Raw genomic sequence first — 72,089 nt, 5'->3', positions numbered from 1 at the left:
CCCTGCTTCCTAACACTCACCACACTCAGTTTTCAGTGTTCATCTTCTCCCAGCCCCTACTTGGTATTCACTACACCGTTAACCAACTGTTATTCTACTTCAAGATGAGTAGCTCACTGGGAATTGTAGACTCTAAATGCATACAGAAATAGAACTGCTGATGGGGAAAAAAGAGAGGTTATGATGTTAGTTTGCTCAGATGATAACTCTATTTCAGTGGGGGGATGGCACCTATTTTTCTGTTCAGGGCAACCCCTTGTCCTGAAGTTGACCATGGCCAGTGGGGGAGAGTCAAAGTCTTCCTCTTGCTTTGGGGTTGTTGCTGTTCTGGTTCAAAGGGTAGAGTTTGTGCCATCCAAGATTATATTTCTCAATCCCTATCCATTAATGATGCGATTAGTGGAAAGTCCCTCTGAACTTTGACATATCTTCTTCTCTTATCTTTAGTTTACAATACTGGTGCCAGTTTTTATCTTTTTGCATATCCTCGTGGGTGTTTTAATGGGAAGTTAAGAGAAGGTCTGTTATGTATTGCTAATTTGCTGCCTTGTTAACCTGAATGTTGTCTAAGTTATTTGATTTTGTTTATTATTAAGAAAGATCAATTGAGCAGAATAATTGAATCTCAGGCTGAATGGAATCAAAATGACACCCCAAGGACCAATCTTAAATACTCAGTCTCTTTTAGTATTAGAGATAGAAAAGAAATCAGATATTGTGTAGTCTAAATCCTTGCTTTATCTTAGGAATCCGATGGCCAGAGATCAATGACTTGCCCAAGGACACAGGCAGTCAGGGTTAGAGAGCTGAGCAGGTTCTCTGTCTCAGCTGGCTAATATTATTCTGTATCTTTTATTTGTTGTAATTTGAATAAAAGCAAAGAGAGGGAAAAGGGTAGGAGAATTACCAAATATTTATTATGGGTCAGGCATATGTCAGATGTATTAAATATGTTCTATATTTTGATCTTCATCACAACCTATTGAAAGTATGTGTTGTTATCCACATAATACCAGTAAAGGATTTATATTTATTGAAAGTAAGAGATTTATTTATTTATTTATTTTTAGAGATAAGGTCTGGTTGTATCACTTAGACTGGAGTACATTAGTGCAATCATAACTTACTGCACCTTCAAACTCCTGGACTCAAGTGACTTCCCACCGCAACCTTTGGAGTACCTAGGACTACAGGTGCACACCACCATGCTCAGCTAAGTTTTATATTTGTTTTTGCAAAGACAGGATCTTACTACATTGCCCAGGTTTGTCTCAAACTCCTGGCTTCAATCAATCCTCCTGCCTTGGCTTCCCAACGTGCTAGGTTTAGAGGTGTGAGAGATTTTTATTTTTAATGACCAGACTGTGTTTGTATCTGAGATACCTTCTGTTAATATTGAAGTAGCTGAGAAACTGAATTAGTAATTACAGAGTCACTTTGTGACTACTATGATGAATGAAAAAGACTATGGAAAAATTGGAAGGATATTTGTTAGGAGGTGAGGTTCTGTGAGTTACTCCTATCCTAACTGAACACACGCATCTTAATAATCTATCTTCATCCATCCAAATTCTCATAGGCTGTAGTTTGACAAATATTACCATTTTATGAATTTCGGGGTTCTCTTTTCTATGCTTCACATTGGCTACCCAATTTGGTTCAGACAGGGTAGGTAAAATTGGCTAGATTTTCCCTTACATCGTAATCCTGCCTCCTAGAAATCACACCATTCTTTTGATTGGAGTTTTAGTTGTTGTCAAAGCTCTTCAGGTAAAAATTTACAATCTCTAGATTTACCTCTGTGATGACTAATCTCATTCATTTTACATAAATGAGAACACTTTTTCCCTTCTAGAGGACAGACTTACTTCTCTTCTTCCTGAAATTTTAGTAGAAACTGAACTTTTATTTACCACTCCCATGTATTTATTACCTAGATTATTGTGAGAATGTAATCAAGTTGTGAGATGAGTGTAAATAATTTCTCCCTCATTAAACATGGAACTATAGCTCTAGAAGACATCTCAGGAGACCTTCTTGCCAAAGACTCTTTCTGTGGGTGAGTTGATGCCTTAATTCAAGAACACCATGAGTGCGTCTCTTCTTTTCTTAATCAAACCCAGAACAACACAGAATGATTTCTTTGGAAATTCATTTCATCTGACATTAAAAAGTGTAGTGACTATTCCTTATGTTTAAACACAATCTTCCTAATTTAATTTAACTTTATTTCTTTTTTATTAGGTTTTTTTTTTTTTTTTTTTTTTCCTGGAAAGGGGGACAGGCAGAGGAAGGGGAGTATTCCAGGTTTGTGGAAGGACTGTGTGGGCATTGAGGCAGAGGTCAGGCAGATAAATGGAAGTTAACCTGGGGGACTGGGCGCGGTGGCTCAGGCCTATAATCCCAGCACTTTGGGAGGCCGAGCTGGGTGGATCACGAGGTCAGGAGATCGAGACCATCCTGGCTAACATGGTGAAACCCCTTCTCTACTAAAAATACAAAAGATTAGCTGGCGTGGTGGCGGGCGCCTGTAGTCCCAGCTACTCGGGAGGCTGAGGCAGGAGAATGGCGTGAACCCGGGAGGAGGAGCTTGTAGTGAGCTGAGATCGCACCACTGCACTCCAGCCTGAGCGACAGAGAGACTCTGTCTCAAAAAAAAAAAAAAAAAAAAAAAAAAAAAAAAAAAGAAAGAGAGAAAGAGTTAACCCAAGGATAGCTTGGCTGGATGAATGCTGATCAAAAATAGGAGTGATGAGATAAGGTACAGAGTAGCCTACACATACAAGGAGACTGGGCCTGAATTTTCTATGTCTATGATGTAAATATTCCATCCCATCTTAGCCATCGGTTAGCAGAGGAAACTAATCAGTCATTACATCCAGGAAAGACCTAGGAGAGGTGAAAGGACAGACTTCAGAATGGGTCCAGTTATGAAAAAAAAAAGCTGCCTAGAAACCTGCCAAGCAGCCCCTATTGTCCCCACGGGGCAACAGTCACACCCCTTACAACCTCTGGAATATTCCAGAAGAATATTCCAGAGGTAGAGGTTGTGAAGGAGAAAGTAGATGTGTAAATGCTCTGGACACTAGGAAGCTACAGGACGACCTTGGTGAACAAAGACTATTTTTATAATTAAGCAGGTGGTCAATGTTCCCTGACTCTAAAGACTCTTATGGAGTCTTGAGAGGTAATTATTTCCCATGTCTTACTAACTTTAAAATGGCTGAGTCATTTTTTAGCTTAGTAGCAAACTAAAAAATTACCTTGACAGTCTTGTGGAGTTGGTGAAGGAAAACAAGAAAAATGAGTCTTATTAGGTATGGAAAAGGCATTTCCCTTTCCCTTCTCACTTTGATCTCTGACCACAGCTGCTTCCCAGACCAAGGTTTTCAGTCAGTTGCTTATCAACTCTGGTGATGTGGCACGCTCACTAGGACATCCAGTTCAGCAGCATCAGTGAGAACTTCCTTCTATCTGTTCCCTGTTTATTTAAGTGTCACATGTATAGCTTCGCTGATAACTGTGTTTTCATTCTAAGACAGATTTCTACAAAACCTGGCATTAAATTTATTCTGCAAGTATGGAGACATAAGAAACAAGAAAATAACCTAAAACTTAGGGTACTTCTTTGGGGGCTGTATTAGGGACTTTCAGAATCTCTATTCAAGAACTCTTTTTTTTATCACCCCAAAGAGTCGAGTCTAAGCTGGATTGGCTTTTAATTAAAAAATTGAAGAAACTATTGCGGCAGAAATAATTATTTGTAAAAGTACAAATATCCCAGATGAACCAAGATGGAAATTATGCTTGATATATAATATAAGACATTTCCCACCAACTCATCTTCTCAAGGAAGGACGTCTCCTTGTATGGAGATCTCTTCACGTTCATAGACACCACGTAGTGCATCTGAGCTTTGAACGTTTTTTCTTAAAATAATTTTACTTCTGAGAAAAATTACAGTAATAAACCCCGTAAGAGGTTTGTGAGTTACAGAAGAAACCTACGCAAGACAAAGTAAAATCTTCTGGCAAACCTTTAATTAGTGAAGACCACTGTTAACATTTTGATATTTCCTTCCAGTACTTTTCTATGCACTTTTTTAGATAGTTAAGATGAAACTATATATAATGTAACGAGGATAACATTTTGCAAATATTAAACTAATACCTTTTAATTTATCTCTTTTTTCCTTGCATTCTTTCACAGTGCAAGATAGATTCATGAGGTCTCTCGCTCCAGGGAGAGAGAGCTGGTAGTACCTTAGAAATCACTTTCCGGCCGGGCGTGGTGGCTCAAGCCTGTAATCTCAGCACTTTGGGAGGCCAAGGCAGGCGGATCCCGAAGTCAGGAGATCGAGACCATCTTGGCTAACATGGTGAAACCTCGTCTCTACTAAAATTACAAAAAAATTAGCCGGGCATGGTGGCGGGCACCTTTAGTCCCAGCTACTCTGGAGGCTGAGGCAGCAGAATGGCGTGAATCCGGGAAGGCGGAGCTTGCAGTGAGCTGAGTTTGCGTCACTGCACTCCAGCCTGGGCGACAAAGCAAGACTCCCTCTCAAAAAAAAAAAAAAAAAAAAAAAAAAAAAAAAAAAAAAAGAGAAACCACCTTCCTCCTTCTCAATAGATTGTGCCACTATCTAACCAGGAGCTTAGACCAGAATCCTTAGAGTCAGCCTTGGCCCCTTTCCTCCTCATACCCCACATTCATTTAATCAACACATTCTATTGGCTCTACCTTTAAAATATTTATTCTATGTGGCTTCTAATCTTCTCCACTTATATCATCCTAGGCCAAGCCACAGTCATCTCTTGCCTGGATTACTGCAACAACCTCTACCATTTTCTTTTCTTTTCTTTTCCTTTTTTCTTTTTTGAGTTGGACTCTCGCTCTATCGGCCAGGCTAGAGTGCAGTGGTGCGATCTCAGCTCACTGCAAGCTCCGCCTCCCGGGTTCACGCCATTCTCCTGCCTCAGCCTCCCGAGTAGCTGGAACTACAGGCGCCCGCCACCACCCCGGCTAATTTTTTTGTATTTTTAGTAGAGACGGGGTTTCACCGTGTTAGCCAGGATGGTCTCCAACTCCTGACCTCGTGATCCACCCACCTCGGCCTCCTAAAGTGCTGGGATTACAGGCAGTGAGCCACCATGCCCGGCCGACCATTTTCTTGCTTCATCTCTTCCTTCTCTGCAGTGAATTGCCCTCTCAGCGGTCAGATGGATATTTTAAGAGCAATAGAGTCTATCAGTACTCTGCTCAAGATTCCAAATGGATTGTACTATCCTTTGAATAAAATCCTATATTTTATAAAAATGACTCTCAAACATTTTAATCTCAGAATCCCTTTCGCTCTGAAAAATTATTGAGGGAGGGCTCCAAAGAGATTTTGTTTATGTGGGCTATATCTATAAATATGTAATTTATTTAAAATTATAACTAACACTATGTAAACATATTTATTTGTTAAATATTTTTAAAACAACAATAAAAACCTATTATATGTTAATGTAAATGACATATTTTATATATATATATATATATATATATGGCAATAGAGCAAGACTCTGTCTCAAATATATATATATTTGAGCACCCATATATATTTGGGTGCTCTGTTGCCCAATCTAGAGTGCAGTGGCATGATCATGGCTCACTGCAACCTCTGCCTCCTGGGCTCAGGTGATCCTCCCACCTCAGCCTCCTGAGTAGCTGGGACTACAGGTGTGCACCACCACACCCAGGGTTAATTAAAAAATTTTTTTTTTGTGGAGATGGATTTTTGCCATGTTGACCAGGCTGCTCTCAAACTCCTGGGCTCAAGCAGTCTGCCTGACTTGGCCTCCCAAAGTGCCATGATTACAGGTGTGAGCCACTGCACCTGGCCTGAAAAAAAAATATATTTTCAAAAACAAAAATAATATAGTGAGGAGAATGACATTGTTTTACATTTTTGCAAATCTCTTGAATATTTGGTTTAATAAAAGACAGCTGGGTTTTCATATTTGCTTCTGCATTCAATCTGTTGCAATATATTGTTTTGATTGAACTATATGAAGAAAATTCAACCTGGTAGAAAAAGTATTTGGAAAAATGAGGACTTTATGGAACCCCTGAGGATTTCAGGGACCCCTCTGGTTCCCCAGATCACACGTTGAAACAGCTGACCTGCAAAGTCCAACATGATCTGGCTCCTGCCTCTCTCTCCTACTTTATCTGTAACCATCTCTACTTTCTCACGCTCTGTTCTAGCTATACTAACCTCCTGCCAGTCCTTGGACTCTTCAAGCAGGTTCCCACCCCAAAACCTTTGGTCCCTGTGCCTGGAAACTCTCTAGTCTTGTTCTTGGATCCTTCCTTCACCTCATACAGGTGGCAGGTTAGATTTTATCTCATAAAAGGTTTGTTGGATTACTTTTTGAAAATAACACTTATCTCCTCTCTTATCCTATTTTTCTCTGTCACTCCCCTGCTTTATTTTCATAAAACTTACAAACTAGATTTATTACATTGTATGCCTTCTGTACTAGAATTTAAGCTCTATGAGGTAAAGACCTTTTTTTTTCCTTGTATGCCGTTGCATTTCCACACCTGAGAAGTAATTTCACAAGAAATATTTCTTGAATGTATTAATTAATAACAAACTAAAGAAACAATAAGGTACCTGATAAAGGGCCTTTTACATTGGCAAAGATCGGTTCAGTGATGTTATCCAATATAGAAAATATGACAGTGAAATAGACATTCATACTCTGCTAGTGATGAGACATTTCTGGAGGACAATTTGTCAATATTCGTCTACTTCTAGCAATTTAATCTATGAATACTGGCAGGGATAGTTAGTGGCCATCAACTAATTAATCAATTTCTTGTTTTATGCATTGTGTTTTTGCTATTATACCTGAGAAATCTTTGTATAGCCCAAATCACAAAGATTTTCTCCAATTTTTAAAAAGTTATATACTTTTAGGTTTTATACTTAATTCTATTATCCATTTTGAAATAATTTTTGTATATGGTGCAAGGAATAATTAAAAGTTCATTTGAAAACTTTTTTTGCGTGTGGTCAGTTGTGCCAGCACTCCTTGCTGAATAGATAATCATTTCTCCACTGGGACGCCTTTGCAACTTTGTCAGAAATCAATTGATTACATGTGTGGGTCTATTTCTGGACTTTTTATTGTTTCATTGATTTTTAAAAATCCATTTTGATGCTAATACCACATTGCCTTGATCACTATAGACTTATAGTAAGTCTGGAAATCAAGTAGTGAAAGTTTTTAACTTTGCTATTCTTTTTCAAAGTTGTTTTGGCTATTCAAAGTCCTTTGTATTTTCATATGAATTTTAGAATTAGCTTGTTGCTCGCTACAAAACAAGCTTGCTAAGATTTTGGTTGGCATTGCATTAATTTTATAGTTCAATTTGGGAAGAACTGAAATCTTAACAATATTCAGTCTTCCTATTCATGAACAGGGAATATCTCTCCATTTACTTACTTCTTTATTTTTTGATCAGTAATATTTTATAGTTTTCAGAGTACAGATCTTTCACTTGTCAAAGATATCTCTAAATATTCTTTTCATGCTAAGGGGAAGATAATTATTTTTAAGAATTTCACTTTAATAGTGTTCATCACTAGTGTATAGAAATACAATTGACTTTGGTGAATTGGTCTTGTATCTTGCAGCCTTGCTAATCTCACGTAGTAGTTATACCATAGTCCCCCCTTATTCTTCACTTTGCATCGTTTCAGTTACTTAAGGTCAACTGTTGTTCAAAAATGGAAAATTACAGAAATAAACAGTTTATAAGTTTTGAAGTGTGCACTGTTCTGAGTAGTGTGATAGAATCTCTTGCCATCCCACTCCGTTCTGCTCAGAAGGTGAATCATTCCTTTGTCCAGCTGTATTTGCTCCTCACTTGTTAATCACTTAGTAGCTGTCTCATTTACCAGATCAACTGTTGTATTTCAGTAGTATCACAGTTCAAATCACCCTTATTTTACTTAATTGTTCTATTTTAACATTAGCTGTTGTTAATCTCTTACTGTGCCTAATTTATAAATTAAATTTTATCTTAGGTATGTATATACTGGAAAAAGGTAGTGTATATATAGTTCGGTACCATCTGAGGTTTCAGATATCCACTGGAGGTCTAAAAAGGTACTCCCCAAAGACTTCTTTTAAAAAAAAGAAAGAAAAGAAAAACAACTCTAGTGGTATTTTTGTTTATCCTATAAAATTTTCTCCAAGGACAGTCATGTCTGTAAAAACAGTTTAAATTCTTTCTTCGTAAACTGAGCTAAATACTACCTCAAGTTACATAAGGTAAATACTACACCTCCATCAAATAGCTGCCTCCAACGAATTTTGTATGTTGCCCTTTCATTCTCATTCAGTTCAAAATACCTTCTAATTTCCTTTTTGATTTCTTGTTTATAACATGGGATATTTAGAAGTGTGTTCTTTAACTTTCAGATATTTGAAGATTTACCAGATATGTTTCTGTTGCTTGTTTGAAAAAATTTAATTCTATTGTAAACAGAGAACATATATCATACAATTTGAATAATTTAAAATCAATTGAGACTTGTTATGCGGCCCAGAATATATCTTGGTAAATGTTCTGTGTGCACTTGACAAAAATGTCTATTCTGTTGATGATAGGTGCAGTATTATACAAATGTCAATTAAGTAAAGTTGGTTTGTAGTGTTGTTTGAATCTTTAGCTGTAATTGTGGATTTCTCTATCCTTGATTTTTTTTCAAGTATTTTGGAACTCTATTATTAGTGTGTAAGTGTTGAGGACTGTTTTCTCTTAAATTAACCTTTTACGTATTATGAAACGACCCTCTTTATCTCAGGTAATAATCTGAGCTCTGAAACCTACTTTGATATGAGTATAGCCACTCCAATTCTCTTTTGACTATATTAACATGGTGTATCTTTTCCCATTTTTTTTTACTGTTAAGCTATTTGTGTCTCTATATTTAAAGCGTGTTTCTTTTAGGCAGCATATACTTGTATTTTTCTGTTTTAATCCATTCTGACAATCTCTGCCTTTCATTTTTAATTTTTTAGTTTTTTCAAATTTTATTTTAGATTTGGGTGTACATGTGCAGGTTTATTACATGGGTGTATTCCGTGATGCTGAGGTTTGGGTTATGATTAATCCCATCACCCAGGTACTAAGCATACTACCCAACAGTTTTTCAATCCTGCCACCCCCCACCTTTTATTAGCTCACAGTGTCTATTGTTGCCATCTTTATGTCCAACTCCCACTTATACCTGAGAACATGGGTATTTGGTTTTCTGTTATTGCATTAATTTGCTTAGGATAATGGCCTCCAGCTGATCTGTGTTGTTGCAAAGGACATGATTTCATTCTTTTTTGTGGCTGCATAGTATTCCATGATGTATATGAACCACATTTCCTATATGCAAGCCACTGTTGATGAACACCTAGGTTGATTCCATGTCTTTGCTATTGTAAATAGTACTGTGATGAACATAAAAGTGCATGTGTCTTTGTGGTAGAATAATTTGTTTTCTTTTGGGTATATATCCAGTAATAGGATTGCTGGGTCAGGGTAATTCTGCTTTAAGTTCTTCGAGAAATCTCCAAACTGCTTTCCACAGTGTCTGAACTAATTTACAGTCCCACCAACAATATATAAGCCCTCTATTTTCTCCCCAGCCTTGCTAGCATTTTTTGCTTTTTGACTTTCTAAATAATAGCCATTTTGACTGGTGTGAGATAGTATCTCGTGGTTTTGATTTGCATTTCTCTGATAATTAGTGATATGGAGTATTGTTTTCATATTTTTTTGGCCACTGTATGTCTTCCTTTCAGAAATATCTGTTGGTGTCTGTTTTTTAGTGGAATTATTTGTTTTTAGTTTGCTCAATTGTTTAAATTCCATACAGATTCTAGATGTCAGACTTTGAGGGATGCATAGTTTGTGAATACTTTCTCCCATTCTGTAAGCTGTCTGTTACCTCTGTTGATAGTTTCCTTTGCTATGCAGAAGCTCTTTAGTTTAATTAGGCACACTTGTAAATTTTTGCTTTTGTTGCAATTGCTTTTGAGAACTTAGTCATAAATTCTTTCCCAACGTCGATGTCCAGAATGGTGTTTCCTAGATTTAGCCCTAGGATTCTTATAGATTGGGGTCTTACATTTAAATCTTTAATCTATCTTGAGTTAATTTTTGTTTGTGGCGAAAGATAGGGGTTCAGTTTCATTCTTCAGCATATGGCTCACTGGCTATCCCAGCACCATTTATCAACTAGGGAGTCCTTTCCCCATTACTTGTTTTTGTCAACTTTGTTGAAGGTCAGATGGCTGTAGGGGTGCAGCTTTATTTCTGAGTTCTATATTCTATTCCATTGGTCTGTTTGTCTGGTCTTGTACCAATGCCAGAATATTTTGGTTACTGTGGCCTTGTATAGTTTGAAGCTGGGTAATGTGATGCCTCTGGCTTTGTTCTTTTAGCTTGGGCTTTGGGCTCTTTCTGGTTTCATATGAATTTTAGAATAATCTTTTCTAGTTCTGCAAAAAATGACATTGGTAGCTTGATAGGAATAATGTTGAATCTGTAGATTGCTTTCGGGGGTTTGACAATTTAACAATATTGATTCTTCCTATCCATGAACACGGGATGTTTTTTCATTTGTTTGTGTCATCGGCTATTTCTTTCAGTAGTGCTTGGTAGTTCTCTTTGTAGAGAATTTTACCTCCTTGGTTTGATGTATTTCTAGGTAATAAAATGACACAAACATTTTATTTTTCTTTTGTATTGTAGTTTTTTGCAGCTATTGTAAATGTGATTACATTCTTCATTTGGCTCTCAGCTGAAACATTATTGGTGTATAGAAATGCTACTGATTTTTATACATGATTTTGTATCCTAAAACTTTACTGAAGTCCCTTATCAGTTCCAGGAGCCTTTTGGCAGAGTCTTTAGGATTTTCTTGTTATAGAATCATATCATCAGTAAAAAGAGATCGTTGGATTTATTTTCCTATTTGGATGTCTTTTTTTTTTGTCTTGCCTGATTGCTCTGGCAAGGCCTTCTACTACTATGTTAAATAGGAGTGGTAAGAGTAGACATCCTTGCCTTGTTCCAATTGTCAAGGGAATGCTTCCAGCTTTTGCCTACTCAGCATGTAGGCTGTAGGTTTGTCATAGATGGCTCTTATTATTTTGAGTTATGTTCCTTCAATGCCTAGTCTTGAGGGTGTTTTAATATGAAGGGATGTTGGATTTTATCAAAAGCTTTTCCCATGTCTATTGAGAAGATCATATATTTTTCAAAAAATTCTGTTTATGTGGTGAATCACATTGATTTATGTATATTGAACCAACCTAGCCTCCCAGGAATGAAGCCTACTTGATCATTGTGAATTAACTTTTTGATGTGCTGTTGAATTTGGTTTGCTAGTATTTTGTTGAGGATTTTTGTGTTTATGTTTATCAGGAATATTGGCTTGTAGTTTTCTTTTTTCAATATTTCTTTACCAGGTTTTAGTATCAGGGTGATGCTGGCTTCATTGAGTGAGTTGGGGAGGAGTCCCTTCTCCTTGATTTATTTGAACAGTTATAGTAGTATTGGTACCAGTTTTTCTCTGTATGTCTGGAAAAATTCAGCGGTGAATCCATCTGGTCTGGAGGTTTATATTGGTTGGTAGGTTTATTTTTTAATAATAGATTCAAGTTTAGAACTTAATATTGGTTTGTTCAGGGTTTTACTTTCTTTCTAAATCAATCTTGGAAGATTATGTGTTTCTAGGAATTTATCCTAGAAACATAAATTTTCTTTTTTCCCCATACTTATTGAATCTTTATTTTGGCCTATTTGGCATGAAAAATACAATAGTGAATAAACAATAGTTTCTGGGCTAATGGAACATTCTTTAAGAAATATATAATAATCAAAAAATTAAGATGAATGAATGTTATAAAAAAGAAAGTATATGCGACCCTAAATGATAAGACACAGGGATATCTTCTAGACTAGAAGGGGTTCTTTTTTACTGATACATAATAATTGTACATATTTGTGGTATACATGTGATATTTTGATACTGTATTCTCACATGCTATATGAGTTATTATTTATTTCTAGAAATTATAAAATGGATCATATTTTTATTTTATTTTATTTATTTATTTTTATTATACTTTAATTTCTGGGATACATGTGCTGAATGTGCTGGTTTGTTACATAGGTATACATGTGCCACGGTGGTTTGCTGCACCCATCAACCCATCATCTAGGTTTTAGGCTCTGCATGCGTTAGGTATTTGTCCTAATGCTATCCTTCCCCTTGTCCCCCACACCCTGATAGGCCCTGGTGTGTGATGTTCCCCTCCCTCTGTCCATGTGTTCTCATTGTTAAACTCCCATTTATGAGTGAGAACATGTGGTGTTTGGTTTTCTGTTTCTGTGTTAGTTTGCTGAGAATGATGGTTTCCAGCTTCATCCATGTCCCTGCAAAGGACATGAACTCATCTTTTTTTATGGCTGCATAGTATTCCATGGTGTGTATGTGCCACATTTTCTTTATCCAGTCTATCATTGATGGGGATTTGGCTTGGTTCCAAGTGTTTGCTATTGTGAATAGTGCTGCAATAAACATACATGTGCATGTGTCTTTATAGTAGAATGATTTATAATCCTTTGGGTATATACCCAGTAATGGGATGACTGGGTCAAATGATATTTCTGGTTCTAGATCCTTGGGGAATTGCCACACTGTCTTCCACAATGGTTAAACTAATTCACACTCCCACCAACAGTGTAAAAGCGTCCCTATTTCTCCACAGCCTCGCTAGCATCTGTTGATTCCTGATTTTTTAATGATTGCCTTTCTAACTGGCGTGAGATGGTGTCTCATTGTGGTTTTGATTTACATTTCTCTAATGACCAGTGATGATGAGCTTTTTTTTCATTTGTTTGTTGGACACGTAAATGTCTTCTTTTGAGAAGTGTCTGTTCATATCCTTTGTCCACTTTTTGATGGGGTCGTTTGTTTTTTTCTTTGTTTAAGTTCCTTGTAGATTCTGGATATTAGATCTTTGCCAGGTGGATAGATTGCAAAATTTTTCTACCATTCTGTAGGTTGCCTGTTCACTCTGATGATAGCTTCTTTTGCTGTGTAGAAGAAGGTCTTTGGTTTAATTAGATCCCATTTGTCAATTTTGGCTTTTGTTGCAATTGCTTTTGTTGTTTTAGTCATGAAGTCTTTGACCATGCCTAAGTCTTAAATCGTATTGTCTAGGTTTTCTTCTAGGGTTTTTATGGTCTTAGATCTTACATTTAAGTGTTTAATCCATCTTGAGTTAATTTTTGTATAAGGTGTAAGGAAGGAGTCCTGTTTCAGTTTGCTGCATATGGCTAGCCAGTTTTCCTAGCTCCATTTATTAAATATGGAATCCTTTCCGCATTGCTTGTTTTTGTCAGGTTTGTCAAAGATCAGATGGTTGTAGATGTGTGGTGTTATTTCTGAGGCCTCTGTTCTGTCCTGTAAGTATTTTATTCTCTTTGTAGCAATTGTGAATCGGACTTCACTCATGATGTGGCTCTCTGTCTATTATTGGCGTATAGAAATGCTTGTGATTTTTGCACATTGATTTTGTATCCTGAGACTTTGCTGAAGCTGCTTATCAGCTTAAGGAGTTTATGGACTGAGACGATGGGGTTTTCTAAATATACCATCATGTCATCTGCAAACAGAGACAATTTGACTTCCTCTCTTCCTATTTGACTACCCTCTATATGTTTATCTTGCCTGATTGCCCTGGCCAGAACTTCCAATACTATATATAGAAACATAAATCTTCTACAATAAAATGTGTGCATAGTTGTGTTCATAATAGTCTCTGGAAGTCTTTTGTATTTCTGTGGGATCAGTTGTAATGCCATCTTTGTCATTTCTAATTGTACTTGGATCACCTTTTTTTTTTTTTTCTTTTTTCATCTAAATAGCGGTATATTGATTTTATTTATTCTTTCAAAGAACCATCTTTTAGTTTTGTTGATTATTTGGGCTTTTGTGTCTCAGTTTTATGCAGTTCTAATCTGTTTTTAGTTATTTCTTTTCTTCTGCTTGCTTTGGAGTCAGTTTGTTCTTGTTTTTCTAGTTCTTCTAGGTGAGATGTTAGAGTGTTAATTTGAGATTGTTCTAACTTTTTGAGGTAGGCATTTAGTGCTATAAACTTTGCTCTTAACACTGCTTTTGGTATATTCCAGAGATTATGGTATGTTGTGTCTTTGTTTTAATTCATTTCAAAGAATATTTTTTATTTCCACCTTATTTTTTTTTTGTTGTTTACCAAAAGTCTTTCGGGAACAAGTTGTTTAATTTCCATGTAATTGTGTGGCTTTGAGGGAGCTTCATGGTATTGATTTCGATTTTCATTTCACTGTGGTTCATGAATATGATTGGTATGATTTCAATTTTTAAAAAATTTATTGAGACTAGTTTTATCTCTGAGGATGTGGTTGATCCTGCAGTATGTTCTGTGTGCAGACAAAAAGAGTGGATATTCTGTGGTTGATGGGTGAAATATTCTGTCGATGTCTCTTAGGTCCAGTTGGTCAATTGAACTGCAGAATTTCTATTAGTTTTCTGCCTTAATGATCTGTCTAATGCTGGCAATGGTGTGTTGAAGTCCTCTAGTATTGTTTTATGGCTGTCTGTCTTTTCATAGGTCTAAAAGTACTTGTTTTATGAATTTGAGTGCTCCAGTGTTGGGTGTATATGTGTTTAGGATCACTGAGTCATCTTGTTGAATTGAAGCCCTTATTATTATGTAATGCCCTTCTTTGCTCTTTTTTTTTTTTTTTTAAACTATTGTTGGTTTAAAGTCTGTTTTATCTAGGATTGGTCTTGCTCTTTTTTGTGTTCTATTTGCACAGTAGATCTTTCTCCAACACTTTACTTTGAGCCTGTGAATGCTATTACATGTGAGATGGACCTCTTGGAAACAGCAGATGGATTTTTTTTTCAAATTGCCACTCTGTACCTTTTAAGTGAGGGCATTTAGACCATTTACAGTCAAGGTTAATACTGATATGTGCAGTTTTGATCCTATCATGAAGTTGTTAGCTGGTTCCTTGGTAGTTTTTATTGCATGGTTGTTTTTTAGGGTTTGTAGGGTATTTTAAGTGTGTTTTTGTGGTAGCAGATATTACTGTTTTGTTTCCATGTTTAGAACTCTTTTAAAGATCTCTTGTAAAGCTGATCTAGTGTCAATAAATTCCCTTAGCTCTTGCCTCTCTGGAAAATATTTTATTTCTCCTTCACTTATGAAATTCGGTTTGGCAGGATATGAAATTTTTGGTTGAAATTTCTTTTCTTTAAGAATGATAAAAAAAATGGGCTCCCAATCACCCCTGGCTTGTGAGGTTTCTGTTGAGACATCCGCTGTTAGTCCCTTTGTATGTGATCTGACCTCTTTCTCTAGCTGCCTTTAAGATTTTTTCTTTGGTGTTGACCTTGGACATTCTGGTTACAATACAGCGTGGTGATGTTCATTTTGTATAGTATCTCACAAGTGTTCTGCAGATTTCTTATATCTGGATATTTACTTCTCTAGCAAGACTAGGAAAAGATATTGAATTATTCCCTCAAATATATTTTCCAAGTTGTTTTCTTTTTTCTCTGTTTTTTTTTTTTTTTTTCCCTCCCAGGAATGGTGATATGTTTAGTTACTTTAAATTATCTCATATTTCTCAAAGACTGTTCATTTTCAAAAATTATTTTTCTTTATTTTTTTCTGACTGAGTTATTTCAAAAGACTAGCCTTTAAGCTCTGAAATTCTTCTGCTTGGTTCAGTCCATTGAGAAATCATTCAGTTGTATTTTGAAATTCCTTAAGTGAGTTTTTCAATTCCAGAAGTTATGACGAATTTCTTTTTAAGATGTTTATCTCTTCCTGCATTTCCCGGATTGCTTTAGGAGTTTCTTTGTGATTTTCAACCTTAGCTCCGATCTCCTTGAGCTTCTTTGCACTTCATGCTTTGAATTCTTCCTCTATCATTTCTTAGTTTCCATATTCATTAGGGATAATTGCTGGAGAGGTTAGTGTGATCCTTTAGGGGTGTTATTACATTCAGATTTTTCATTGTGCTAGAATTCTTGCACTAGTTCCTTCTCATCTGGAGATGCTGCACTTATAATTTTTGTAACTATTTTCCTCCAGGTAAGATTTTTTCTTTTTCTTTCTTTCCCTATGATATTATTGTTTCTTTCTTCTTTCCCTTTCCCTGACTCCCTAGGGTGTGACTGGAGAGAGTGCTGGGTAGGGTCTTTTGATTTTGCTTTTATATCCCTATGCACTTTCGTTGGCAGATTTTATACTGGGCTGTGCAGTTCAACCCACAAGCCAGTAGATGGTGCTTTTTGTAAGCAATGCCTATGGCCAATCCATCTGGGTATATATCTGATCTTTGTTTACAGAGAAGCTCTCTGTTGCCTCAGGCAATGGGCTGTTTCTTAGAGTTAACAGTGGTCCAAGTTCCCTTAACCCTGTGGGGTTGGGGGCAAGATGTGTAGGGCTGGACCTGGCAGGTCCATTTACAAGTCCCTTGATGGCATGCACAAGTACCAGTGTCAATGGGGAATCCAGTGGGCAGCCACCAAGTGCCCAGAAGTGTGTCTAGGCATGAAGCTAAGAAATCTTCTTGGCTCCATGTTCTCTACGTGGGGATGGGGGTGGACTAAAGTCCTAATCCAGAAGACTGGGTGCTCTTGATGCCTAGAGATCTGCCTGGGCTTGAAACAAAGAAGACCCCTATGCACCCAGATCATTGCACAGGAAGGGTGGAGTGGCTCAGCCTGCCAGTCTAGGCAAGCAGATGCTTTGGATGCCTGGAGGTCTGCCTGGGTGTAGAGTTGAGATGGCCCAGTTGCACCATGGTCTACGCACAGGAAGAGTGCAGTGGGTGAAGCTGCTGTTCCAGGTGATTGGGTGCTCCAAATGCCAGGAGATCTGCCTGGGTGTGAAGTGGATCTCCCCCTCTCCCCATTCTCCCATACCCCACACAGGATCCCTGCACAGGAAGGGTGGGGTGACTGAGGCTGCTAGTCCATGCAAGCAGTTGCTCCACATATTTGGAGATCTGCCTACATGTGGAGCGGAGAGGGCTCCACTGCAGCACAATGTATGCGCAGGAAGGCTGGAGGGGTTCAGGTGGCTGATCCAGGTGAAAGGGTGGTCTGAATACCTGGAGATTTGCCTAGGTGTGGATCAGAGAGGACTCCACTGTACCGTAATCTCAGGAGAGCAAGCTGGGGCTCCCAACAATAGCACATGGAGACTGGTTCCAGGTCATGTGCTGGTTGTAGCTGCAAGTCTTATTGTCCAGGAGAACCTGCAGCTGTAGCAGCTCTCCTGCCCCAGGCCTGTGACAGTGGAGAGCACAGTTCTAATGCCTACTGCTGAGGTGATTCTCAGTTCTGGCTGTGGAGGTCCCTACCCCATTTCAGAGTAGGCACTCCAATCTCTGGCCTGAGACCAGAATACCTGTGAGGCCATCCTGCCAGATTGCCAAATAATGGCTGACATTGTACGCACAAGGATAAGAAATGGCATCCTGCTCTTGTTCCCAGGTCTGGCAAAATGGCTTCAGGTTTTCCCAGTGTCTTTTCCTCACAGCATTTCCATCTTCATCCTGAGTTAGCACCAGGGCTTGGGAGAAACAAAGTGCTCTCCTTTGGCCTTGCTTACTCAAATCCCCATTGGAAAGGTGAGTCACAGAGGGAGGCCATCTGCCTCTTTTGTGTGGTGGGGTTTCACTCACTTTTATTAGCCAGACACCATCATAGGGGCTCTTTGCCCACATGCGCTTTCCCAGGATCTAGAGTTTCCTTTACAATTCTGGTGGATTCTCATTTTCCTTCTTGAATTAAAGGTCACAGAGTTAATCTTTATGCCTGAGGCAGGCTAAAAGCCTCTAATTTGCTGTATAGGAAAAAAAATATCCCTGCCTTTTAATTGGGACGTTTATACCATTTAAATTTAATGTGGTAGTTGACGTGGTTGTGTGTAAATCCGCCATCTTGCTTTTATCATTTGTACCATGTGTTCTTTTTTCTCTTTTCTCTCCCTTTTTCTGTCTTATTTTGAAATAATTTTTAAATTAATGGTCCCATTTTATCTAATTTGTTAGCTCATTAGCTATATATCCTTACTGTGTTTTCAGTAGTTGCCTTAGGCTTTATAATATACAACTCCAACTTATCACAATCTACCTGAAAGTGATGTTATACCACTTCATGTAAAGTATAAGAACAATACAACTGTGTACTTCAATTTCTCCCCTCTCTTTTTTTTTCTGTTGTTGTTTCTGCACGTTTTATTTCTCTGTATTTTATAAACCCAACAATATGTTGTTATTATTTTCTTCAATCACTTATCTTTCAAATAAATGTAATTAATAAGAAAAATATTGTTATTATACAAATATTTATTATTGCTAGGACTCCTCATTCTTTCATATAGGTCCAGACTTCTGGTATAATTTTTCCTTCACCTGAAAAACCTTTTCTTTGACATTTCTTGTAGTGCAGATGTCTTGGTGATAAATTATTTCAGCTTTTGTATATATGAAAATGTGTTTTGCCTTCATTTTTGCAAGATAGTTTCACTGGATATAAAATTATGCCTAGTGGACAGGGCTTTTCTTTTACCCTCCAGAACTTTAAAGATATTGCTCCACTGTCTGCTCACTTGAGTCATTTCTGGCTAACAACTTGCTATCATCTTTATCTCGTATATAATGCCTCACCCTATTCCTCCTGTTTGCTTTAAAGTTTTTCCATTTATTGTTTTATCATTGTTTTTCTGAAAATTTTGTTATAATGTACCTTGGTGTAGTTTTCTTCATGTTTCTTGTGCTTATGATTTGTTGAATGTCTTACATATGTGTTTTTATAATTTCAGCAAATTTGGAAAAAATATGACATTATACCCTTAAATATTTCTTCCCTTCTCATTCAAGGACTTCGGTCACACGTATATCAGGGCACTTGAGGTTGTCCCACACTTCACTGACACTTCTCTCCATACTACACACATCTGGGCTTCTCATACACTTTTGTGTAACTTGTTACATTTATTTGTTTAATGTCAGGATAGACAGACAGCTTTGTGAAGCACAAATGATGTATGCCCTACTCACATCTTTAACTTTAGCTCTAGTTCTGTGTGCTCACATAAAACAACAATAAATGGGCTATTTTGCATATAAATTTTGGTGGCTTCACTGTTGTCTTATTTAACAATCAATTCTCATTTATTAAAAATATTAGCTTTTCTGAAATCCATGATTTATGTTAAATGGATGTTGTACATGGATGTTGTATCGTGGATGTCGTAGATAAATAGACACAAGTGGTTCCCATAGTGCTTGGCAGTGGTGTTTTAGAGGGAAATTTTCTGTGCATTGTTCAATTACAATGGAAATAGTAAATACATGATTTCATCACAAATGTTTCTTTTATTGGCACAGTTTTAACACTTCCAATCAACGTAATTAGATTAAGTCACAAGTTGATGGAATAAACATTTCCTTAGATTACTTTAGATTATTAGCATTCCAGGAAAACTATGTATTAATAATTCTAATGAGTATTCTTGCATTTACATCTTATTTTTTTCAGATTTTATTATTTTAGCAAGGCTTTTGCTGATTGGGTTAGATCTAATCATCATGAAGTAACATGCGATTTTATTTAAAATAAAATAATGCAACATTTGCTGAAGCAGAATTTTTATTTTATTTTAAAAAATGTAGGCAGTTTTGGCTTTTTGTAGGCATCTGAGTTAAGATGACTGGAAGACAGGAAAATGGGTAGATAACTAGTCAATACCAAAAGTGTGATAAAGAAAAGAGTACAGGCCAGGTGTACTCCCAGCACTTTGGGAAGCCGAGGCTGGAAGATGGCTTGAGCCCAGGAGTTTGAGACCAGCCTGAGCAACAGAGAAAGACTTTATCTCTCCAAAAGTAAAAATAAATTAGCTGGGCATGGTGGTATGCACCTGTGGTCCCAACTGCTGATGTGGGGAGGATCACTTTTGGCTCAGGAGTCAGACTGAAGTAGGGTGTGATCTCACCACTGCACTCCAGTCTGGGTGACAGAGCAAGATCCTACCTCAAAAAAAAATAAATAAATAAAAATAAAAGAAAGAAAAAGGTAAAGTAATATAAAATCTGATTTTTTTTGGTCTTTGCATGTGTTTTAGAAGAATATATTTTAATTTTAAAAATAGTTAATTATTGAATCTGAATATTAATTCTTCTGCATAAATATTTATAATTAATATTTCAGTCATAACAGAGAGGAAATGAAAATGAGATTACATCTAGCAATGTGCTTTTCCCTTTATAAGACTGGAACTGTCAACTTTTCTTTTTAAGGGCTAAGAGAAAAATTTCTGTGGTACTTCAGTGTCAGCAACACCATATTCCTTTCTCTTCTAGCCATTCATTCTTCCCTGAGTATCTCACAGGTCCCCAGGACTTAGCCCTTCTTCCAGGATCCATATTTCCTTTAATACCAATTTAACTTAATTCAGGTTCCTACTTGAACAATTGTTTTTAGTCCAGGTTATCTGGTTCCTCTTCTCAAGTATTTTTTAAATATTTAAATATATCAATTACGTCCTTCCCTTCTTCCTTCCTTCCTCCCGCCCTCCTTTGCTCCTTCCTTTCTTCCCTCCCTTCTTCCTTCCTCCCTCCCTTCCTTCCTTCCTTCCTTCCTTCCTTCCTTCCTTCCTTCCTTCCTTCTTCCCTTCCTTCCCTCCTCCCTCCCTTCTTCCTCCCTCCCTCTCTCCCTCCCTTCCATCATTTCTTCCTCTTTCCCTCCTTCCTCTTTCCTCCCTCCTTCTCTCCCTCCCTCCCTTCCTTCCTCCTTCCCTCCCCTTTCCTTCCTTGCTTCCTTCTTTCCTCCTTCCCTCCCTTCCTTCCTCCCTCCCTCTCTTCCTCCCTCACTCTCTTCATTCCTTCCTTCCTCCCTCCCTCCTCCCTCCCTCCCTCCTTCCTCCCTCTCCTTCCTTCCTCCCTCCCTCTCTTTCCTTCCTCCCTCCCTCTTTCCTTCCTCTCTCCCTCTGCTTCCTTCCTTCCTCCCTCCCTTTCTCCATCCTTCCTTCTTTCTTCCTCCCTCCATCCTTCCCTTCTTTTTTCCTTCCTGCTTCCTTCCTTCCTCTCTCCCTCCCTCCCTCCTCTCTCCCTTCCTCCTTCCTCCCTCCCTTTCCTTCCTTCTTCCCTCCCTTTCTCCCTCCTTCCTTCCTTTCTTCCTCCCTCCATCCTTCCCTTCTTCCTTCCTGCTTCTTTCCTTCCTTCCTCCCTCCCTACCTCTTTCCTTTTCTTCCCTTCCCTTTTCTTCTCTTTCTCTCTTTATTTCTTCCTTTCTTCTCCTCTCCTCTCCTCTCTTCTCCTCTCTTCTCTTCTCTTCTCTTCTCTTCCTTTCTCTTCTCTTTTCTTTTTTCTCACTGCATCTTGCTCTGTCACCCAACCTGGAGTATAGTAGCACAGTCTCGGCTCACTGCAACCTCCACGTCCCAGGCTTGAGTGAACCTCCCACCTCAGCCTCCCAAGTAGCTGAGACTAGATATGTGAGCTACCGTGCCTAATTTTTGTATTTTTTGCAGAATCAGGTATTTGCCATGTTGCCCTGAGCTAAAGAAATTCACCCACCTTGGCCTCCTAAAGTGCTGGGATTACAGGTGTTTGCCACTGGATCGGGCCCTCACCAAATATTTCTGAGAGTCCTCAATTAATGCTTCTATTCCATGAATGTTTCCCTGCATTTGCCACTGTAGCCAGTCACCTGGCTCCAGACTCCTTCTCCACTCTCAGAGGCTGGCTTCTCCCCTACAATAGCACTGCACGTGTGTTTCCTGACATCTCTCTCTTTTTTTTTTTTCTCCAAAGCATAGCTATGAAAGTCGGGGTTTTAAAGAAAACTTCATTGAAGGCTTGGAGATTACTGAATGGATTGTAATGTAGGCAAAATATATCTATCACTATTTTTAAGTCCACTATTTGTGCCATTCCCAGGGTCATTCCATGTTGACCTTCTTTCTCCTTGATCCTCAAATTGCTGCCATCTTGCATGGACCTTTGCTGGTGTCTCCTTACCTGAAATCTGGGTTCAGTTTCTCACAGACCTAGAGCCTCCTTTCACAGTCCTAGATATGTTTCCTTTCCTGTTCCTGGATGATCCACTGCAGTAGGAACATCCATTCATTTAGGAGCACTCCCACTCTCCACTATAGCATATAGTCTGCCCACTCCTTCTCTCTCACCCGTTGCTTAGATAAGACACTCTCAACAGTTGACTATACAATTCCTTAAGTCTGGATTATTCAGGGTTAACTCTCTTGAGCAAAATCAAGCAGTCCAGGTACTTCTAAACCAATCCCAGTTTATTCTCTTTCCATAGTCTTTGTCCAGTGAACGACAAAGATCAGATCAGATCCCAGATTCTTCGTGTATACCCTAGTGGTATGTATAATGTCTCTCAGAAACCTTAGCCTATATGTCGCTTATATAAAAATTAGAAAAAGATGCCCTTTCTCTGGAAAGGTTAGCAACTCATGGATTGGTAAGCAGGGCACTAGCTGATTTCTCTGCCCTTAGCCAGGTGCCCTGGAGCGGGGCCCAATGTGTATGCCACTTCATGGTGGTTCTGGTTTCCCAAAGGCTTAGTCCTGCAAAAAATTGCATGCCAAAGAACTTCACTAAAAAATGTGTTCAACATGTTGCTCTGAAACATCTGCATTAGTATCATTTTATTGGTTTGGGGCTTTCCATGAGACTTTCTCCCCAAACAACAAAGAGCCTTACAGATCTATGAATAAATTGGCTCACAGAGTGGTTCCTTCTAGAACAAAAAGAAGATCTGCCTCCAGGAAAATTCCAGCTCTTATCCTAGACACAGAAATTACTGATCACTCTGAAAGGATAGATCCCAATTCCAATGGGAACATTTTTTTAATTGGGAGAAACTCTCACAACCTTCTATAAGCTACACAAAATCTTTTTTTCCTCTGTCCTGGTTCTTGCTTTAGTCCTCAGCTATCAAGATTGGAGCTCATTCTGCTAGATAGAAAGACATAAACTAAAAGTCACACTTTAAGAAGTCTTGTGCTAATGCTTTAGTGTTTATATGTGTATACATCCTTATTTACCTGGTTTTTGTTTGTTTGTTTATAAAAGCACTTCTGGGGCGTTACATAACGGTAGAGGGATCAATGCAACAAGAAGAACTAACTACCCTAAATATATATGTACCCAATATAGGAGTACCCAGTTTCATAAAACAAGTTCTTAGAGACCTACAAAGAGACTTAGACTCCCACATAGTAGTAATGGGGAACTTTAACACCCCACTGTCAATATTAGACAGATCAATTAACAGATTGATTAGTTAATTAAGAAAAACTAACAAAGATATTCAGGACTCAAACTCAGTTCTGGACCAAGTGGTCCTAATAGACATCTACAGAACTCTCCACCCCAAATCAACAGAATATACGTTTTTCTCATTATCACATAGCACTTATTATAAAATTGACCACATAATTGGAAGTAAAACACTCCTCAGCAAATGGAAGAGAACAGAAATCATAACGAACAGTCTCTCAGACCACAGTGCAATCAAATTAGAACTCAGGATTAAGAAACTCACTCAAAACCACACAACTACATGGAAATTGAACAACTTGCTCCTGAATGACTACTGGGTAAATAACAAAATTAAGACAGAAATAAAAAAGTTTTCTGAAACTAATGAGAACAAAGAGACAATGTACCAGAATCTCTGGGACACAGCTAAACCAGTGTTAAGGGGGAAATTTATAGCACTAAATGCCCACATCAGAAAGCTGGAAAGAGCTGAAATTGACACATTAACATCACAATTAAAAGAACTAGAGAAGCAAGAACAAACAAATTCAAAAGCTAGCAGAATACAAGAAATAACTAAGATCAGAGCAGAACTGAAGGAGATAGAGAAACAAAAAACTCTTTTAAAAAAATCAATGAATGCAGGGGCTGGATTTTTGAAAAGATTAACAAAATAGACTGCTAGCTAGACTAATAAAGAAGAAAAGAGAGAAGAATCAAATATACCCAATAAAAAATGATAAAGGGGATATCACTACTGATCCCACAAAAATACAAACTACCATCAGAGAATATCAAAAACACCTCTTTGCAAACAAACTAGAAAATCTAGAAGAAATAGAAAAATTCCTGGACACATACATCCTCTCAAGACTAAACCAGGAAGAAGTTGAATCCCTGAATAGACCAATAACAGGCTCTGAAATTGAGGCAGTAATTAATAGCCTACCACCACCACCACCACCACCACTACCACCACCACCAACAACAACAACAAAGCCCAGGACCAGATGGATTCACAGCCAAATTCTACCAGAGGTATAAAGAGGAGCTTGTGCCATTCCTTCTGAAACTATTCCACACAATAGAAAAAGAGGGATTCCTCCCTAACTCGTTTTATGAGGCCAACATCATCCTGATACCAAAACCTGGCAGAGACACAACAACAACAAAATTTCAGGCCAATATCCCTGATGAACATTGATATGAAAATCCTCAGTAAAATACCAGCAAACTGAATCCAGCAGCACATCAAAAAGCTTACCCACCACGATCAAGTTGGCATCATCCCTGGGATGCAAGGCTGGTCCAACATATGCTAATCAATAAACGTGATGCATGACATAAAGAGAACCAATGACAAAAACCACATGATTATCTCAATAGATGCAGAAAAGGCCTTTGATAAAATTCAACCTCCCTTCATGCTAAAAACTCTCAATAAACTAAGTATTGGTGGAACATATCTCAAAATAATAAGCGTTATTTATGACAAACCCACAGCCTATATCATACTGAATGGGCAAAAACTGGAAGCATTCCCTTTGAAAACCAGCACAAGACAAGGATGTCCTCTCTCACCACTCTTATTCAACATAATATTGGAAGTTCTCGTCAGTGCAATCAGGCAAGAGAAAGAAATAAAGGGTATTCAAATAGAAAGAGAGATAGTCAAATTGTCTCTGCTTGCAGATGACATTATTTTATATTTAGAAAACCACATCTTCTCGGCCCCCAAACACTTTAAACTGATGAGCAACTTCAGCAAACTCTCAGGATACAAAATCAATGTGTGAAAATCCCAAGCATTCCTATACACCAATAGTAGACAGGCAGAGAGCCAAATTTTGAGTGAACTGGCATCAAAATTGCTACAAAGAGAGTACGATACATAGGAATACAACTTACAAGGTACGTGAGTGATGTCTTCAAGGAGAACTACAAATCACTGCTCAAGGAAATAAGAGAGGGCACAAACAAATAGAAAAAAATTCCATGCTCTTGGATAGGAAGAATCAATATCGTGAAAATGGCCATACCGCTCAAAGTAATTTATAGATTCAATTCTATTCCCATTAAGCTACCATTGACTTTCTTTGCAAAATTAGAAAAAAACTACTTTAAATTTCATATGGAGCCAAAAAAGAGTCAATTTAGTCAAGACAATCCTAAGCAAAAATAACAAAGCTGGAGGCATCATGCTACCTGACTTCATACTATACTACAAGACTACAGTAACCAAAACAGCATGGTACTGGTGCCAAAACAGATATATAGAACAATGGAACAGAACAGAGCCCTCAGAAGTAACACTACACATCTACAACCATCCAATCTTCACTAAACCTGACAAAAACAAGCAGTGGGGAAAGTATTCCCTATTTAATAAATGGTGTTGGGAAAACTGGCTAGCCATATGCAGAAAACTGAAACTGGACCCCTTCCTTACACCTTATACAAAAATTAACTCAAGATGGATTAAAGAATTAATTGTAAAACCCAAAACCATAAAGGCCCTAGAAGAAAATCTAGCCAATACCATTTATGACATAGGCATGGGCAAAGACTTCATGACTAAAACACAAAAAGTAATTGCAACAAAAGCCAAAATTAACAAATGGGTCTAAATAAACTAAAGAGCTTCTGCACAGCAAGATAAACTATCATTAGAGTGAACAAGCAACCTACAGAATGGGAGAAAATTTTTGCAATCTACCCAACTGATAAAGGTCTAATATCCAGACTCTACAAAGAACTTAAACAAATTTACAAGAAAACAAACAAACAAACATAAGAAATTCCATCAAAAATTGGGTGAAGGATATGAACAGGCACTTCTCAAAAGAAGACATTCATGCGGCCAACAAACAAATGAAAAAAAGCTCGTCATCACTGGTCATTAGAGATATGCAAATCAAAACCACAATGAGATACCATTTCGTGCCAGTTAGAATGGTGGTCATTAAAGAGTCAGGAAACAACAGATGCTGGTGAAGCTGTGGAGAAATAGGAACGCTTTTACACTGTTGGTGGGAGTGTAAATTAGTTCAACCCCATTGTGGAAGACAGTGTGCCAATTCCCCAAGGATCTAGAACCAGAAATACCATTTGATCCAGCAATCTCATTACCTGGTATATACCCAAAGGAATATAAACCATTCTACTATAAAGACACATGGACATGTATTTTTATTGCAGCACTATTTACAATAGCAAAGACCTGGAACAAACCCAAACGCCCATCAATGACAAATTGGATAACGAAAATGTGGCACATGCACACCATGGAATACTATGCAGCCATAAAAAAGAATGAGTTCATGTCCTTTGCAGGGACATGGATGAAGCTGGAAGCCATCATTCTCAGTAAACTAACACAGAAACAGGAAACCAAACACCGCATGTTCTCACTCAGAAGTGGGAGTTGAACGAGAGCATGTGAACACAGGGAGGGGAACATCACACACTGGGGCCTGTCAGGGGGTTGGGGGAAAGGGGAGGGAGAGCATTAGAACAAATACCTAATGCATTCGTGGCTTAAAACCTAGATAATGGGTTGATAGGTGCAGCAAACCACCATGGCACATATATGCCTATGGAACAAACCTACACATTCTGCACATGTATCCCAGAACTTAAAGTAAAATTTTTTTTAAAAAGCACTTCTGAAGACATGCTTTTTTAAAAATAAGAAATAGGATATTTATTATTGTGATCTCATTTGTATTTTCTTTTTCTCTGTGAGTATGTTCTACACTGAAGTGAAACTGCATTGGTTATATGTGGATAAGTTTCCAAGGAAGCCGTATTGACACTGAGGAATTATCTCTGCTCTAGTGTGTTGGTCAGATTTTAATTTCAAGCAAAGGCTTTTCAAAAAACTTGTGAAACAAGTATCTAAGGTAAGAAAGGAGCTATTATATACCTAATGGGGATATAATTTGATGGGCTATCGTTTAGAAATTTTAGGTAGGGTGTTAAAGATGAAACTGCTTTGGTGGTTTTTAAAAAGAAAACTATGATAGCATCATACATCTTCTGCCTAGTTATTGAAGGTATTGCAGATGCCATTTATATGAGACCATTTATTTGACTCGAATTTGTTTTGTTATTGTCTTTTTTTCCCATAATACTATTAAATTGGAAATTAAATAGTTCCTTGGATATTCATTTAAGTAGACTGAAAAGTTTGTACCAATATGGAAATATAGGCAAGTTTCTACTGTGGGGATTAAAATAATTGCTCAAATCCAATAATGCATGTGACAGAATGAGCAACCTGTCTTCTCTCCTTGCTTTCCCAAATACCTCCTGAAGAGGGTCATTCAAGGGTGATTACAGGGCTGTAAATTTGTGATGAGATGAGCTTCCAGAGAATGTGTGTGTGTGTGTGTGTGTGTGTGTGTGTGTTGTGGGAGGGGTGTATGTGTGTGTGAAAGAGAAAGAGAGCTTGCCACCTAGTGTTGGTGAATACCTTTGAGGTGTGAAAGGTGACACCAATTCCTTACCCCTCTCCACCACCACTATTGTATTCCTATAGTCAATCAAGCCCAGGAAAAGGTGAATGATCAGACACTTTGTGTTTGAGAATCTAAAAAACGTCACTGGCCTGCAAAGGGGAAGGCACTGCTTCTACAAGGAGTGGATGCTAAGGAATTGGAGGCCACGTTGAGTCTGAGAGACTGCTGTGTCTGTGAGTGGAAGCAGGGAGAAACCTTGTCTAAATGGGCATCTGGTCAGTATGGGGCAGTAGCAGAATACAGGGCCTCCCCTGCTGCAGCAGATCAGCCACCATCTTGCCTCTGCGTGCACTTTTTCTACAATAGTAAAAGTTGTCCTGTTATTTAGGGACTACTGTATTGTAGACTGAGAAACCTCAGAATAACATGTGTTGGGGTCACAGGGAATGTTATGAGTCATTCTACAATGATCCCAGTGTCTGAGGGGGTTGAAGAATAGGGTAGCAGGATATCACAGCAGCTCTTAGATCAAGGACAATCATCATCAATCAAAATACACACCTAAGATTTGGGATAGGGAAAGGAACCATACAGACATACAATGCAGGTAAGTCTTTATCACAGAACCTTGCCTTACTGATGGATACAGAAGTGAGGATATGTTATGTGTAATTAATGAAGAAAACAAATAAATACAGCAGTGTTTGTATATTAGTTTTCAATTGCTACATAACAAATCAACACCGGTTTAGCAGTTTCCAAAATACATATTTATTATCTCACAGTTTTTGTCAGTTAGGCATCCACGTGTACCCTCTGCTTAGGATCTCACGAGGCTGAAATTGAGGTGTTGGCTGAGGTCCTGGTTTCATCTGAGACTTGGGGTCCTCTTCCAGGCTCATAGGTTGTTGGCAGTATAGTGACCAAAGGTAATGTTCCCCTTGGCCCCTTGAAGATTTGTTGAAAACTCATAAAAGCCTATTTACAGAAGAAAAGGCATACAAATTTATTTAAAATGTAAGTAAACACGGGAGCCTTCAGAATGGGGGCAATTTTCCATTTTTATGCCTAGGTTCAGCAAATTATGGACAGCTGTGTCAAAATAGGGTTGGTCAAAAAGGGTACAATCAAATGCTGATAAACAGTGGGAAACTCAGCAAGGCCTGTCTTTCTAGGTTCTTCTTGGCTTCTCTGTACAGTATTCCTTCCTTCTGGGTATGGGACAGAACCCTCTCTAGAATGGAGGTCTTATCATCCACAGTCAAACAAGGTAAGTCAGATAATTTCTTTATGGCCAGTTTTTACATAGACAGGACAGAGGGAAAGTTAGAGGAACATTTTTGGGTTTTATGGCTGCCTTTGGGGAAAAGGAGTTCTGGTTTCTATGGATAGCCTCAGGGGAGAATGGGACTGAGAAACAGGAGGGCAGGAGGTCAGAGAAGAACTTTTTCTTTCCAGGCTGCATTTGAGATTTCGTTCTGGGGTATTGTTTTCTGAGCCCCAACAGCAGAATTCAGTTCTTTTAGCTGGAGGACTGCAGCCCTAAGTGGCCCTTTCCACAGCATAGCATTATGTTTCTACAGATCCAACAGGAGAGCATCTGTGCTGCTTTGAATCTCTCAGGGAAGGCCAGCGCCCTCTTATCAAGAGCTCACCTGATTAGTTCAGGCCCGATCCGGACAATCTCCCTTTTGATTAACTCAGAGCCAAGTGACTGGGGACCTTCATTACATCTGTGTAATCCCTTCCCCTTTGTTATTCAATGTAACGTAATTACAGGAAAAAAATTTCATTATATTTATAAATTCCTTACCTGTGAAAAGAGAGGAAATTGTACAGATGATTCCAGGGGCTGCCATCTTGGGGACCATCTCAGGAGGATGCCTAACACAGTTAGAGATGAAAGCAGCTAAAGAATAATGAGTTCTTCTTGGATTTCACAAGGCTTCATTCTAATCCAATTTCCTCAACTAGAAACAACTACAAACTCTACCTGGAGGAGAGTATTGAATGAATTAGTTTGAAAAATAAAGAAAAACAGCTTCTCAAAAATGTATGTATAGAGAGCAATCAGGGAAAGGAAAAAATAAAAACAGGATAGCACATGGAAGACAACAGAAAAGTTACGCTGCTGAGTCAGGCACAGTTACAAAAGTGGCCTCATTTTTTTGCTCTAAGGTTTCTAGCAGTTCAAGAAGGAAACAAGATCACATTCATCCCCTGTATACAAGATACCAGGTGCTTTGTAGAAACCATGTTTTAAAACTCAGGTGGATGTGCAGAACGGTGAAGCCCTCACACTGATGCCCTGTAAGGAACATGATTCTAAAGGCCAAACTGCTACATTTAGTACACAATCCTCTCTCCTTGTTTGATTTTATATAGGAAAAACTTCTAGAAGTAAAACGGGTGGCTTCATACTCTCCTGACTTTTTTTTTTTTTTTTTTTTTTGGTGAATATTTCTTAATTTTTACAAAAAGTGAGCAGTAGGGAATTTGAGATTATGTTCTTTAGAAAGATTCTTCCATTTCATTATTCCATTCATTTTCTCCTGATTTGTCAGACCTGTCTTGACTTTTCTTTTCCCCCTTTCTAACCTGGATTCTGTGATCCGGCCATGTGCCAGTATCCTCCAGGGTCTTGCTTTCCCTTGCTCTTCACTGCAGATTCATGGCCTCTGAACTTGGCTAAACCTTCATCTTCTCACATGTTCCTAGTCAGTTCTCACTTACAATTTCCACAAGAAAAAGGAAAAATCACAAATCCTTCCACTCAACAATATTTTGCACTGGAAGTTTTGGGCATATCCTTGCTTATTTATTACGCAAACATAGAGGCGCAAATCTATACATAATCTACATTTAGATTTGAATTCTGATATTTAGATTTAAATTAATTAATCAATTAGATTTAAATTAATCTATATTTAGATTTAAATTCTGATATTTGTCAGAATGGAATCATACTACATAAACTCTTTTGCTACCTGGAACTTTCATTTAACACTGGAGAGTTTCCATATCAACAAATGTGGAAAATCATTAGTAATGACTATAAGGTATTCTATTATTTTAATGAGATATAATATATTTAACCAAAATTTTGCTTTGGTCTGGGTACAGTGGCTCACACTTGTAATCCCAGCACTTTGGGAGGCCAAGGTAGGCAGATTACTTGAGTCCAGGAGTTCGAGACCAGCCTAGGTAACACAGTGAGATCCGTCTCTACAAAAAATTAAAAAATTAGCTGGACATGATGGTGCTCACCTGCAGTTTCAGCTACTCGGGAGGCTGAGGCAAGGAGAATTGCTTGAACTCAGGAGGTCAAGGCTACAGCGAGCCATGATCATGTAACTGCACTCCAGCATGGGTGACAGAGCAAGACCTTAGCTCAAAAAATTTATTTTTCTTTTTTTTAGAACACTTCCAAGTTTTCTCTATTAAAACAATGTGCACACAAGTCCTATTCTTTGTGCAGTTGTTTTCCTGATAGAATAAATTCCTTGAAGTTGAATAAACGGATCAAAGATATGCACCTTATAAGGATGTTGATACATATTGTCAAATTTTCCTCCAGAAAATTTATACCAATTTACTCCCATGACAGGCTGAATAATAAACCCCCTTCTCCAAAGATGTCCACATCCAAATCCCCAGAACCTGTGAATATGTCACTTTACATTATAAAAGGAACTTCGAAGATATGATTATGTTACGGATTTTGAGATGGGGAGATGATCCCATACTATCTGGGTGGGCCCAGTGTAGTCACAAGGGTTCTTATAAAAGGGAGGCAGGAGGGTCAGAGTCAGAGGGAAACAGGTTGGAGTGATAAAGAGGGGTCGGGAGCCAAGAATCAGGGCAGACTCTAAATGCTGGAAAAGGTGAAGAAATGCGTTCCCCTCTGGAGCCTCCAGAAGAAACACAGCCTGAGCCATCCATTTTAGACTTCTGACTTCGGAACTGTAAGAGAATACATTTTTGTTGCTTTAAGTCATAAAGTTGTCGGTAAATTGTCACAGTGGCAACAGGAAACTAATATAGTCCCCAAAAAAGTATATGACAGTTCTTACTTTTCCACATCCACACCATCACCCTATTGTCATTCCTTTTCATCTGTTGTTTACTCTGAGTAAAAAGTGGCAGCTCCTAGTTTCAACTTGTATTTATAGAATATTATTCAATTTGAAAAATTCTCAATGTTTATTTGCCATTTTAATTCCTCCTTTGGTCAGTTGCCCAGTCATATCCTTTATCTGTGTTTCTATTTGAATGCATATTTTCTTCTGCATTAATTTGTAATGGTTTATTATGTACAGAGAATGTCAACTGTTTTGCCATATATGTTGCAATTTTTTTCTGATATTTTATTTATCTCTTGTTTAAAGTGTTTCCTCATATTTAAAAGCATTCCATTTTAATTGTCGTGTTTGGAATGTTCTTCCCTAAATTTATCAAAGTATTTATTTGTATTTTTTTAGTACTTTCATGTTTTTATTTTAAAGATAGCCCAATGCAAGGATGCAGATAAAAGGGAACATTTATACACTGTTGATGAAATGTAAGTTAGTACAACTTCAATGGAAAATGGTATGAAGATTTCTCAAGGAACTAAAAATAGAACAACCACACTATCCAGCAATACTACTACTGGGTACCTACCTATAGGAAAATAAATCATATATTTAAAAGGCACCTGCACTTGTATATTTATTGCGGTACTATTCACAATAGCAAAGATATAGAATCAACTTAAGTGTCCACCAATAGACTATTGGATAAAGAAAATGTGGTATATAAACACAATCATATGCGATGCAGCCATAAAACGAATGAAATCATGTCTTTTGCAGCAATGTGGATGGAACCAGAGGCCATTTACTTAAGTGAAGCAACTCAGACACCGAAAGACAAGTACCACATATTCTGACTTACAAGATAAATAATGTGTACACTTGGAAGTAGAGAGTGGAATGTCAGACAGTGGAGGGTCTGAAGGGTGAAGGGCGTGCGAGGGAGGTGGATGATGAGAAATTACTTAATGGGTACCATGTACATTACTTCAGTGATGGGTACACTAGATGCCTTGACTTCATCACTATGCAATATATAACAAAATTATACTTGTACCCATAAATGTATACAAATTTAAAAAAGTATCCATAAGAGTACACAAATTTTAGAAACTAAAGATAGCCAACACATTTTAAAGTGTGTAAAATATTCATTCGTATGGTTTCATATCCCACATTAGAACTAATCTTTAAGAAAGTCACTTAAATTTTGTTGTAGTGTCAAAGAAGGATACTCAACAGTTATCCAAAGATTATTAAAATACTCCTTCTTCACTACATAGCTGTGTGATTGTGGCTTATTTTTATATTTAAATCTCATAGCTGTTTTCCTCTTCATCCAAATTTGCGGGGCCCCAGTTACTTGTTCTTACTTTTTTTTTCTTTAGAGGCAGTATTTCACTCCAGGCTGGAGTGGATTAATGCCTAGCTGACTTTTTAAGTTATTTTGGAGAGTGGACAGGGAGAGGAAGTCTTGCTCTGTTGCCCAAGGTGGTCTTGAACTTCTGGCCTCAAGAGACCAGCCTCCTGAGTAGCTGGGATTATAGGCACGAGCCACTACTCCTGGCTTGTGAAATTCAAGTTCAATTTTTTGCAAGGCTACTTCTGAGGTGGGATCGTGAACATTCAACAGGAGGTATGTATTACCTGTTTGCCTCTAGGCACCCTATGGAAGAGTCTATCACAGTTTTATTATACTTAATTGCAGTTTTATATGTGGTTGCCTCTCTCCCTCTCAAGGATATAAAGTCTTTGAAGACAGTGCCAGTGTCCTCAGCATCTAGTTAATGTCTGGCACAGTGACCAAATAAATCAAGGAGGCTCCTATGAGATTTATCATGTCATATCACATGATTTTTACCAACCCCTCCAGGAAAGTTAGTTGCAAAATATTTTCTTAAATAATTAAGGGAGATAAGCTGTTGTATTATACCTGTTGGAAAAGCAATTAAAGTTTGGACCACTTCTCTTCCAAAAATGAAAATGAGGGCTTAAAGCAGCTCCTCATGTTCCATTTATTATTAGCCAGATAGCAAAAATATCTCTCTTAAAACTGCTGCTGGTTTGGGGCAATCTATCTGTTCATATAGCCAAGGACCATTTCGACATATGAGGAAACTGAGTTTCAGAGAGGTTTGATCGCTTACCTTAAGGCACACAGCTAATACTTGGTAGAGCTTAGGGCTTAGATCCAGGTCTTCAGACTCTAATTACAAGGCTTTTTTTTTCCAGGATATTGAGTGGCTACTGAGTGGCTCCCATATTAGGTGGGCTTTAACAAATGATAAGGCACAAATACTAGTCTCCTTTCAACCCTGGAGTAAAGATCATCAAATCCACCTGCAGGGCTAGATAATTCTGAGCAAAGAGAAGCCCCAAAATAAAAATAATAATCAGGCAACAGGAGTTTCTCAAGGCTGTGGCAATGAGCAAAAAGCCCCTCAACTTGATTCTTTGTTTTAAGAGAGAAAAAAAGAAGTGATTCAAAAATCTGTCATTGTAAAAAGCCTCAAAATTTTAACCTGCTGGCTGTCCTTGGCTGTGGGGGCAGCCTGGGCTGCATAGCAGTGGAATCCCTCCCTCAGTAGCTGGGCTTCATGCCTGAGCACCTGCCAGCACTCACTTCACACATAAACTGACTGCGTTGCCACATTGGATACTTGAACGGGGTCTCGTGTCCTTACTTGAGGTAGAAACTACTAAATCAGGATCCTCCCTCTGGCTGCACTAGTGGGAGCTCTGCGAAAATCATCTCAATGGATCCTGAAGCATTCCAGATTTGGCTGCCAAAGCTTATCCTGAATAGTTTCGTTAGCTTGCAATCATGAGAAGCCAAACCACTCCAAGTGTAAAGGCCAACAAAGACAGCTCTCTGACTTATTCTCCAGAGGCTCCTAGTAATGCTTCAATCATTTAAAAAAAACAGTGGCACCCTCACATTTGGACCAGGCCATATCATGATCTGAGTACATGATACTTGAGGGAGAATACAGCCAATGCTAAAAGAACAAACCAAAACTGAAAAACAAACTCAGTCTGGAGGTTTTCAAGAGGGTTCAGTGTGACATTAAACCAGAATCACAACGAGTGCCATGAGGAAGTACACTCCACGTAACTTTCCTCTATACTCTTCAGCTATTAGCTTTTCTAGAACCCAAACTTTAAAAGCCTTCAGTTTTTTTATGCACAGGTTGGGTATCTGAGTTGTTTGAGAATGGGTAACACAAGACAATAATGTATGTTAAACAGCTTTGTCTCCACTAAGGAACTCCTCTGAACTCCTGGAGTCAAGCACTTCCTTCATTGTGGCCTCATTATCATCTGGTTTGTATAATGTTGTGCTATCATCCATACTGCACAGAGGTTACACAGGTGTAGCTAGTGGTTATGTCACCCTCAGAAAAAGCAGGACTCATGTGTTATTCTTCTCTGTTGACCTGCAGCTAGAACAATGCCTGGCGCTTAAGAAGTATGTGTTGAATGAATGCTGTTACCTCTACTGAACTACTTTATACACGTGATTTCTTCTTCTATCACTTCTGCTTCCATGAATCTGATTAGTTTTAGAGAACAGGAAACTTCCTAAAGTAATTTTCACTGAATTACTGAAGAATAGTACTCATCACAAAGTTATCTTTTCCACTAAAACAAAAATTACAGACTTATAATATTATAGAACAGTCTAAAATGTGACAGGGAAATCTGAATAGAGGTAAGGTTGGCATTTTTCTTTTCTGGAAATTAATCCAGGTTCATGATTAATACAAACTAGGATAGGGACCAGGACAGTCATCATTGCTTGTCCTGACATTTCCTGAAGGCTGGTTAGTTTCTGAACCACTTCAAGGCTTGGTTTGCTCTCCAGGGCAAGCCAGGGGTCAGCTGAGGAATCCTGCCCTAAAAACAACTTTCTTTGGATAATTCTTCTGGGGCAGCTCTGAACCAGAGCTCCCTAATCAGGGCAAAGAAGTTTCATGTCACATCCTAATGCCAAGAGAATTCCTGGAATGTTGGACTGAGAAAGTGTGGTCGCTGGGCTTGGTGGTAACTTCATGATAGATAAATAGCAGCCACCGTGGATTCAAGTGGGGAAGTGGTGGCACAGCGCTAGATGTCACCATCCTTGACTCCATTGCTTCACATTGTGGAAAAAGTTTGTTACATATGGATCTTAATCATTTCAGCCTTGAGGAGTGCAGAGATGAAATTTCCCACAGAATACTTCAAATTCACATTCCCTTGTCAAAAATAATCCATGTAATTTTCACAAAGAAATGACTGGGAGCTGAGAACAATAATGTATCCTAGTACAAATCCTTCTCAATGTGCCCTTGGGAGGTCTGGCTGAATGCAATCCCCAGAGAAGCCTTCACTATGGAGCCAGTTCTTAAAGTCAATTGTTGCCTATTTGATTGATTTGTTGATTGCACCAGCCACGGACCTGTGCATGGCAATGGGGGAGTTGCTCTTTGGCAGTCAAGGGGAATAATAAGAGGAAAGCTGCCAGGATAAGGCATCTGGCAGAACTTGTTGAAACTCTATTTCTAGAACTTGGAATGCACGTTGACCTCAAAGGCACCAATTCCTCTTAGTGCCCTTAAGAGGAATTGTTTGTAATCTTTGACCCAGTATGACCTATGCAGACCTATGCTCTACACTCCAGCATATTTCAGATATTTCCTTTCCACATGCTGAGGTGGGAGGATCGCTTGAAGCAAGAAGCTTGAGACCAGCCTGGGCAACCAAGTGAGACCCCCGTTTCTACAAACAACAAAAAAAAATTAGCCAGGGATGGTGGTGTGCACCTCTAATCTTACCTACTCGGGAGGCTCAGGTAGGAGGATCGCTTGAGCCCAGGAGTTCAAGGCCACAGTGAGCTATGATCATGCCACTGCACTTCAGCATGGGTGACAGAGTGAGAGCCTTTAAAAAAAAAAAAGCAGAGTATTGACAATGTCAGTTTTGACTTTGAAATGAGTCACATAAGTATCACATCACATGAGTGCAAGGAACACGGACATGCTTCTTCAGCTGCTGCACACGAGCCTTACTTTAAAAACATTCATGTGTAGCCTTGACTGTCTTTCGCTTTCTTCACACTTCAATACTTGACTCCAAACATGTGATTAGTTCTCTGGCAGATACTTCTGCTTGATTCCAAATTATATCTCTAGAATGGCATTTTTTTTTCTTAGCAGCTCTTACCAGCTGCTAGTAAGCATGCATAAGAGATAACAGGGAACAAGGATGAGAGTTATTTGTGCTAATTCTCATGAGAATGGAAGAAAGCCACCTTACCGCTTAGGACTGCATGAAAAGAAGAAATGCTGAATAAAACAAGTCAAATGCACAGAGCAGAAGTTTCATAAATTTTATGACAACAATTTAATGTAAGAATTATTGTAAGACTCATCAACAAAAAATCAGGCTGAATTGAATTGAATTGAATTGAATTGAATTTGGTTACTGAATTGAGCTAACACTTGTTGCAATTTCTTCCACTTTCTCTGAACTCCTTAGAGTCTGCACTAAGATTGCAGGTGATCTCTTATTTTCTTTTATCCTCTACCTCCTCTACCAAAAGTTGTCCATACTATCAAGAATGAAGCCCATGCAATCTCTGGGGACAAATCCCAGCCGACACTCATAAATTTTGTATATGGGAGGTCTACAGAGGGAGCAAAGGGATTTTTTCACAACTTTTCCCAAGTTCACAGAGAACTGACACACTATTTTTAGGAGAACTTCATCTTTTTGAGAGATCAGATTTTTCCATCTAAGAACCAGTCTCAACAGAAAGGCTTGGACTTCTTGAGAAGTCTTCTAATGTCTCAAAGTAGCAAATGTAATGGGCAAATTCATGTACCTTCAGAATTCATGTAGGTGATAGTCTGATATTTCTTTTCTTTTTGTTTCCTGAAGACAAATGTCTTTTAAAATATTAACTCATCTATACAAACCTGACTATATGAAAAGAATATTTAATCTGTAAAATATATTATGAAGAGTATAGCAGCTGCCTCCAATATTATCAGAGTATAATTGATTTTAATTATTTAGATATTTCAGGTTTTACTTCCTGGATGATTAGGAGGGAACTAATGTTTGCATGGAAAATGAGTGTGGGCCCAGAAGTAGATAAAGGAAGTGAATGGAGAGCCTTCAATAGTTCTCTAGGTTGTGAGAAGCTGCTGACTATTCAATAAGGAGGTCAGTTCTACCTGTGCAGTGGTCCTGGTTCTGCCCTTTTCTTTCCACTGCCCCAAATAAGTCATCATTACCTCTTGCTGGACTGTTGTGATAGTCATCTATCTGGCCTTCCAGGATCTTTTATCTTCTGTCTTGAATCAATCCTGTATCAATCATTTATCCAAGAAATATGAAACAAACATCTACTTTGTAGGTAGTAGGGTTTTTAAAGTGATGTCACAGGGCTCTTTAGAGGACTCTTTAGAGGGATTTCAAACACTATCACAGAGATCTTTGGAGGGAAAAGGCTTTAAGGTACACCCATTCAATTGACTTTTTTTTTTTTGAGATGGAGTCTTGCTCTGTTGCCCAGGCTGGAGTGCAGTGGTGTAATCTTGGCTCACTGCAAGCTCTGCCTCCCGGTTCATGCCATTCTCCTGCCTCAGCCTCCCAAGTAGCTGGGACTACAGACTCCTGCCACCACACCCAGCTAATTTTTAAAAAATTATTATTATTTTTAGTAGAGAAGGGGTTTCGCTGTGTTAGCCAGGACGGTCTCGATCTCCTCACCTCGTGATCTGCTTGCCTCGGCCTCCCAAAGTGCTGGGATTACAGGCGTGAGCCACAGCGCCCGGCCCTGAATTGACTTTTAAAGGCAATTACCTAATGGGGTGCTCTGTTTCCCAAATTCTCAGTTGGATCTATGAGTAGGAGTGTGTTGTGTGTGTGCGTGTATATGTGTGTGTGTCCCCTCTAGGTAAGAACCTGATACTACTTTGCTTTCTTCTTCTTTGAAGAAAACAAAAATATTTTCAATTATTTATAAGACTACACTAGTAAGAGCCTGTGATCCATAAAGAGGAATTCGATATCATTGTGTCCTTCTGGTTCCCCATATACCTGCCATCATTTCTCCAGTTAATTTCAAAGGATCTAACGACCGTTTTCCTTACTCTTGTCTTTTCAAATTTTATTTTATTTGACATATATTTGTGTCCTTCTTTTTCAAAAACCAGCCTTGAGGATGTTTTCATATGTACATATATATATGAATAATTTTAAAGTTAATCTGGGATGAATTTTATTTCTCCATGTAAATTTATAAAACTGAAAGGCTTTGTTGTATGTTTGTGAATAATGACTAGCAATTTTAAGAATCTTTTTTTGATCTTAAAAGGTTTACTCAATAAGTTGCCTATAATAGATGGCTGTAAGCCTTAGGAGAAATACTTCATTTGTATTCCAAGATTGCGCATTGCCTTATTTCTGTTTGTTGAGAAATGAGAGCTATCTGCTTGGGATCAGCCAAGAGGTACAGTGGAGAGGGCTTGGGGTCTGAAGGAGACTTGGACTTAAATGCAGTGTCAACCTCTGGCTGACTCCATGATCTCCTGGGAGAGGCACTTGAGATCTGGGTGCTTTCCTTTCCTCCTCCATGAAACCTCACAGATTGCTGCTAAGGTAGATGACAACTGCGCTGTGAACCTTGAAATATTCTATGAGACATGCGCTGCTTAGGAGAAGGGGTGCCTTGAGACAGTGACGTTCTTGGTAAACTGGTTATCCATTCCTGATAGAAAAGAAATTGAGGCAAGTTCTCCGCACTCCTACTTCTTCCTGCCTAGATGAAATAAGTCTCCTTGCAGACATACTCTACAGGTATTGACTACAAGTATTTAATGACTACAAATATTAAAAAGTGCTTTTTAAAAAGCATTAACATCACCCCTGAATCAATTAATTATTGAAGCTAATCGGTAAATCTGAAGAGCCTTTGGTATAAATAGGCAAACATATTTTGGCCACTCTTGGTAATGAATACACCACTTATACACTGGCCACTTTTTCGAGTCTTGTTTTAATTTTTGTCCTTTTGCCTCCCACACTTTTTGACAGAGATATTCACAAGGCAGCCACCAGTATGTAGGATTACTTGATCACTTACACATACTCAAGAAAATGTGCAAAATGTGCAATAAATAAATAAATAAATAAATAAATAGTATTCAACAAAATCGATCTCTTTTTATTTCTTGGAGTTACAATATTCTGGCCTTTAAACAAAATGGTTATTCAATAGATGAAGGAAAATGCACCATTATTACACAAGAATTAAAACCTGCTGGCTAGACAGAAACTCAAGAGAAAATAAAATCTTTCTTTCTAGCTTTAGAATTGAATCCATGCATTGATCCAACTACAGACTTTCCCAAAGACCTGTGAGGTTTATTAATACAAGATCCGATTCTGGGAATAGTAATTTTTTTAGGACAATGTATACTGCTCTATCGCCATGCTGCTTCTCATATTTAAGAGTCATTACATTAATTGTTATTTTTATGTTTAAGCATGTGCAGGCCAACATAATCTTTTCAAATGTAATGTCAGATGAAGTTGTTTTCTTTAAAAATCGACTAGCACATGTTCCCACCTACTTATTTATTTCTGTCTTCTTTCCTCAGTGTGGTGATGTGTTATCTGAGGACATTTTGGTCACCATGAATTCTTTTTCCTTTTTGTCACTCTGACTGCCTGCTTGAATTTCACAAGCTGCTGACTCAGACCACTACTCATCTTCCTTGAAATCTAGCCTTTGCCAACATGCCCAGTTTGGCTATTTTTATAAGCAATGTCAACCAGTTGTTTGAATGGATCAGCCCATTCCATCAAAGGAATTAACCCGGTGACTCCTTAGGCACAAGGAGATGAGAAGGGAGGGGGAACAGGGGAGAAAAGGAACCTAAGCTGAGCAATGCAGAAGTCATTGAATTGTGACTTCCAAGAACTTAAAAATCACTGATTAGTCAGCCACTCTTTGGAGGAAAAAAGTAAGACAAGACTTTTATCCCTGAGGACTTATTTCTAGTATTTGTTCTATAGGAAGAAGTGGAAGTGTCATAGTTTTCAGTCTCTCAGTCATCCCTTTTCTCTTTTATTCCTCTATTTATTCATGCCAATCACGGTGCTGAGAGCTAATGAAGAGTTGAGGTGGGGCAGAGGTGAAGGTGTTTAAAACATAAAAGAATATAAGTCCTGCTCTTCAGGACATTCCTCACGTGTAAAGGAATGAAACACACAGAAATATAAATTGCCATGGTGGGCAGGTTACCACTGTCTTTACTGCCAGCAGTACACCAGCCCTGGTTGTCCTTCTGTTCCATGAGCCCTTTTTCTGTAAAATGCTTGAAGATCCCGTGTCTCCCACAGTCTGGACACACAGGAAATGAGCAAAAGAGCTGCTTGTGTTTCATTGGTTTAGTAACAGTGCATGTCTTTTCTCTGTTTATTAAATGAATTTGCTTATATTTAGTTGGTGTATGAGATACTAGACCTTGAAATGTTACAAAGTAATTTTATCTGAATTTAATAGATTTAATATTTTTAAAAATGTCCTCATCTACCACCCCCAAATTAATCATTTTAGTAGTCAGGGGCATCTGTTATATAACACAGTCTTCTCAGCTGCTCAAAGGTCAACAGTTAATGATTGATAGATCAGGAGCATCTCCGAATTTTGAAATCATTGAGTGTGATCCACATAGGTGCTGTGCTTCAGATGACATGCACCCCTAGGCCTCTTCATTTTAAAAATATACTTTTATTTCAAATAAGCATACTACTATTTTAAGTTATTTGTCTTACTAAGACAATATTAACATAAGTTACCAAGTGGTATGAACCTTATGTTGACTTCACATTTGAAAATTTGACATTAACTTGAGCATTTAACAATTCAAAACATTTTCTGGTCACAAGCAAAAAGTTAAATTGGGGTGACAAATTCTAATGAAATAAAGACAATTCACAAAGGTTCCCGTCACAATTCTTTCTTGAGAACAAGGGCACTGCGTAGTTGAATTTCTTGGCTCTAAAGATGAACATGGTGTGACAGCTATGGAATTGGATAAGCCAAGAAAGCCTCGGGGTTAAATAGAAAATCTTGAGGTTCATGAATTCTTTGAAATAAACCATTCTATAAAGGAACAAGGGTTTACTTATTATCCATGTGCACAAAGCTGCCAGGAAGAAGTGTTATGGTCATTTATACCTGTAAATCCCCACAGTGATGGATTTTCCAATGGGTTGACAGATTACTTTTTCCTCTCCAATTAAGATACAAGCACATCCTGTCTTCCATTGTAGGATGGGGCCATCATCCATCTGTGAAGCTGGGCCTCACAATGTCTTACTGGAATAGGAATAACTGCCAAATGAAGTGTTTGAAGAATTTCTTCAGAAAAAACAAATGGTAGCAATGTCATCCTCTCCTGAGGCTAGTTGGGAGGCAGTGAAGCAGGTGTGTTGGGGGGTGACAGATAGGGTAGGGCCTGGAGAGGGCTGGCTGGCCATCCAGAGAGGTCCTCACGAAGAGATGTTTTTCTCAGTGAGCCAATCCACTGCTTTCCAAGGGGATGATCTTAGCCTTGTAAGCTCTCATCTTAGTTCATTTGGGCTACTATAACAAATTATCATTAACCGAGTAGCTTATAAATAACATTTATTTCTCATAGTTCTGGAGGCTGGAAAGTCCAAGATCAAGGTGCCAGCAGATTCAGTGTCTGGTGAGGGCCCACTTTCTCATTCACAGATGATGCCTTCTTGCTGCATCCTCCCATGGTAGAAGGGGCTAGCTAGCTTTCTGGGGCCTCTTTTCTTAAATGCACCAATCACACACATGAGGGCTCTGTCCTCATAATCTAATAATCTCCCCAAAGCCCCATCTCTCAATACTATCCCATTGGAGGTTTGGTTCCAATATATAAATTTTGGGAGACACCAGCATGATGTGGATGATAGTAGCTCTGAAACTCTTTGTAACCCAACTTTCTTTGGACTTAGAGATGAGACCTTTATTTAACAAAACTTACCATGAGGCAGAAACACAGAATGCCAATGTATTAGATTTTAAAGGGAAATGTGACTGTCAAGGAGATCTCACATTTAGGTCAGTCTGACCAGTGCAAACTATGTGAGACATTTACTTTGGGGAACCAGGAGAGTTGGTTATGTGAAGATAACATGCAGCAAATGTCAACTCTGACAGTCTGATGTATCCATGACTATAATAGGAATATGCTGGCCAGGGAGCCTGGGTAAATCCATTTCTTGTTGCATGGCTTGGACACACACAATTCAAGTTTGCTTGCAATCTTAATGTGACTTTAAATATCTGTCTTTACTCCAAATTATGCTGGACTTATTTCTTAGCTTAATTCTCAAAGAGCAATCTCACTTTCCTTATTTCCAGGGTTTGAGGACCATCCCTGCTCACCCCCATGGACTGCCTGCAACATGTGTGGTCAAAAAGTAGACCATTTCTGCGATAGGACAGCAGAGAAACAGCAGAGAAACGTGTCTGTGATACCCGCAGTCAAGAGGCACACTTAAAATAGCATCAGATCCTAAAAAAGATAGGAAATGACTGCAGACCAGTGTGCCAGACAGCACATGTATCCTGTGTCCAGGACCCATGGCCACTGTTGGTAGGCCTACCACTGAGGCAAATCCTACCAGGAAGTGGAAGTCATGAAAATAGTTTCTCCACATTCTTTTCTGTGATCTACAGTAAAAACCTCAGGGAGATATTGAGTCATCTGCTGGTTTTTACAATCCCAATTAAACAAAATTTTCTGCACCTCCCTCTTCTTCCACATTCTTCCCCCTACCCCGTTTCCCTCTTCCCTCTTTTCGTCAATGGAGTGGGGTGGAGGAGGGTAACTGAAGCTAGGTTGGGGATTTGTTCCCAGACCACAGGAATTAGAAACAATTTAACCAAACGTTTAAATTATCAGGATCCTCTTTGTTTGTGGCCTAAGTAAGGATTGCAAAGGGTACCTGTGAAATTTCTCTTTTTCACTTCCCATGTGTTGTTTCCAAAGAAGTTTCATGAAGATACACACAAAAAAATCTTCTAAAATGCTTGTCTTTTCATGTCACACCAAACAGGAATACTGTTGATTACACAGGTAAAACTTGCCTCAAAACATATTTTATAGTCAATATACATTAAATCAAAGCAGAGTATTTTTGGGATCCTTAACACCTAATTATCTTTTTTTTTTTTGTTAATCAGTGCTTTCATGTTTTCTTGAAGCTATTATCAGTTTAGGTGCTTATCACTGTGCAAGGCAATATGATTCTAATCAAGCCAGTAAACATAACTAAGAAGTCCTGTTGCCTGTTGCCAGAGGGCTCGGAGGGTCTTCGCATGCCATTAAGACCCCAGCCTCAACCACTGTCCTGGTTCAAAAGAATTTGGGAATGAGTCAGAATGATGTGAAAGGCAAAAAGCTTTGATTTTAAAAATGAAAGTACACAGTTGAAAGAAAAGTGCAGGCTTGCTGGTGAGAATAAATCACACACAATTAAGTTCGAGTTTTTAATTTTATGGGTGTTTCTTTAATTAAGGGGTGGAATAATCATTCTGGAAAAGGAGAAGATTTCGGGGACTCTCATTACCACACCCTTTCTCCCTTTTTCAGGTTTGCCAGGAAGAGTCATAGATATGTCAACCAGACCAGGATTTTGGCCATTTGTTGTCCCTTCTTTTGAGTTTTCCATTAGCCCATGGTTTCTTTGCCTAGTTCTTGTTTTAGTTGCTGTGTGGGGTTTTCCATCCTCCTGTGACTGCTCAGTGCTATTCCTATCTCAGACCCATCCAGTGCATTATGAAAGCAATATTTGCATACATTTGGAAATACTAAGGTCTCACCTCCAAATTATTGAAATCCATAATTTCAGATCAAACAAACTAAACAGTCATACCCTAGGAAGTCCTGTCTTGTAAGAATAAAGCAGAAGATGCCCGAATAGGAACAGCTCCAGCCTCCAGCTCCCAGCGTGAGTGACGCAGATGGGTGATTTTTGCATTTTCAACTGAGGTACTGGGTTCATCTCACTGGGGCATGTCGGACAGTTGGTGCTGGTCCATGGGTGCAGTCCAACCAGCAAGACCTGAAGCAGGGTGAGGCATCGCCTCACCTGGGAAGCACAAGGGGGAAGGGAATTCCTTTTCCTAGCCAAAGGAAATTGAGACACACAACACCTGGAAAATCGGGTAACTCCCACCCTAATACTGCGCTTTACCAAGGGTCTTAGCAAATGGCACACCAGGAGATTATATCCCATACCTGGCCCGGAGGGTCCCACACCCACGGAGCCTCCTTCATTGCTAGCACAGCAGTCTGAGATCTAACTGCAAGGCAGCAGCGAGGCTGGGGGAGGGGTGCCGCCATTGCTGAGGTTTAAGTAGGTAAACAAAGCCGCAGGGAAGCTCAAATTGGGTGGAGCCCACCACAGCTCAAGGAGACCTACTTGCCTCTGTAGACTCCACCTCTGGGGACATGGCATAGCTAAATAAAAAGCAGCAGAAACCTCGGCAGAGGTAAATGTCCCTGTCTGACAGCTTTGAAGAGAGCAGTGGATCTCCCAGCACAGAGGTTGAGATCTGAGAATGGACAGACTGCCTGCTCAAGTAGCCTAATTGGGAGTCACCCCCGACTAGGTGCAGACCGACACCTCACACCTCACATGGCAGGGAACACCCCTGAGACGAAGCTTCCAGAGCAAGAATCAGATAGCAACACTCGCTGTTCAGCATATTCTATCTTCTGCAGCCTCTGCTGCTGATACCCAGGCAAACAGGGTCTGGAGTAGACCTCAAGCAAACTCCAACAGACCTGCAGCTGAGGGTCCTGACTGTTAGAAGGAAAACTAACAAACACAAAGGATACCCACACCAAAACCCCATCAGTATGTCACCATCATCAAAGACCAAAGGTAGATAAAACCACAAAGATGGGGAAAAAGCAGTGCAGAAAAGCTGGAAATTCAAAAAATCAGAGTGCATCTGCCCCTCCAAAGGAACACAGCTCATTGCCAGCGATGGAACAAAACTGGACAAAGAATGACTTTGATGAACTGAGAGAAGAAGGCTTCAGTTGATCAAACTTCTCAGAGCTAAAGGAGGAACTTTGTAACCAGCACAAAGAAACTAAAAATCTTGAAAAAAGATTTGACGAATGGCTAACTAGAATAACCAATGTAGAGAAGTCCTTAAAAGAACTGATACAGATGAAAACCATAACACAAGAACTACGTGACAAATGCACAAGCTTCAGTAACTGACTCGATCAATTGGAAGAAAGAGTATCAGAGATGGAAGATCAAATGAATGAAATGAAGTGAGAAGAAAGTGTAGAGAAAAAAGAATAAAAAGAAATGAACAAAGCCTCCAAGAAATATGGGACTATGTGAAAAGACCAAATCTACATCTGATTGGGGTGCCTGAAAGTGACGGGGAAAATGAAACCAAGTTGGAAAACACTCTGCGGGATATCATCCAGGAGAACATCCCCAACCTAGTAAGGCAGGCCAACATTCAAATTCAGGAAATACAGAGAACACCACAAAGATACTCCTTGAGAAGAGCAACTCCAAGACACATAATTGTGAGATTCATCAAAGTTGAAATGAAGGAAAAAATGTTAAGGGCAGCCAGAGAGAAAGGTCGGGTTACCCACAAAGGGAAGCCCATCAGACTAACAGCAGATCTCTCAGCAGAAACTCTCCAAGCCAGAAGAGAGTGGGGGCCAATATTCAACATTCTTAAAGAAAAGAATTTTCAACTCAGAATTTCATATCCAGCCAAACTAAGTTTCATAAGTGAAGGAGAAATAAAATCCTTTACAGACAAGCAAATGCTGAGAGATTTTGTCACCACCAGGCCTGCCCTACAAGAGCTCCTGAAGGAAGCACTAAACATGGAAAGGAACAACAGGTACCAGCCATTGTAAAAACATGCCAAAATGTAAAGTCCGTCGATACTAGGAAGAAACTGCATCAATTAATGAGCAAAATAACCAGCTAATGTTATAATGACAGGATCAAGTTCACACATAACAATATTAACCTTAAATGTAAATGGACTAAATGGTTCAATTAAAAGACACAGACTGGCAAATTGGATAGAGTCAAGACTCATCAGTTTGCTGTATTCAGGAGACCCATCTCACATGCGGAAACACACATAGGCTCAAAATAAAGGGATGGAGGAAGATCTACCAAGCAAATGGAAAACAAAAAGAAGCAGGGGTTGCAATCCTAGTCTCTGATAAAACAAACTATAAACCATCAAAGATCAAAAGAGACAAAGAAGTCCAATACATAATGGTAAAGGGATCAATTCATCAGGAAGAGCTAACTATCCTAAATGTATATGCACCCAATACAGGAGCACCCAGATTCATGAAGCAAGTCCTTAGAGACTTACAAAGAGACTTAGACTCCTACACAATAATAATGGGAGACTTCAACACCCCACTGTCAACATTAGACAGATCAACGAGACAGAAAGATAACAAGGATATCCAGGAATTGAACTCAACTCTGCACCAAGTGGACCTAATAGACATTTACAGAACTCTCCACCCCAAATCAAGAGAACATACATTCTTCTCAGCACCACATCACACCTATTCCAAAACTGACCACATAGTTGGAAGTAAAGCACTCCTCAGCAAATGCAAAAGAACAGAAATTATAACAAACTGTCTCTCAGACCACAGTGCAATCAAACTAGAACTCAGGACTAAGAAACTCCATCAAAACTGCTCAACTACATGGAAACTGAACAACCTTCTCCTGAATGACTACTGGGTACATAATGAAATGAAGGCAGAAATAAAGATGTTCTTTGAAACCAATGAGAACTAAGATACAACATACCAGAATCTCTGGGACACATTTAAAGCAGTGTGTAGAGGGAAATTTATAGCACTAAATGCCCACAAGAGAAAGCTGGAAAGATCTAAAATTGACACTCTAACATCACAATTAAAAGAACTAGAGAAGCAAGAGCAAACACATTGAAAAGCGATCAGAAGGCAAGAAATAACTAAGATCAGAGCAGAACTGAAGGAGAGACACAAAAAACCCTCCAAAAAAATCAATGAATCCAAGCACTCGTTTTTTGAAAAGATCAACAAAATTGATAGACCACTAGCAAGACTAATAAAGAAGAAAAGAGAGAAGAATCAAATAAATGCAATAAAACATGATAAAGGGAATATCACCACTGACCCCACAGAAATACAAACTACCATCAGAGAATACTATAAACACCTCTGTGCAAATAAACTAGAAAACCTAGAATAAATGGATAATTTCCTGGATACTTACACTCTCCCAAGATTAAACCAGGAAGAAGTTGAATCCCTGAATAGACCAATAGCAGGCTCTGAAATTGAGGCAATAATTAATGGCCTACCAAACAAAAATGTCCAGGACCAGACGAATTCACAGCCGAATTCTACCAGAGGTACAAGGAGGAGTTGGTGGGATTCCTTCTGAAACTATTCCAATCAATAGAAAAAGAGGGACTCCTCCCTAACTCATTTTACGAGGCCAATATCATCCTGATACCAAAGCCTGGCAGAGATACAACAAAAAAAGAGAATTTAGGCCAATATCCCTGATGAACATGGATGCAAAAATCCTCAATGAAATACTGGCAAACAAAATCCAGCAGCACATCAAAAAGCTTATCCACCATGATCAAGTGGGCTTCATCCCTGGGATGCAAGGCTGGTTCAACATATGCAAATCAATAAATGTAATCCAGCATATAAACAGAACCAAATACAAAAACCACGTGATTATCTCAACAGATGCAGAAAAGGCCTTTGACAAAATTCAACAGCCCTTCATGCTAAAAATTCTCAATAAATTCGGTATTGATGGAGCATATCTCAAAATAATTAGAGCTATTTATGACAAACCCACAGCCAATATCATACTGAATGGGCAAAAACTGGAAGCATTCCCTTTGAAAACTGGCACAAGACAGGGATGCCCTCTCTCACCACTCCTATTCAACATAGTGTTGGAAGTTCTGGCTAGGGCAATCAGGCAAGAGAAAGAAATCAAGGGTATTCAGTTAGGAAAAGAAGAAGTCAAATTGTCCCTGTTTGCAGATGATGTGATTGTATATTTAGAAAACCCCATTGTCTCAGCCCAAAATCTCCTTAAGCTGACAAACAACTTCAGCAAAGTATCAGGATACAAAATCACTGTGCAAAAATCACAAGCGTTCTTACACACCAGTAACAGACAAACAGAGAGCCAAATCATGAATGAACTCCCATGCACAATGGCTTCAAAGAGAATAAAATACCTAGGAATCCAACTTACAAGGGATGTAAAGGACTTCTTCAAGGAGAACTACAAACCACTGCTTATTGAAATAGAAGAAGACACAAACAAATGAAAGAACATTCCATGCTCATGGATAGGAAGAGTCAATATTGTGAAAATGGCTGTACTGGCCAAGGTAATTTATAGATCGAATGCCATACCCATTAAGCTACCAATGATTTCCTTCACAGAATTGGAAAAAACTGCTTTGAGAATTTACATAAAATTTTAGTATCAATTTTATTTGCAAAGGCATGTTTTCAGGAAGTAGTCTGGCTCGTCCCTAGTTTCTTTGGATGTAATTGTGTTGGACATTTTTTATCTTGTTTATTGCAAGAAACTTTTAATAAGCTTGATAGCTTCAGTGTTATGTCCATCCTTTCCCTGCAGTGGCTGACTTCCTGTTGCATCAGTTCAGGCATATTTGTGCCAGTTCCCATATGTTCATGCAGCCCCGAGGCAGATTTGCTGATATGCAGTGGGTTGAAAAACAATACTTCTATGAGCACAACGCTGCAAACAAAGGAAATTATCTTCTAGAAAGACTTAAAAATCCAACAGATATTCCACAAAAGGTTAGATGACATTGATGCTTAGCAACTAGGAGTGGTAAGCACAGATATTAATGGACAGTACACAATCATTCATCTTGACTCTAGATTATAAACTGAACTAAAAAATAAAAATGGATTGCTTTAATATTCCTTTTCCTTCTCGTCTTCTCCTTCAATGGGTTGGAGATGCTAAACCTTCTGTACTAACCCAATAATAGTTGGTAGAAATAATGGATATTTAAATTATGTTATCAGGCTCTGGGAAAGCAACTCCTAGAAAATGGGAAGAGGGGCTGGATGTGGTGGCTCACACCTGTAATTCCAGCACTTTGGGAGGCTGAAGCAGGTGGATCACAAGGTCAGGAGTTCGAGACCAGCCTGGCCAATATGAAGAAACCCAGTCTCTACTAAAAATACAAAAATATTAGCCGGGCGTGGTGGTGCATGCCTGTAATCCCAGCTACTTGGGAGGCTGGGAGGCAGAGGCAGGAGAATTGCTTGAACCTGGGAGGCAGAGGTTGCAGTGAGCCGAGATTGTGCCACTGGACTCCAGCATGGGTGACAGAGTGAAATTCAATCTCAAAATAAATAAATAAATAAATAAATAAATAAATAAATAAAATAAAAATGAGAAGAGATTTACCTCTAAATTTGACCAAAGAAATACCATTAATTAATTAGTGGCTTAAAAGTGGTATAGAAACATGAACTCAGAAGACCTACCAATGCTTATTTCTCATTAAGATGCATTTCATAATGCATCCTATTGTTCTTTGGGTGCCAATGAATCCATATTTAAAGCATGCACACAAAAGCATCTCTCATGCTTCTGAGACAATTGCTGTAAAAATGCACCAGTTGATGGTTTGCTTAAATGGAGCACAATTATCACCAAGTTGCACAGCCTTTTTATCTGTACTGTCACTGCAGGAAATCTCACTGTGTATGTGACCTGACTGCATATTACCTAGTGGAAAATTCCATAAATGCAGAATAGCCTAGAGCACTCAACATCTGCCTTGCTTTTTTTCCTTTTTTTCCTTTTTTCTTTTTTTTTTTTAAATCAAACACAAGGGATTGCCAGGGAATAGCTCCCAAAACCATGGGGCCTCTTTATAATCCTCTGTAATTTTTGTCTATCTATATTAATTCTTAAACTGCATCCTTTCAAATTGCTATGCTTCAACCCTGAGGAATGTAAACACGGAGACAGTTTTGAAGCTGTGTTTTCTGGTGGCACACATTTAAATGATTAGCTGAAAGTCAAAAGTTAATGTCACAAAATAGAGAAAACATATTCAATGTATTTTGCCCATGGTTAATAGGCTAAACTAGAGCAAGCAATCTAACATTGCAAGGAAATTTGAATGTGGAGACTTAGTGTTCTTTTATTATCTAAATGTACAGAACAGTAAATATATTTCATTTGCTTTAGCCTCCAGGCAGGATTGGAGGGATTGTGGGGGACCAGATGAAAGAAGAAACTGTGTGGAGATGGACTGTATGACAAAATGTGAGTGTACAATTAGGCAGGGGTGTGAGATGAGTAGACAATTCAGAGCACAGTCCTCAACCTAAAGCGGCCAAGTGCTCATAGACAGCAAGGAAATTCTTTATTTTATAGAAATAAGTTATGAGCTCTCTTGGGCCCCTTCCTTCTCTGGGTTCCATTTCTACAAGTTGCCCCTCCTCCTCCTCTTTTTTACACCCACCCCCTCCTTTAAGTTAATTTGAACAAACATTAACTATAAAGTTTGTAATGTCTTGAATTACCCAATTTTTATGTCTTATGCATTATGAAGCTATTCTCTTGAGTAATTTCATAGAGTCATAAAGTCCAATATGAGTTGAATTGTGTGTCCTGCCAAAAATATGTTGAAATCCAAACCCATAATACCTCAGAATGTGACCTTACATGGGAATAGGGTCCTTGCCGATGTAATAAGCTAAGATGAGGTCATAGTGGAGTGAGGTAGACTCCTAATTCCATATGACTAGTGTTTCTATGAGAAGACAGCCATGTGAAGAAACAGAGATACACAAACAGAAGGCCACATGAAGCTGGAGGCAGAGACTGGAGTGATGCATCTACAAGCCAAGGAACACCAAGCACTGCCTTTGTTCACCAGAAGCCAGGACACAGACATGGAACCAATTCTCCCCCAGAGCCTCCGAAAGGCACCAGCCTTGCTGACGTCTTCTTTTCAGACTTCTAGCCCCCAAAACAGTGAGAATAGATTTCTTTTGCTTTAAGTTATCTAGTTTGTGGTACTTTGGTATGGCAGCCTTAGGAAACTAACATAATAATATTTTAAAGAAAACTTAATGTTTCTCCTTTTAGATGACAATTCCTTCCATAATCCAATAACAAAAGTGCTTGCTAGCATTTATTACTTGCTGAATACATGCCAGACACCATCCAGTTTTCCTCGGCAGAACCTACCAGATCACTCTCACAGAAACCAGGCCATCCTGCAGCCCTCCTCAAGTATTCAGTGATTCTGCTCTTGCCCATAGATGCTCCAGTCAGCAGTTACAGTTTTGAGTCTCTAGAATGCAGTTCTCCAAATTTCCAAGAAATCCCTCATGGGCTACATCCATGTAACTAATACATTGCTCCCTGGAGATAGGCCGAGGAGGAAGTCAAAAAGTCAACTCAACATCATCTGGAAAGCATGAACTCAGAACAAAGTGTGTTACTAGATGAACTAAATATTTTATGGCACCAGATATATCCATTGCAAAAACAAGAATAGTGTTTGGGCTGGTACGTTGCTGTCACCTCCTCTGTCAGAGAGGCATGAGCTGAGCAGGTTCAGCTTTGTGTGTCATCCTTTTTCACAACTCCTAGAGCTGACCAACCTCTTTCTGAGAGCAACATGTTTTATTTTTAAGCTACATTAGTGTATTAATCAATCATACAATTATAGTTTGGTCTGTGTGTTAGTCCAGGAAGTACGTGTCAAGATGGGATTAAACATGCATGGATTTTATTAAAGGAAGGAGCTGAGGAAAGCTTGGATAGCCCTTGATCTATGATGCAAGCCTGACCCTGAACGAAGGAGAAAGGGGAAGGGCAGGAGGAAGCATCTTAGACATTTACAGTTGGAGGAAGGTTCATCAAGGCACTGGGGGCAGGATGTGGGGCAAGAAGGGTCACTTGTGGCAAAGTGGGCTGTAGAAATGCCCTGTCTTGCAGAAATGCCTTAGTGTTCCGGTTGCACTCAGTTATGGCTGGGAGCAGCCCACGGAAAGCCTGGCCTCAATACAACATGGTGAATGATTTCAGAGCACGGAAGCTAGAGCCCTTGGTCAATTACGCATCCTGTCTTTTCATGACCCGTACACCACGGCCTGGGAGCCATACTTTTTCTTTAAGGGGACTGACTGCATATCTTAGTAATGTGTTGATTTAAAATTTAACTGCCAGAGGCAATTTCACTTCTCATTTATTGGAAGAAATCTCATGTGGCATGACCTCCAAGTATTTATAATATCTATCTTATTTTATTCTATTTACTTCTTCTATATCTGTGTGAGTGTATATATTTATATACACACACAATAGTATGTGTTGCTTAATAACAAGAATACGTTCTGGGGAATGCATCACTAGGTGATTTTGTCATTGTGCAAACATCATAGAGAGTACTTGCACAAACCGAGATGGTGTAGCCTACCTACTATACACCTGAACTACATGGTAAAGTCTATGGCTCCTAGGCTACAAACCTATACAGCATGCTACTGTACTGAATACTGTAGGCAGTTGTAACACAGTGCTGGATATTCATGTATCTAAACATATTTAAACATAGAAAAGGTACAGTAAAAGTATGGTATAAAAGGTTTAAAGTAATGGTATAAAGATTTAAATGGTATAAATATTGAAAGTACAGTAATGCCCTAGGCCTTCATGTTCACTCACCACTCACTGACTCACCCAGAGCATCTTTCAGTCCTGCAAGCTCCACTGTGAGTGAGTAGTGAGTGAATAGGAAGGTCTAGGGTATTACTGTACACTACTGCAGACTTTCTAAAGACTGAGCACTTAGCCTACACTGAATTCGTAAAAAATATTTTTTCTTGCTTCAATAATAAATTAACCTTAGCTTACTGTAGCATTTTTAATTTAAACTTTTGCATTTTTTAACATTACGAATCTTTTGTAATACCACTTACCTTAAAGCACAAACATACTGTAGAGTTGACAAAAATATTTGCTTTCTTTTAGCCTTGTTCCATAAGCTTCTTCGTATATATGTGTATGTACATATATACACATATATGTACATGTACGTATATAAAAATATATAAAATATCCCATGTCTAAGGTCAACAAGCTGGCTCTCAGCTTCTCATGTCTAAGGTCAACCAGATGTCTCTCGCATTCCCATGTCCAGTATTTATTTATTATTTTTTATTATATATTTATCTATTTTTGAGACAGGGTGTGTCTCTGTTGCCCAGGCTGGAATGTTGTGGTGTGATCTCAGCTCACTGCAGCCTCGACCTCCAGGGCTCAGCAATCCTCCTGCCTCATCCTCCTCAGTAGCTGGGACTACTGATGCGCACCACCACGCCTGGCTAATTTTTGTATTTTTTGTAGAGATGAGGCTTCACCGTATTGCCTATACTGGTCTCAAACTCTTGGACTCAAGTGATCCACCTGCCTTGGCCTCCCAAAGTGCTGGAATTACAGGCATGAGCCACAGCACCCGGCCACTTCTTTATATTTTTAAAATGTCTTTTTAAAACTATTTTTAAAAATTTTTTTAACCTTTTTTTTTGCTAAGAACTAAGATGCAAGTATACACATCAGTCTAGTCGTATACAAAGTCAGGATCATCAATATCACTGTCTTCTACCTCCACCCTCTACAGCTTGCCTCACTGGAAGGTCTTCGGTGTAATAACACACATGAAGCTATCATCTTCTACAGTACTTTCAGGAACACCTCCTGAAGGACTTGCCTGAGGCTGTCTTACAGTTAATTTTTTTTTCATGAGTAGAGGGAGTAAACTCTAAAATGATGTTAAAAAGAATGGTTTAACATATAGTTTAACATGGTTATTGTGAGAACAGCTAATCAGATAAATCATTCCAAGCCCCAGAGGTTATTTGAAGGGGTGGGGACTGAAGAAGAGCTGTATAGCAAATACATAAGCCAGTAGAGTAGTTGTGTTGCTTATCATCATTATTGAGTATCATGTACTGTACATAATTGTATGTGCTATACTTTTATACAGCTGGAAGCGCAGTAGGTTTGTTTACACTAGCATGACCACGAATATGTGAGTAATGCATTATGCTACATTACGATGGCTACGATGTCACTAGACAACAGGAATTTTTCAGCTCCATTAAAATGGAACGAATGTCTCACACGTGGTTTGTTGTTGACTGAAATGTTATACAGCACATTACTCTGTGTGTGTGTGTGTGTGTGTGTGTGTATTTACTGTGTGTATATATATACACACACACAGTGTGATGTGCTGCATAACATTTCAGTATATATATAGTGTGTATATATATTTACTGTCTATATACACACACACATGCATACATATACATACATGTTTTTAAGATATATTACTGCACTTAAAAAAGAGAGGAAAAGCTATTGGAAGCTAAACACTTCCTGAGATACGTAACTTTCCCCAAACCCATAGTGAAATGGTTCTTAAATAGAAAAGCCCTGTTTTAGTGCACCATATGATATCAGTTAGACATCACACAAATGCACATTCCTAATAGCATCTCAAGGTGAATAAATGATATACTTTATATGTTGCTGCATATATCACATTTAATGAAACACCTAGCTGAGTCTTAAAAACACTTTACTTATCTTTAATAAGAACACATGCTGTACTCAGAAATAGTAATTTTGACGTCTCAGTACTGAGAATGGGTGAAACAAACAACAGTGAACATCATTTTCACAGCATTTTTCAGACAGCAATTTGAAGAAAATGCTGAGCACAGCTCCCTCTGTCTTGTCAGTGAACGTTGCCTGGAGATTTGTGAGAACACAGGCACAGGTTGACTCAGCAAGACCAAACTGACTGTACATCCATGATCCTCTGGGAGTGAATTGTTCTTAAAATAATGTGAAATATGAAGCATCCAAGAAGTGAAGGAAGCAGTGAAAAATACCATCTGCAAAATAAGAATCTCGAATTGTTGTCTTGTTTATACTTGAGCCTTCGATAAATTACTTAATTAGCTTCCTCTTGACCCATTTCTCTTTTAATTAGGCTGCTTAAAAAAAAAAAGTCCCTGGTAGTTTAGATAGCACAGTTTAATGCACATAAAAACACTTTAGCCTAATGGCTCCTTTAATGAAATTTATGTGACAATGTCATTTCAATAATCAGACTTCTATATTTCTCCAGTTTTATTAATCTTTATAACTTGTGGGATATTTTTCAATGATCTGATCTAAAACAAAAAAAATATTTTGACCGGAAAAATGAGGAAAAGTATTTTGAATCTTTCTTTGTCCAAGAATCATTTATTTTTTGAATTCCAGAAAACACTTATGCATCAACTTTACTAAAGGTTCATGAACAGTGCAGTAAGTCTAGAATAATCACAATCTAAAAAAAAAAAATCTTCGAGTAATCAGATTTTTGTCTTTCAGAGTCAATAGTCTAATGTTATGGAAAAAATTACAAGTGAAAAATCATAACAACTTCTAAGGTGTGTTTAATGTCAACATCCTTTGACATCTTTAGTTCTTTACAGTATGAACCATGTTAATCAACCACAACATCTTGTGTTATAGTCAAAATGCTCTATTTGCTAAGACAAAAAAATGAAATGAATTATTTTATAATTTTAATGAGAGGAGACACAAAAAGGATTTTGGAATTTAGAAAGTTAACCCTTAGCAAGCCAGAAAGTAGGATAACCAAATTCTCTCAATTAATTCTCTTAGACTTTGCTATACTTCTCAACACATATGGAAAATATACAGCTCCCTAAAGACGGTTGCAGCCTAACATCCCAAACCAATGAGCATTGATTGTGTCCGTTGCTAGGAGGCCACAGTAGCATCAGAAACCTGCTTTCCTCTTATGCCCACATGGTTATCCTGAGAACAATTAATCAGATAAATCATTCCAAGCTCCAGAGGTTATTTGAGGGGTTGGGGACTGAAGAAGAGCTAAAAAGGGAAAAGGAGATGACTGCAACACTTCCCCAGCTCCTGAAGCAAAGAGACCTGGAAAGAAGGGAAAGCTAAATTTTGCTGGCACCTCTCTCTCCATTACACACACACACACACACACACACACACACACACACACACACACTCTCACGCTGTTGCACCTTTCTCACTTCTTTTCTCACTGTTCCCCTTGACGTTCACTGAAACTTGACTTTGCGCATGTAGAGTGCTTATGAGCTAAAGAGGAAGGACACAGGCAGACCAAGTAGCCTTGAGTCACACATTCCTCCAGGAAATTATCTTTGGGCCCTATGATTTACTGAGCAGGTGCTCAGTAAGCGTATGTCAAATAATTGAAGGCATGCATGCCACCTACTGACATTAGGCTTAATTCTGACCATTCATCAGATGACGTATCCTCTTTCAGTTCTGAATCATTTCCTTCTGCATATTTGAGAGTTTCTATGCTGCTAGGAATTGCAGCTTTGGGAATTAAACATGATCATCCTGAACCCTAAAAATTCTGGAAAGCATCTATAGAAGCTTGGGTTTTTCCATCATGTCTTGGGCTCATTCCAATTTTGTAAATGACTTCCACCTATTCTCCTGATAGTTCACCTGCAGCTTAAAATTTATGGCCACCTTTAAGTGAAATTTTTGTATAAACGATGCAATATGTGCACCAAAATCCATCAGAAATTGAAATTACATGGTGAGAAAATAAATCACTAGAGAGTTTGTTTGTTTGTTTATATATAAAGAGTGTGCCTGTTTAATGCTCTGTGTAAATGATCAGCTTTAAAATGTAATAATCTATAAAGGATTCCAGATTTTTACATGCTTACATATTTAACATTCAAGAGGCTTAACTTGAATCCAGATCTTCAAGGTTCTGTTCCCACATGCCAGGAATGAAGCAGGTTAGAAGACACTTGTTAATGTCTGCAGTTGAAGGCCATAACGACCCTTTTCTATTCTGCTGGATGCATACTTCCATCATGACCTAGGGTTTGCCTCCTAATTTCTGCCTCCTAATTTCTCAGAGCCTATGACAGAACCTCCTTAACCACCATGCTCTGTGGAGGTACCCGTACAAAAATCCTGTGTCATCTTTCTTGGGAATGACATTATTGCAGGTTCAAGTCTTGTTATGGGTTGAAGAATTGTGTAGCATAATGTTATAGTGCTTAATGCAAATTATACAAAGCAATTAAACATTGATGAGTAAAGCTGTGTCAATAGGAAAATATTTAGTAAAAGAGGAACCCACCTAGATATATTTGTTTCATAAGAGTAAACCTGTTTGTGGCAAGGTTATGCTGGTGCCTTATACAATCCAACCCTTTGAATAACCTTCATGTGCACTTTTTCATAGCCCACATAGTTTCTATGACCATACCTTGCATACTTCTCAGAGCGGAAGGACTGAAACAATATCTGTTGATGGTTCTCACAAGAGCAGCAATAATTTCTTTCCAAAAGGTTTTCCAAAAGTCTTTAAAAATTTGTAATTACTGTTCATTTATTGTAAAATAAGCACAAATTCAGAACTATAAGAAAATTAAAACTCAATTTCACTACCCAATAATTAACCACAGTTGACATTTATCTAATAGGTTTCTGGATGTTTTTCTAGGCATCTATGTATATATTTTCCAAAGATGGGAACATATTGTACATACTCCACACAGGTGTTTATATCCTTGCACTTAAAAATTTCTCATGATATATTTTCAGGTAAATAAATGTTATTTTACAACATCATTTTTAATGATGGCATAGAATTTCTGTGTATAAAGGTACCATAGGCTTAACCATTTTCTACATTTAGCAGTTGGGCTGTTTTCAATAAACAGCACTATCGTAAACATCTTCAGCTTAGTATCTGTTTTCCTTAGGATTAAAATTTCCTTTTGGTCAATTACTGGATATAAAAATGCTGGTCCAAAGCATATACATATTTTTAAGGCATTTGATAATTAGGGTGGCAGCATTTTCTGAAGAAACCTTTAGCTATTAATGACATCTCACCTGGGTTTTTGCAACAGACAACTTGAGAGAAAAATTTTACCAAGAAAATGTTGCAAGTCACTCTATTTTGTACAGAAAAAAAATAGTGGAATCTTTTGGTTTCCAAATGAATGCTTGGTTTCAGGTTAGGTTGAGTATGCCTATAGGAGATATGTTTTAAAAAGAAGGAATAATCTGGGCCCATCGATCGCTGGAAGAATATAGGCACACCAGAAATGCAGAGGGCATTTTAGTGCAAGAGATTGTCCTGGACTTTGTCCTGAGCCATCCAGGATGTTAAAAGTCCCACACTATTGAGTGAGGTCACTGACAGTGACTGGCAACATGACATTAAACTCTCTTCCTAGTTAATCTTTTCCTTTTCACTTCATGGAAGAGAATGAAGCTGCTTAAGAGTCAAATATCAAATCAAGCCTGTACAAACCACCACAAGCTGAGTAAGTTCAATTGTGATCTTTTAAAACAAAAAGGCCAGGTTTGACTCAGCCCTCCAAAAAATCCGGTGTGCATTCAATATAAAGGAGCTTTGTTGAAGGGTCAAGAAAGAAACAAGACTTCTGGTTTTGGCTCTGAGTGTAAGGAGCTTAGAAGTCACCATTCCATCCAAAGAACAACTAAAAAGCAAAGAGAACAAAGAATGAAAAAAAACAACAGCAGAGAATATTCAAGAACTGTAGGACAACTATAAAAGGGGTAACATATGCATAATGGGAATACCAGAAAGAGAAAAAGAGAGAAAGGAATGGAAGAAATATTCAAGTAATAATGACTGAGATTTTTTCAAATTAATGTCAGGTACTGAACCACAGATTGAGGAAACTCAGAGAACACCAAGCAGGGTAAATGCCATAAACAAACAAGCAAAAAACTCAACACTGAGGCATATCCTATTCAAACTGCAAAAAAAAATCAAAGGTTAAAAAAAGTCCTGAAAGAAGCAAGAGGAAACAAAATGCTTGATGTGTAGAGGATAAAAGACAAGAAATATAGCAACTTCTTCTTGCAAACAAGAAGAGAGTGAAGTGAAGTAATTTAAAGTATGGAAACCTGTCTGGAGGTTCCAAGATGGCTGAATAGGAACAGCTCCAGTCTACAGCTCCCAGCATGAGCGACACAGAAGACGGGTGATTTCTGCATTTCCAACTGAGGTACTGGGTTCATCTCACTAGGGCTTGTTGGACAGTGGGTGCAGGACAGTGGGTTCAGGACAATGGGTGCAGCCCATGGACCATGAGGTGAAGCAGGGCAAGGCATCACCTCACCTGGGAAGCACAAGGGGTTGGGGAATTCCCTTTCCTAGCCAAGGGAAGCCGTAACAGATGGCACCTAGAAAATTGGGTCACTCCCACCCTAATACTGTGCTTTTCCAATGGTCTTAGCAAATGGCACACCAGGATATTATATCTCGTGCCTGGCTTGGAGGGTCCTATGGCCACAGAACCTTGCTCACTGCTAGCACAGCAGTCTGAGATTAAACTGCAAGGTGGCAGTGAGGCTGGGGGAGGGGCTCCCGCTACTGCTGAGGCTTGAGTAGGTAAGCAAAGCAGCTGGGAAGCTCGAACTAGGTAGGCTCTACGCAGCTCAAGGAGGCCTGTCTGCCTCTTTAGACTCCACCTCTAGGGGCAGGGCATAGCTGCAGAAACTTCTGCAGACTGAAACGTCCCTGTCTGACAGCTTTGAAGAGAGTAGTGGTTCTCCCAGCGTGGAGTTTGAGATCTGAGAATGGACAGACTGCCTCCTCAAGTGGGTCTATGACCCCCAAGTAGCCTAACTGGGAGGCACTTCCAGTAGGGGCTGACTGACACCTCATACGGCTGGATGCCCCTCTGGGACGAAGCTTCCAGAGGAATGATCAAGCAGCAACATTTGCCATTCTGCAATATTTGCAGTTCTGCAGCCTCCACTGGTGATACCCAGGCAAACAGGGTCTGGAATGGACCTCCAGCAAACTCCAACAGACCTGCAGCTGAGGGTCCTGACTGTTAGAAGGAAAACTAACAAACAGAAAGGACATCCACACCAAAACCCCATCTGTACGTCACCATCATCAAAGACCAAAGGTAGATAAAACCACAATGATGGGGAGAAACCGGAGCAGAAAAGCTGAAAACTCTAAAAATCAGAACGCTTTTTCTCCTCCAAAGGAAGGCAGCTCCTTACCAGCAATGGAACAAAGCTGGATGGAGAATGACTTTGATGAGTTGAGAGAAGAAGGCTTCAGAAGATCGGTAACAACAAACATCTCCAAGCTAAAGGAGGATGTTTGAACCAATCACAAAGAAGCTAAAAACCTTGAAAAAAGATTGGATGAATGGCTAACTACAATAAACAGTGTAGAGAAGACCTTAAATGACCTGATGGAGCTGAAAACCATGGCACAAGAACAACGTGACACATGCACAAGCTTCAGTAGCTGATTCGATCAACTGGAAGAAAGGGCATCAGTGATTGAAGATCAAATGAATGAAATGAAGCAAGAAGAGAAGTTTAGAGAAAAAAGAGTAAAAAGAAATGAACAAAGCCTCCAAAAAATATGGGACTATGTGAAAAGACCAAATCTACATCTGACTGGTGTACTAGAAAGTGATGAGGAGAATGGAACCAAGATGGAAAACTCTCTTTGGGATATCCAGGAGAACTTCCCCAACCTAGAAAGGCAGGCCAACATTGAAATTCAGGAAATACAGAGAATGCCACAAAGATACTCCTCAAGAAGAGCAACTCCAAGACACATAATTGTCAGATTCACCAAAGTTGAAATGAAGGAAAAAATGTTAAGGTCAGACAGAGAGAAAGGTCGGGTTACCCACAAAGGGAAGCCCATCAGACTAATAGCAGATCTCTCAGCAGAAACTCTCCAAGCCAGAAGAGAGTGGGGGCCAATATTCAACATTCTTAAAAAAAAGAATTTCATCCCAGAATTTCATATCCAGACAAACTAATCTTCATAAGTGAAGAAGAAATAAAATCCTTTACAGACAAGCAAATGCTGAGAGATTTTGTCACCACCAGGCCTGCCTTACAAGAGCTCCTGAAGGAAGCACTAAACAAGGAAAAGAACAACTGGTACCAACCACTGCAAAAACATGCCAAATTTTAAAGACCATCAATGCTAGGAAGAAACTGCATCAACTAATGAGCAAAATAACCAGCTAACATCATAATGACAGGATCAAATTCACACATAACAATATTAACCTTAAATGTAAATGGGTTAAATGCTCCAATTAAAAGACACAGACTGGCAAATTGGATAAAGAGTCAAGACCCATCAGTGTGTTGTATTCAGTAGACCCATCTCACGTGCAGAGACACACATGGGCTCAAAATAATGGGATAGAGGAAGATCTACCTAGCAAATGGAAAACAAAAGAAAGCAGAGGTTGCAATCCTAGTCTCTGATAAAACAGACTTTAAACCAACAAAGATCAGAAAAGACAAAGAAGGCCATGACATAATGATAAAGGGATCAATTCAACAAGAAGAGCTAACTATCCTAAATATATATGCACCCAATACAGGAGCACCCAGATTCATAAAGCAAGTCCTTAGAGACGTACGAAGAGACTTAGAATCCCACACAATAATAACGGGAGACTTTAGCAGCCCTCTGTCAACATTAGACAGATCCATGAGACAGAAAGTTAACAAGGATATCCAGGAATCCTTGTTAATCCTCAGCTCTGCACCAAACAGACCTAATAGTCATCTACAGAACTCTCCACCCCAAATCAACAGAACATACATTCTTCTCAGAACCACATCACACTTATTCCAAAATTGACCACATAGTTGGAAGTAAAGAACTCCTCAGCAAATGTAAAAGAACAGAAATTATAACAAACTGTCTCTCAGACCACAGTGCAATCAAACTAGAACTCAGCATTAAGAAACTCACTCAAAACCACTCAAATACATGGAAACGGAACAACCTGCTCCTGAATGACTACTGTGTACATAATGAAATGAAGGCAGAAATAAAGATATTCTTTGAAACCAATGAGAGCAAAGACACAATATACCAGGATCTCGGGGACATATTTAAAGCAGTGTGTAAGGGAAATTTATAGCACTAAATGTCCACAAGAGAAAGCAGGAAAGATCAAAAACTGACACCCTAACATCACAATTAAAAGAACTAGAGAAGCAAGAGCAAAAACATTCAAAAGCTAGCAGAAGGCAAGAAATAACTAAGATCAGAGCAGAACTGAAGGAGATAGAGACACAAAAAACCCTTCAAAAAATCAATGCATCCAGGAACTGGTATTTTGAAAAGATCAACAAAATTGATAGACCACTAGCAAGATTAATAAAGAAGAAAAGAGAGAAGAATCAAATAGATGCAATAAAAAATGATAAACGGGATATCACCACTGATCCCACAGAGGTACAAACTACCATCAGAGAATACTATAAACACCTCTATGCAAATAAACTAGAAAATCTAGAAGAAGTGGATAAATTCCTGGACACATACACTCTCTCAAGACTAAACCCAGAAGAAGCTGAATCCCTGAATAGACCAATAACAGGCTCTGAAAATGAGACAATAATTAATAGCCTACCAACCAGAAAAGTCCAGATTCAAATGGATTCACAGCCGAATTCTACCAGAGGTACAAAGAGGAACTGGTACCATTCCTTCTGAAACTATTCCAATCAACAGAAAAAGAGGGAATCCTCCCTAACTCATTTTGTCAGGCCAGCATCATCCTGATACCAAAGTTTGTTAGAGACACAACAAAAAAAGAATTTTAAACCAATATTCCTGATGAACATCGAAGCAAAAATCCTCAATAAAATACTGGTAAACTGAATCCAGCAGCACATCAAAAGCTTATACACCATGATCAAGTTGGCTTCATCCCTGGGATGCAAGGCTAGTTCAACGTACGCAAATCAGTAAACGTAATCCAACATATAAACAGAACCAAAGACAAAATCCATATGATTATCTCAATAGATGCAGAAAAGGCCTTTGACAAAATGCAACAGCCTTCATGCTAAAAACTCTCAATAAACTAGGTATTGATGGGACGTATCTCAAAATAATAAGAGTTATTTATGACAAACCGACAGCCAATATCATACTGAATGGGCAAAAACTGGAAGCATTCCCTTTGAAAACTGGCACAAGACAGGGATGCCCTCTCTCACCACTTCTATTCAACATAGTGTTGGAAGTTCTGGCCAGGGCAATCGGGCATTAGAAAGTAATAAAGGGTATTCAATTAGGAAAAGAGGAAGTCAAATTGTCCTTGTTTGCAGGTGATATGACTGAATATTTAGAAAACCCCATCATCTCAGCCCAAAATCTCCTTAAGCTGATAAGCAACTTCAGCAAAGTATCAGGATACAAAATCAATGAGCAAAAATCACAAGCATTCTTATATTCCAAGAACAAACAGAGAGCCAAATCATGAGTGAACTCCCATTCACTATTGCTTCATAGAGAATAAAATATCTAGAAAAGGATGTGAAGGACCTCTTCAAGGAGAATTACAAACCACTGCTCAACGAAATAAAAGAGGACACAAATAAATGGAAGAACATTCCATGCTTGTGGTTAGGAAGAATCAATATCGTGAAAATGGCCATACTACCCAAGGAAATTTATAGATTCAATGGCATCCCCATCAAGCTAGCAATGACTTTCTTCATGGAATTGGAAAAAACTACTTTAAAGTTCATATAGAACCAGAAAAGAACCTGCATTGCCAAGACAATCCTAAGTCAAAAGAACAAAGCTGGAGACATCACACTACCTGGCTTCAAACTATACTACAAGGCTACAGTAACCAAAACAGTGTGGCACTGGAACCAAAACAGAGACATAGACCAATGGAACAGAACAGAGCCCTCAGAAATAATACCATACATCTACATCCATCTGATCTTTGACAAATCTGACAAAGACAAGAAATGGGGAAAGGATTCCCTATTTAATAAATGGTGCTGGGAAAACTGGCTAGCCATATGTAGAAAGCTGAAACTGCTTCCTTACACCTTATACAAAAATTAATTCAAGATGGATTAAAGACCTAAATGTTAGATTTAAAACCATAAAAAACCCTAGAAGAAAACCTAGGCAATACCATTCAGGACATAGGCATGGGCAAAGACTTCATGTCTAAAACACCAAAAGCAATGGCAACAAAAGCCAAAATTGACAAATGGGATCTAATGAAACTAAAGAGCTTCTGCACAGCAAAAGAAACTACCATCAGAGTGAACAGGTAACCTACAGAATGGGCAAAAATTTTTGCAATCTATTCAATTAACAAAGGGCTAATATCCAGAATCTACAAAGAAGTTAAACAAGTTTACAAGAAAAAATCAAAGAACCCCATCAAAAGGTGGGCAAAGGATATGAACAGACACTTCTCAAAAGAAGACATTTATGGAGCCAACAGATATATGAAAAAACGCTCATCATCACTGACCATCAGAAAAATACAAATCAAAACCACAATGAGATACCATCTCACACCAGTTAGAATGGTGATAATTAAAAAGTCAGGAAACAACAGGTGCTGGAGAGGATGTGGAGAAATAGGAACACTTTTTCACTGTTGGTGGGACTGTAAACTATTTCAACCCTTGTGTAAGACAGTGTGGCAATTCCTCAAGGATCTAGAACTAGAAATAACATTTGACTCAGCCATCCCATTACTGGGTATATACCCAAAGGATTATAAATCATGCTACTATAAAGACACATGCACATGTATGTTTATTACAGCACTATTCACAATAGTAAAGACTAGGAACCAACCCAAATGTCCATCAATGATAGATTGGATTAAGAAAACATGGTACAACCATCATTCTTAGCAAACTATCACAAGAACAGAAAACCAAACACCGCATGTTCTCACTTATAGGTGGGAACTGAACAATGAGATCACTTGGACTCAGGAAGGGGAACATCACACACAGGGGCCTATCATGGGGAGGGGGGAGGGGGGAGGGATTGCACTGGGAGTTATACCTGATGTAAATGATGAGTTGATGGGTGCAGCACACCAACATGGCACAAGTATACATATGTAACAAACCTGCACGTTATGCACATGTACCCTACAACTTAAAGTATAATAATAATAAATAAATAAATAAATTTAAAAAAAAAAAAAAAAGAAAACATGGTACATATACATCATGGGATACTATGCAGCCATAAAAAAGGATGAGTTCATGTCCTTTGTAGGGACGTAGATGAAGCTGGAAGCCACCATTTTGAGCAAACTATTGCAAGGACAGAAAATGAAACACTGCATGTTCTCACTCAATGGTGGGAATTGAACAATGAGAACACTTGGACACAGCGTGGGGAACATCACACACCAGGGCCTGTCGTGGCATGGGGAGAGGGGGAGGGATAGCATTAGGAGATATATTTAATGTAAATGACAAGTTAATGGGTGCAGCACACCAACATGGCACATGTGTACATATGTAAGAAACCTGCACGTTGTGCACATGTACCCTAAAACTTAAAGTATAATAATAAAATAGAAATATTTAAAGTATTTAATGAATATTAAGTAAAGACACAATGTGTATATTTATTTGTAAGATAAATATAACAAATGTTTATATTTATTTATATATAATATGTAATAATACCTACATAAATGATATTTATATTTATTTATAATAAATATTAAATAAATATTTTAAAATATTTGAAAGTGTTTAAAATACATTGAAAAGAAGGTCTAGCTACATAAATTATCATTTTGAATATCAATGGCCTGAATACATCAATTAAAAGACAGATACTATCATACTCTATGTTGTATTACATATTGTCTCCAAAAACTCACTTTAAACATGGTGTTCATAGATTAAAAGTAAATTAATAGATAAAGATATACCATACTAATATTAATATTATAAAAAGAAAGTGAGAGTAGCTATACCAATTTCAGAATAGAATTCAAAGCAAGGAAGTTCATATTAAAGCCAAAATTATTACAAGAATGCAAGCTACAGACTAATATATGTCAAAAACATAAATGCAAAAATCCTTAAAAAACATAAGCAAATCAAATTCAACAATTGTACACTATGATTAAGTGGGATGTATCACAGCTATGGAAGCCTAGTTCAACATTCTAAAATCAACTAATCTGTTACATCACTAGGTTAAAGAAGAAAAAGTATCACATGATCATATCAACAGACAGAGAAAAAACATTTGACAAATCCAACATCTTTTCATGATAAAAACTCTCAGCAAACTAGGAATAGAGAGGAGCTTCCCGAACTTGATAAACAATATCTACAAAAATTCTACAGATAATATCAGACTTAATGGTGCAAACCTAGAAGCTTTCTCACTAAGTTCAGAAACAAGGCAAAGATACCCTTTTTCACCACTCCTTCTCAGCATTGAACCAGAAGTTCTAGCTAATGCAGTAAGACAAGCAAAGGACATAAAATGTATGCAGAGCGAAAAGGAAAAAAATAAAACTGTCATTGTTGGCAGATAACAATGTCTGTGAAGAAAATCCAACAGAAGTGGCAAAAAACAAACAAACAAACAAAAAAAACCACACACACACAAAAAACCACCCTAAAGGAAACAAAACTCTTAGAAGTAATCAGTTAGAGCAAGGTTGCAGGAAACAATATTAATATATGAAAGTCAATCAATTTTCCATATACCATCAACAGTGGCATTTGAAATTAGAAACAACACTATTTTCATCAGCACCTCCCCTCAACAAACTTCGTGTGCAAAATTTATCCGAGGAAAACTACAGAATTCTGGTGAAATGAATTAAAAAAGAACTAAATAAATGGAGAGATATGCCCTGTTCTGGACAAGATGATTCAATGTCATCAAAATGTCAGTTATTTTTAAAATTTGATCTATAGATCCAATGTAATCCCAAATAAAATCCTAGAAAATTATTTTGTGGTATCCACATTACAGTAATCAAGATAGTGTGGTATTTGTGAAAGAATTGACAAATATGTAAATGGAACATAATAGAGAGCCCAGAGATAGGCCCACATGAATATAGTCAACAGATCTTTGATAAAAGAGCTAAGACAATATAATGGAGCAAAGACAGTCTTTTTAACAAATGATCCTGGAACAAATGGACATCCACATGCATAAAAATAAATCTATATCCAGATCTTATACTCCTCACAAAAATGAACTCAAAACAGACCAGAGATCTAAGTGTAAAATGCAAAATTATAAAACTCCTAGAGCATAACATAGGAAAAAATCTAGATATTCTTGAGTTTGTTGACAATTTTTTAGATACAACACCAAAGATATAATTAATGAAAAAAAAGAATTGATAAGCTGGACTTCATTAAACTAAAAAATTTATTCTCTGCAAAAGACATTGTTAAGAAAATGCAAAGATCAGAGACAGACTGGGAGAAAATATTTGTGAAAGTCATATCTAATAAATAATTGTCATCCAAATATACCAAAAACTCTTAAAACTCAATACAATAAGAACAATTACCAAAAAACTCCTAAATAAATAGTGGGCAAAAGATCTTGAAAGCTCACCAACAAAGATATTCAGATGGAAAATAAGCACATGAAAAGATGCTCCACATCATGTCATTAAGGAAACGCAAATTAAAACAACAATGAGATATCGATATATATCTATTAGAATGATCAAAATCCGGAACACTAACAACACAAAGTGCTGACAAGGATTTGAAGCAACAGGAACTCTCATTCATTGCTGGTGGGAATGCAAAATGGCACAGCCATCTAGGAAGACAGTTTATCAGTTTCTTAGAAAACTAAGCATACTCAACATACGATCCAACATTCACACTCTTTGGTATTCATCCAAATGTGCTGAAAACTTAGGTCTCCAAAAAACCTGCACCATGGATGCTTATAGCAGCTTTATTCATAATTGCCAGACTTGGAAGCAACCAAGACGTTCTTTAGTAGCCAAACGAAAGAGTAAACTATAATGCATTCAGCCAATGTAATTTTATTTAGCACTAAAAGGAAACGTGCTATCAAGCCACAGAAAGACATGGAGGAGTCTTAGAGCATATTTCTGAGTGAAAGAACTCTATCTGAAAGTTACATACTGTGTAATTCTAACTATATGACATTCGGGGAAAGGCAAAACTATGGAGATAGTAAAAAGATCAGCAGTTGACAGGGTTTGAAGGAGGAGAGAGATGATTTGGCGGAACATAGATAATTTTTAGGACAATGAAAATACTCTGTATGGCACTGTGATGGTGGATTTATGTCATTTACATTTTTTGAAACCTGTAGAATTACACCAAGCATGAAGATTAATGTAAACCGTGATAATAATGTGCTAATGTAGATTTGTAGTAAACATACCACTCTGGTAGGGGATGTGATAACAGGAAGAGCTTTGCATGTTTCGGGTGGGTGTGTATGGGAAATCTCTGCCTTCTCCTTAATATTGCTGTGAATCTAAAACTGCTCTAAAAAAATTAAATATTTTAAGAAAGAGAGAAAGAGAGGAGAGAACAATATGTAGTAGAACAAGTGGAGGACTCAGAAAAGAATGGCTGGGGCAGTGGCCTGGGCAGAAAAGTAAAGAAAAGCTATAGTCTCATTTTCAGTGGTTACAAAGAATTACTGGGAAGTGGAAGGGAAGGGAGGTACATGCTTATCTTAATTTTATTCTGGAGTTAGTTAAAATGCACTTACCCACACTTTAACAAAGAGAAATGGTTAAATGAATAAACTAAATATGTGCCTTAAATATAGAACACAGAAAATGAAGGTGCTCAACTCAGGTCCCAGGGAACACCAGGTAAATGGAAAAACCCTCAGAGGTAGAGGGGCTGGAGAAGGAGGTAATGTTGAGGTGTTTACATATATTCTTTCTAACGTCAATTAACTTCGCTACTCTTTCCTCCCCCTATTCCTCACCAGGAAAGAGACCACTATAATGGTCAAATAATTCTGTGTTCCCTTTCTGCACACACTCAACAAAAATGCACACTGCCCTGTTGAGATCTCTCTTCACTGCAAGGCCTAGAGGGGACCCTGCTTAATAAGCCGGGAGTCAGGGCCCTGTCCGAGCCATCATAAAACAAGATGAAAGCCTAGGATACTTTAAATAAGAGGAATGTAGGGGGCACAAAACGCACTGAAACACTAAAGGAAAGCAATAGAAAAACAAACAAAAGAAAACAAACAAAACCAGAACGGAGACAACAAAAGTTGAAAAAATATATTGTTTTGGCAAAACACAGTTGTATTAGAAATATCTTCCTTCTCTAGAGAAGTTTTGGGGACTATTAATATCTTTTACATGAGGAGGTTCTAATAGCCAATTAATATTTTCTAAACCTAACACTTCTTAATTTACAATTAAATGAGAAAGACAAGCCAATGATTTGGGATGCTTCTTTTATAACAAAATAGAATATGATTGGTAACTTACTTGTTACATTTAATGATAATGATAGCTTATATTACTTGAGAACTTGCAAAGCGCCAGGAATAGCATTAAATAGTTAATATATGTTAACTTTTTACCCCATTTTAGAGATGAGAAAACTGTGTCACTGAGACTGAAGTAAGTTATCCAAAGACTCATCCTGTGGATGATTGGTAGAGCAGGGCTTTGAACCCAGGCACTCTGATGCCAGCATGCATGTTTTTAACCCTGTGCTGCCCTGGCTTCCATGTGGAACAGCATCAGCAGCGTGGAAAGAGCTGATCAACACAGTATGCACATTCTTCAGTCATGTTCCATAGGGTTTTTTTTAATGAACATAAACTGGTCTTCTATGAAACAGATCTTTACAAAGATTTACAGCACATTGCTGGTTCCAAAATGCCAACTTAATAAGGGCAATTGTACAGAGTGCTTTGATGATAGCTGTATGAATAAAGTAAGTATTTTTATGATTTGACCCCAAAGAACACAAATCCTTTAAACTTGTTTAGATCTTCCATGAAGAATATTGGCTACTACCAACAATCTTTTAAAAAACGAATTCCATTTTAAATATTCGAATAACTTACTCTAAAAATATAAGAACAAAAAAAGCAGTTTTTTTTTTTTTTTAAAAAGTGAACCTACTGGAGTTGCCTTAAAAACAAATGAGCAACAGGACAAAAATATAGAAGATTTCTTTGTATTCTTCACATGGAGGCAGAGTCCTTCATAGTTCTTAGTAACAAGTAGAGTGTTCTTAGGAAGTGTGTATCTATCAGATAAGAAAGTATAAAAGTGAGGGCAATAATGCAAGACCAAGACCAGAAGACATCATAGAGCCACCAGTTTGTATGTTCTGCAGGGGTTGATTATCCACATCAAAGCTTCCAAGTCTTCTGATTCCTCCTCTTAGGACTGTCTGATCTTGTGCTAGGTTGACAACAATGATGAACAGACATCAGGTCTGACGCTGCCAGTCTCTAATTTTACAGAAGTCCCTCCCTAACAATTGCAACACACTGTGTTTCCCTTTGTACATAGGTAGGATAATGCATTTCTATTTGACTGAAATGTATACTTCTGGGTCTCTTCTCACCAGCCTAGGTATTAGCTACTCACCGGACACTTAAGTAACTGTGAGGTGGAATGTGAGACCTCACACAATGCACACCTTTTAAAATAGTGATGGTGACATAATTCAATAACAATTTTCTAGGTTGGGGTGGAAAATATATTCAGAGAAGAATAAAGACAGCTAAAACAAGAGGTAGACAGCCAATTTATAATCTAGAGCAATGCATCAGGGCAGGAGAAACACCAGAGTCAGGGAAGTGTTCTGTTCTCCCTTCTCTTTCCCTCTCCTAAAGAAAGCACTGAAACGCAGTAGCCACATCTATCTTTTCTTTAAAGCACCAGGGTCAGAAACAATATAGAAGAAACAGAGTAGGAGGTTTGTTAGAGACGAGTCTTTGGAAGCCTACTGGAAAATAGGAAATACCTCGTGACATTAATTGATGTTTTTCCAAAATCTTCATTATATTTATCTCAAAAGT

The 72,089-nt window shown here is 38.3% G+C and overlaps 1 long non-coding RNA gene across 1 annotated transcript; it reads right to left on the bottom strand.

The window, feature by feature from the left end:
• Nucleotides 1-28,631: 28,631 nt before the first annotated feature.
• On the bottom strand, nt 28,632-29,877 carry LOC107000853 (uncharacterized). Its single transcript, XR_001448008.3, has 2 exons — nt 29,698-29,877; nt 28,632-28,862 (listed from the first exon to the last, which is right to left on the bottom strand). It is a non-coding gene; the product is annotated as an uncharacterized LOC107000853 (long non-coding RNA).
• Nucleotides 29,878-72,089: the final 42,212 nt, after the last annotated feature.

Source organism: Macaca mulatta, chromosome 11 (assembly GCF_049350105.2).
Source record: "Macaca mulatta isolate MMU2019108-1 chromosome 11, T2T-MMU8v2.0, whole genome shotgun sequence".
NCBI lineage: Eukaryota > Metazoa > Chordata > Mammalia > Primates > Cercopithecidae > Macaca > Macaca mulatta.
Note: the sequence above shows the minus strand (reverse complement) of the source record. Positions and strands in the feature narration are given on the sequence as shown.